The sequence below is a fragment of the Salvelinus namaycush genome, chromosome 38 (assembly GCF_016432855.1).
Source record: "Salvelinus namaycush isolate Seneca chromosome 38, SaNama_1.0, whole genome shotgun sequence".
In the NCBI taxonomy this organism is placed as follows: Eukaryota; Metazoa; Chordata; class Actinopteri; order Salmoniformes; family Salmonidae; genus Salvelinus; species Salvelinus namaycush.
This window is the reverse complement of record NC_052344.1, coordinates 19625515-19697015: the sequence shown is the minus strand read 5'-3', so window position 1 is coordinate 19697015 and position 71501 is coordinate 19625515. Positions and strand designations below refer to the sequence as shown.

General features: G+C 42.9%; 4 protein-coding genes and 1 long non-coding RNA gene across 6 annotated transcripts; 4 read left to right on the top strand and 1 right to left on the bottom strand.

The window, feature by feature from the left end:
* The first annotated feature begins 24949 nt into the window (after nt 1-24949).
* Nucleotides 24950-35957, top strand: LOC120031746 (mitogen-activated protein kinase 11-like). The gene is made up of 12 exons (XM_038977537.1): nt 24950-25186; nt 31237-31366; nt 31476-31534; nt 31738-31849; nt 32374-32403; nt 32861-32908; nt 33025-33139; nt 33361-33432; nt 33898-33977; nt 34226-34304; nt 34503-34676; nt 34876-35957. Exons 1-12 carry the CDS (start codon nt 25074-25076, stop codon nt 34947-34949), a joined length of 1086 nt encoding a protein of 361 aa, XP_038833465.1. The 5' UTR covers nt 24950-25073; the 3' UTR covers nt 34950-35957.
* Nucleotides 26453-38498, bottom strand: LOC120031748. The gene is made up of 3 exons (XR_005473761.1): nt 38159-38498; nt 36323-36410; nt 26453-26608 (listed from the first exon to the last, which is right to left on the bottom strand). It is a non-coding gene; the product is annotated as an uncharacterized LOC120031748 (long non-coding RNA).
* On the top strand, nt 38231-45658 carry LOC120031745 (mitogen-activated protein kinase 12-like). Of its 2 annotated transcripts, XM_038977535.1 has the most exons (12): nt 38235-38548; nt 39256-39385; nt 40792-40850; nt 40949-41060; nt 41301-41330; nt 41503-41550; nt 43456-43570; nt 43849-43920; nt 44139-44218; nt 44344-44422; nt 44597-44770; nt 45430-45658. In XM_038977535.1, exons 1-12 carry the CDS (start codon nt 38430-38432, stop codon nt 45504-45506), a joined length of 1095 nt encoding a protein of 364 aa, XP_038833463.1. In that variant the 5' UTR covers nt 38235-38429; the 3' UTR covers nt 45507-45658. The 2 variants fall into 2 exon arrangements, with proteins under 2 accessions (XP_038833464.1, XP_038833463.1); XM_038977536.1 differs by lacking the exon at nt 45430-45658 and having other exon boundaries at nt 38231-38548; nt 44540-44657.
* A 729-nt stretch (nt 45659-46387) lies between these two features.
* Nucleotides 46388-48136, top strand: LOC120032266 (hemagglutinin/amebocyte aggregation factor-like). The gene is made up of 5 exons (XM_038978277.1): nt 46388-46540; nt 46736-46814; nt 47189-47377; nt 47641-47793; nt 47994-48136. Exons 1-5 carry the CDS (start codon nt 46483-46485, stop codon nt 48037-48039), a joined length of 525 nt encoding a protein of 174 aa, XP_038834205.1. The 5' UTR covers nt 46388-46482; the 3' UTR covers nt 48040-48136.
* A 10113-nt stretch (nt 48137-58249) lies between these two features.
* Nucleotides 58250-59920, top strand: LOC120031734. Its single transcript, XM_038977520.1, has 4 exons — nt 58250-58492; nt 58713-58967; nt 59193-59441; nt 59570-59920. The coding sequence occupies exons 1-4, from the start codon at nt 58348-58350 to the stop codon at nt 59719-59721; spliced, it is 801 nt and encodes a 266-aa protein (XP_038833448.1). The 5' UTR covers nt 58250-58347; the 3' UTR covers nt 59722-59920.
* Nucleotides 59921-71501: the final 11581 nt, after the last annotated feature.

Below are 71501 nucleotides of genomic sequence, written 5' to 3'. Positions count from 1 at the left end.
CTGAGCGCTCTGGAACAGGTTTTCATCAGGGATCTCACTGTACTTTGCTCCGTTCATCTTTGCCTCAATCCTGACTAGTCTCCCAGTCCCTGCCGCTGAAAAACATCCCCACTACCAATTACTTTCAGTTAGTGTTCAGTGTGTCAAATCGGAGGGCCTTTTGTCCGGACCTCTGGCAGTCTTTATGGGGGTGCCACAGGGTTCAATTCTCGGGCCGACTCTTTTCTCTGTATATATCAATGATGTCGCTCTTGCTGCTGGTGATTCTCTGATCCACCTCTACGCAGACGACACCATTCTGTATACATCTGGCTCTTCTTTGGAAACTGTGCCAACAAACCTCCAAACGAGCTTCAACGCCATACAACACTCCTTCAATGGCCTCCAACTGCTTTTAAATGATAGTAAAACTAAGTGCATGCTCTTTAACCGATTGCTGCCCGCACCCTCCCGCCCGACTAGCATCACTTCTCTGGACGGTTTTGACCTAGAATATGTGGACAACTACAAATACCTAGGTGTCTGGTTAGACTGTAACCTCTCCTTCCAGACTCACATTAAGCATCTCCAATCCAAAATTAAATATAGAATTGGCTTCCTATTTCGCAACATAGCCTCCTTCAACTCATGCCGCCAACCATACCCTCGTAAAACTGACCATCCTACCGATCCTTGACTTCAGCGATATCATTTACAAAATAGCCCCCAACACTCTACTCAGCAAACTGGATGTAGTCTATCACAGTGCCAACTGTTTTATCACCAAAGCCCCATATACTACCCACCACTGCGACCTGTATGCTCTCGTTGGCTGGCCCTCACTACATATCCATCGCCAAACCCACTGGCTCCAGGTCATCTATAAGTCTTTGCTTGGCAAAGCCCCGCCTTATCTCAGCTCACTGGTCACCATAGCAACACCCACCTGAAGCACACGCTCCAGCAGGTATATTGCACTGGTCATCCCCAAAGCCAACACTTCCTTTGGCTGCCTTTCCTTCCAGTTCTCTGCTGCCAATGATGAATGATTTGCAAAAATCTCTGAAGCTGGAGTTTTATATCTCCCTCTCTAACTTTAAGCATCAGCTGTCAGAGCAGCTTACCGATCACTGTACCTGTACACCGCCAATCTGTAAATAGCACACCCGACTACCTCATCCCCATATTATTACTTACCCTCTTGCTCTTTTGCACATCAGTATTTCTACTTGCACATCATCATCTGCACATCTATCACTCCAGTATTAATGCTAAATTGTAATTATTTTCGCCTCTATGGCCTATTTATTGCCTTACCTCCCTATAAGGCCTATTTATTAGGGCCTCCCTACTCTTCTACATTTGCACACACTGTACATGATTTTTTTCTATATTTCTTTTCTTTTGTGTTATTGACTGTACGTTTGTTTATGTGTAACTCTGTGTTGTTTTTGTCGCACTGCTTTGCTTTATCTTTATCTTATCTTTATCAGATCATGTTTCCATACTGGTAAATAAAGAAAACGGAGGCTTGCTACTACACAGTTCCAAAGAAATGTTGAGCCTTTAAAGTACATTGGAAGAAAGGGGATATATATTTATTGTAAATACGCTGAATATCATTTGAGTGGCTGTCTCATCTTATCATTCCTGTGTCCCTCTAGAAAAGAGAATGAAGCAGACCATTGTAAGGATGTCTCTGAAATCTATCTCAGGAGCTGACCTCAATGACCCAGTGGTAAAGGAACAGATGTTGGAGCAGGTACAGTAGTCCTACATCTCCCACATCAGAAATCAACGTCATGCTCACTCATTTCACTCTTCTCATGATTAGGAATAGGAACTTGACATCACATAGTATTACATTTAGGATGCTCAATTAAAATGGGTGTTGCTGTCTTTATATAGTGTGATCATATCTCATAGATCAGAAATGAGCTGGCCAAGAACGGGAACTTCATCCTAGACCTATGCTGGAGAGAACTGCCTAATGGAGACGTTTTTTGCAAAACAGTTAAACTTGAAAGCCCTGACGAATGTACACACTTTGTGTCACAGTTATGAAAATGACCCTCCTTATGTTTAGTCTGTTTTTCAGAATCCTTTGTATAGTGTGTTAGGTTTTGCATCCCATTGACAGTATGGAAATGAAGTAAGGTGTTCATGAACTAATTCCAGTGAGAGTCTTTGTACTGTTGTGTTTGTTTTCTTTGGTCAGTGTGAGTCTGGATGAAGAGGACCAGCCATGATGATGCAACAGGAGAGGCATGTGTCACGTTCCTGACCTGTTTTCTCTTGTTTTGTATGTCTTTATTGGTCAGGGCGTGAGTGTTGGGTGGGCAGTCTATGTTTTCTATTTCTATGTTGGGTTTTGTGTTCGGCCTGGTATGATTCTCAATTAGAGACAGGTGTGTATCGTTTGTCTCTGATTGAGAGTCATACTAAGGCAGCCAGGGTTTCACTGGTGTTTTGTGGGTGTTTGTTTCCTGTGTCAGCGTTTGGGCCACACAGGACTGTTGCAGGTTAGTCACGCTTGTTGTTTTGTTAAATTTGTAGTGTTTGTTGGTTTGCCATTAAAATCATGAATACCTCCTACTCCGCATCTTGGTCCGATCCATGCTCCTCCTCGTCTGAGGAGGAGAACGACATTGACAGCCGTTACAGAAACACCCACCAAACCAGGACCAAGCGGATTGGAGAAGGACGGCAAGAACAAAAGCAATGGAGAGAAGAGGAATGGACATGGGAGCAAATACTCAACGGAGAAGGACCCTGGGCTAAGCTGGGAGAGAATCGCCGCTCTCGGGAGGAGAAGGAGGCAGCCACAGCCCAGGAGCGCTGGTATGAGGAGGCAGCACGTAAGAGAGGCTGGAAGCCCGAGAGGCTCACCCAAAAATTTCTTGGGGGGGGGCTAAAGGGGAGTGTGGCGAAGCCGGGTTGGTTACCTGAGCCAACTCCCCGGGCTTACCGTGGAGTGAGAGGGCGTCGTACTGGTCAGACACCGTGTTATGCGGTAAAGCGCACGGTGTCCCCAGTACGCGTGCTTAGCCCAGTGCGGGCTATTCCACCTTGCCGCACTGGGAGGGCTAGGTTGGGCATCGAGCCGGATGTCATGAAGCCGGCCCAACGTATCTGGCCTCCAGTACGTCTCCTCGGGCCGGCGTACATGGCACCAGCCTTACAGGTGGTGTCCCCGGTTCGCCTGCATAGCCCAGTGCGGGCTATTCCACCTCGCCGCACTGGCAGGGCTACGGGGACCATTCAACCTGGTAAGGTTGGAGAGGCTCGGTGCTCAAGAGCGCGTGTCCTCCTTCACGGTCCGGCATATCCGGCGCCACCTTCCCGCCCCAGCCCAGTACCACCAGTGCCTACACCACGCACCAGGCTTCCAGTGCATCTCCAGAGCCCTGTTCCTCCTCCCCGCACTCGCCCTGAGGTGCGTGCCCTCAGCCCGGTACCTCCAGTTCCGGCACCACGCATCAGGCCTATTGTGCGTCTCAGCCGGCCAGAGTCTGCCGTCTGCCCAGCGGTGCCTGAACTGCCCGTCTGCCCAGCGGTGCCTGAACTGCCCGTCTGCCCAGCGGTGCCTGAACTGCCCGGCTGCCCAACGCCGTCTGAGCCATCCGTCTGCCCAACGCCGTCTGAGCCATCCGTCTGCCCAACGCCGTCTGAGCCATCCGTCTGCCCAACGCCGTCTGAGCCATCCGTCTGCCCAACGCCGTCTGAGCCATCCGTCTGCCCAACGCCGTCTGAGCCATCCGTCTGCCCAACGCCGTCTGAGCCATCCGTCTGCCCAACGCCGTCTGAGCCATCCGTCTGCCCAACGCCGTCTGAGCCATCCGTCTGCCCAACGCCGTCTGAGCCATCCGTCTGCCCAACGCCGTCTGAGCCATCCGTCTGCCCAACGCCGTCTGAGCCATCCGTCTGCCCAACGCCGTCTGAGCCATCCGTCTGCCCAACGCCGTCTGAGCCATCCGTCTGCCCAGCGCCGTCTGAGCCATCCGTCTGCCCAGCGCCGTCTGAGCCATCCGTCTGCCCAGCGCCGTCAGCGCCAGTCAGGAGCCGCCAGAGACGCCAGCCAGTCAGGAGCCGCCAGAGACGCCAGCCAGTCAGGAGCCGCCAGAGACGCCAGCCAGTCAGGAGCCGCCAGAGACGCCAGCCAGTCAGGAGCCGCCAGAGACGCCAGCCAGTCAGGAGACGCCAGCCAGTCAGGAGCTGCCCTACGGTCATGAGCTGCCCTACAGTCGTGAGCTGCCCTACAGTCGTGAGCTGCCCTACAGTCGTGAGCTGCCCTACAGTCGTGAGCTGCCCTACAGTCGTGAGCTGCCCTACAGTCGTGAGCTGCCACCCAGTCGTGAGCTGCCACCCAGTCGTGAGCTGCCACCCAGTCGTGAGCTGCCCCTTATCCCGGAGCTGCTGCCCCTTATCCCGGAGCTGTTGCCCCTTATCCCGGAGCTGTTGCCCCTTATCCCGGAGCTGCTGCCCCTTATCCCGGAGCTGCTGCCCCTTATCCCGGAGCTGCTGCCCCTTATCCCGGAGCTGCTGCCCCTTATCCCGGTGCTGGCCCTTATCCCGATGCTGCCCCTTCATTTAGGTGGGTTGAGTTGGAGGGTGGTCATTGGGAGGGGGATACGGAAGCGGGGAGTGACTATGGTGGGGTGGGGACCTCGCCCAGAGCCTGAGCCACCACCGTGGTCAGATGCCCACCCAGACCCTCCCCTAGACTTTGTGCTGGTGCGCCCGGAGTTCGCACCTTAAGGGGGGGGTTATGTCACGTTCCTGACCTGTTTTCTCTTGTTTTGTATGTCTTTATTGGTCAGGGCGTGAGTGTTGGGTGGGCAGTCTATGTTTTCTATTTCTATGTTGGGTTTTGTGTTCGGCCTGGTATGATTCTCAATTAGAGACAGGTGTGTATCGTTTGTCTCTGATTGAGAGTCATACTAAGGCAGCCAGGGTTTCACTGGTGTTTTGTGGGTGTTTGTTTCCTGTGTCAGCGTTTGGGCCACACAGGACTGTTGCAGGTTAGTCACGTTTGTTGTTTTGTTAAATTTGTAGTGTTTGTTGGTTTGCCATTAAAATCATGAATACCTCCTACTCCGCATCTTGGTCCGATCCATGCTCCTCCTCGTCTGAGGAGGAGAACGACATTGACAGCCGTTACAGCATGGAACGTCAAAGAAAACTAAAATAGTCCATTATAAATAATATATTAAATAAGATTATTAAATTATTTTTAGTTTACGTTATTCACGTTGTGAAAGTTAGCTTTCTCTTATGAAATACAAAAGAAAAATATAAAGTATATTTATGTTAGGCTAGATTTAGATTTGACTATATTTCACTAATGCAACATACAATTATAATCTAGATGTTTTGTTGGTGTTTGAACGTATTGTGATTAAAAAAAGCTTGTTGGGCAATTTGATTAGTGAAGAGAAGTGGATTTTAAAGTTTGTAGTTAAAACATGTATGGTGACAGTGAGGGATTTTCATAGTGTAACTTTCTTCATAATGATGTTACACTCTCACTCATGGATGTAACTGTTGACATTCTTACATAAAATATGTTTGATTTGTGACATCAGTATTATCATTATTTTCACCCTCCAGCAGGAATGGTGAGATGGGGACACAAATCACAACAATGTAGAATTACGTGCCCACTTCCAGGTGGCATTGTTCAGAGAACTAAAGATGGAGACAGACAAACTCTTGTAGGTGTAACAGAATAACAGAATCCATGTTATCAAGTTAATCAACGTTTGGATATCATTAGAGTTTTCCCTGGTGTCATGGTTTGTTGACTGTGTCAGCTATTACAGTCATAAACACAGACTCATGGATAGCAGGGGAGAGGTGTGGGGTTCTTGCCCTTATTCATGTAGTTGATGGCTGTTATACATTAATCAACTTGATAAACCAAACACCATGAATCAGTTAGTGAAGGTTCAAAATATTTGACATCCTACATTTTTTGAATGATGTAGTCATTTAGCATTTATCCAAATTGACAAAAAGACAGGGAAGTAAAACCACATACTAACTACTTGTAACACTAAACTCCAACTAAATAATCTATCAGGAACTATGCTTTGGTAAATACAGAATTACATTGCACTTTGTTAACACATGGGTATTAGGCTACCATAGCCTTGCAGGTACCACATATAAAACAGGACTTAATATACAATCACTGGAAGGTCTATGATACTCATATATTCAAACAGCAGGTTTCTAGCCAAAGGCATAGACAGGGGTAATTGTAATTATACTGCAGTATGCTCTTATTGTACTATGTACAGGCTACCGCTGTCTAATTTTGATCAACTGACCTCTGATCTTGAACTTCCTCTAGTGGAGATTTAAAATACTGGAAAATAAAACTGATTGATTGGTCTTGCTGGGGCCCCTATGCTTTCCCTCACCTAGATGCTCTGAACACTGAGGTGTGCCTTATTATTGTAATGTGATATGTGTGTCCATGACCTTAAAAGACAAATGGCAATGGCCATGCTTGCTTGATATGTTATTTAAAGTTACCAAAGGAAACCTAACCTAGTCAAGAGGGCCCCAAAAAATAGTATACCTCTTCCAGAAAGACAGATTTAGGGTTAATACCATTACAGGGGAAGAACTGACATGAACATTTTCAACAGAGATTTACCCATCATTTCCCTAAGCGCAAAGTCTTGATTTACCAATCAAATGAAGAGCAGGTCATATCAGGTTCTCTGAACTGAGTGGACAAATTATTAGGAACACCTTCCTAATATTGAGTTGCAGTTCTCAAACAGGTGTGCCTGGCACCTATTACCATACCCCGTTCAAAGGCACTTAAATATTTTGTTTTGCCCATTCACCCTCTAAATGGCACACATAAACAATCCATGTTTCAATTGTCTCAAGGCTTAAACATCCTTTTTTAACTTGTCCCCTCCCCTTCATCTACACTGATTGAAGTGGACTTAACAGGTGATATCAATGAGGGATCATAGCTTCACCTGAATTCACCTGGTCAGTCTATGTCATGGAAAGAGCATGTTTTGTACACTCAGGTTATGTCAACAATCCTTGCAAACGTTCCTTTGCACTGGAAGTAAGAATGCCATCTTTTATTGAACAGATAGAGAGAGAGAAATACAGGCAGAGGTTGAGTCAAAGGGCACTAGACTGAATTCAAAGCTTTTCTGACACCATAGACGTGTTCCAGAGGTTGTGGCATTACCACTAGACCAGACAGGCCACAAGACTGCCATCTTATTGGGGTTATTGTGGGATGTAATACAGGGACAGGGATGGCATTTTAGCCCCGACAGCGTCCCACAGCAGCAAACACTGTCACATGTCAGACACAGAGATGTAGCCTACTCCAGCCACCCTTCTCTCCCCACCTTTCAGATATATACAGTTGAAGTCGGAAATGTACATACACTTAGGTTGGAGTCATTAAAACACGTTTTTCAACCACTCCACAAATTTCTTCTTAAACTATAGTTTTGGCAAGTCGTTTAGGACATCTACTTTGTGCATGACATGTAATTTTCCAACAATTGTTTACAGACAGATTATTTCACTTTATCACAATTCCAGTTGGTCCGATGTTTACTTACACTAAGTTGACTGTGCCTTTCAACAGCTCTGAAAATTCCCGAAAATGATGTCATGGCTTTAGAAGTTTCTGATAGGCTAATTGACATCATTTGAGTCAATTGGAGGTGTACCTGTGGATGTATTTCAAGGCCTACCTTCAAACTCAGTGCCTCTTTGCTTGACATCCTGGGAAAATCAAAAGAAATCAGCCAAGACCTCAGAAAACAATTGTAGACCTCCACAAGTCTGGTTCATCCTTGGGAGCAATTTCCAAACACCTGAAGGTACCACGTTTATCTGTACAAACAATAATACGCAAGTATAAACACCATGGGACCACGCAGCCATCATACCGCTCAGGAAGGAGACGCGTTCTGTCTCCTAGAGATGAACGTAGTTTGGTGCGAAAAGTGCAAATCAATCCCAGAACAACAGCAATGGACCTTGTGAAGACGCTGGAGGAAACAGGTACAAAAGTATCTATATCCACAGTAAAACAACGAGTCCTATATCGACATAACCTGAAAGTCCGCTCAGCAAGGAAGAAGCCACTGCTCCAAAACCTCCTTAAAAAAGCCAGACTACGGTTTGCAATTGCACATGGGGACAAAGATCGCACTTTTTGGAGAAATGTCCTCTGGTCTGATGAAACAAAAATAGAACTGTTTGGTCATAATGACCATCGGTATGTTTGGAGGAAAAAGGGGGAGGCTTGCAAGCCGAAGAACACCATCCCAACCATGAAGCACGGGGGTGGCAGCAAGATGTTGTGGGGGTGCTTTGCTGCAGGAGGGACTGGTGCACTTCACAAAATAGAAGGCATCATGAGGAAGGAAAATGATGTGGATATATTGAAGCAACATCTCAAGACATCAGTCAGGAAGTTAAAGCTTGGTCGCAAATGGGTGTTCCAAATGGGGCTGCAGCGTAGCCAAGTGGTTAGAGCGGTGGACTTGTAACCGAAAGGTTGCAAGTTAAAATCCCTGGGTTAACTGAACAAGGCAGTCTCTCTGACCCACTGGGAATGTGATGAAAGAAATTAAAGCTGAAATAAATAATTCTCTCTTCGATAATTCTGACATTTCAAATTTTTACAATGAAGTGGTGACCTAAGACAAGGATTAAATGTCAGGAATTGTGAAAAACTGAGTTTAAATGTATTTGGCTGAGGTGTATGTAATCCTCCGACTTCAACTGTATGTGCTCATGTAGTTTCCATTATGACATAATAGTTCCACACTGGTTAACATAGAACATAGAGTCTTGCTACTACACAGTTCCAAAGTTATTTACAGCCTTTAAAGTACAGTGGAAGAAAAGTTACTTATTTATTGTAAATAAGTTGAATCTCATTTGAGTGGCTGTCTCATCTTATCATTCCTATGTCCCTCTAGAAAAGAGAATCAAGCAGACCATTGTAAGGATGTCTCTGAAATCTAACTCAGGAGCTGACCTCAATGACCCAGTGGTAAAGGAACAGATGTTGGAGCAGGTACAGTAGTCCTACATCTCCCACATCTGAAATCAACATCATGCTCACTCATTTCACTCTTCTCATATGATCTCAAGTTTATATTCCTATTGATCATATTATTAAACTCTGATGCTTGGTTAAAATAGGAGGGCTGCTGGCTTTATCTGGTTTGATCACATCTCATAGATCAGAAAGGAGTTTACGAAGAATGTTAACTTAATCCAAGCCCTACGCTGGAAAGACCTGCCGAATGGAGACGTTTAATGCAAAACAGTTGAACTTGGAAGCCCTCTAAGCACTTTATTGTGTTAGAGTTATGAAAATGACCCTCCTTATGTTTAGTCTGTTGTTCAGATTCCCTTGTATATTGTGTTTGATATATTATATACCTTATAATACAATATTATTTTAGTTAATGTTATTCAAGTTATGATAGTTTGATGTGTATGAAGTAAATTCTTCATAATGAGAAATATATGTTACACACTTTTCATTAATTCTTTGATGTGAATACAATATCAAATTGCATTTCTTGAACCAAGATGGCCTCTGGTCAGGTGACTGACCCTATAAAGATGGCTGCCGAGCCCACCAAACATTATTTGGTTTGGTAGACATCAGAGGACTCTCATCCAGTATGAGTTCATGACAAAAACATACTTTTGCCTGTTCTCTATGAATGTGTTTTTCTCTCTGCGCTGGGATGGTTTTTGGTGCTACAATAAATTGGATTCTTATGCACCTCACTCTCTAGCCGGAGCCCAATTGGCTGTTAGCATCCAACAACAACTAGTCTTTATTCTTGGTGCACTACAAATCTACTCTAACCTGGTCTTACAAGCCACTTCATCAGTTTATTTCATTCACACTCACTTATGGATGTTACTGTTGACATTCTTAAATAAAATATGGTTGATTAGTGACAACAGTATTACCATTATTTTCACCCTCTTGCATGAATGGTGAGATGGAGGCACTAATTGAAACAATGTAGAACTATGTGCCCACATCATGGTGTTATGGTTCAGAGAACTGTTAAGATGAAGACTGTTGTAACATCATTATAATAATTAGGTGGGTGTGTACATTTGTCCCATTTCATACATGAATTGGAAATGTGTTGTTTTTGCATATCCCACTCCCCTTGAGACACCCTCAGAGAGTGAGGTCACAGCCGGAGATCAGCCATTATTGACAGCGACCCTGGTGTGCAATTAGGGTTAAGTACCTTGCTCAAGGGCACATTGACAGATTTTCACCAAGTTGGATTGGGGTTTCAAACCAGCAACCTTTCCGTTACTGGCCCAACACTCTTAACCACTAGTATACCTGCCGTTATGGGTGTGACCGTATGACAGATATGCATGTCATGAACCTAATCAAGATTTGGATATTATAATTGTCCCTGGTGTCATGGTTTGTTGACTGTGTCAGTTATTACAGTCATAAACACTGGCTCATGGATAGCAGGGGAGAGGTGTGGGGTTCTTGCCCTTATTCATGTAGTTGATGGCTGTTATACATTAATCACCTTGATAAACCAAGTCATCATGTAGGCCTAGTTATTTAGCAAATGCTTTTATCCAAATCGACATAGAGACCAGGAAGTAAAACCACATCCTAACTACTTGTTCTGTAGCACTGAACTCCAACCAAATAAGCTATCAGTATGGACTACAACGTGTCCAATATCAGGAACTATGGCCTCTTGCACATCCAGAATTACATTGCACTTTGTTTACACCATTTGAGATTAGGCTGCTATTGCCCTACAGTTACCACATAGAAAACAAGACTTTATTTAATTTGTGTTGGGTTGTAGGATGGCGACCTGCTTTGCATGAAGCTGCGAGAATGCACTGACACAGGTTACAATTATATTTTTTAAGTTTTGTTTTTTAACCACATATCTTCATATCTCATATATCAGAGGTCAGTGGATATTGTTCTGTACCAGGCTCTTTAGTGAAGCACATGTCCAATGCAAATACAATAAAGTTTGCTGGTTACCAAATGTACTGCAAATTATTGAGACAAATGTGAACTTGATACACTAACCAAAATGTACATTCGATCAAGCAACGTAGATGTACTGTATTTCTAAAAAACAATGTAAACTAATGTAATAACGTAGTAACTGCTGCTCTCTGACCTGTAAGGGCCATGGACAGACTGAACACTCCTCCCTGGACAATATAGACTGCTCTCTGACCCATAAGGGCCATGGACAGACTGAACACTCCTCCCTGGACAAGATAGACTGCTCTCTGAAGAGACCGTTCCTTTGCACTGGAAGTAAGATTGCCATATTTTTTCCTTTTACATTTATATTTTCTATAAACAGATAGAAAGAGAGGATGACAGTAGGGGAAGATAGACAGAGGTTGCATTAAAGGTCACTAGGCCAGATTCAAACCTATTCTGACACTATAGACATGTGTTCCAGAGGCTGTGTTATTACCACTAGACCAGCCAGGCCATAAGACTTTCATCTTATTGGGGTTATTATGGTGTATACCTGTAAGATAGGTGCAGGGATGGCATTTTAGCACCAATAGGGTCCCACTTTAAAAAGCACTGTCAGATGCCGGACAGGAATGCTTCATGTAGCCTAATCCACTGTCAGATGCCACCTCTCTCTCCCCATTCTCACTAGGGGTTAAATAAAAAATATATGTGTGCATGTGGTTTCTATTATGATATAATATTTCCATACTGGTAAACATAGAACACAGCTACACAGTTACACAGTTCAATATGAGGAATATAAGCATGCAACATTTGGATATCATTAGAATTTTCGCTGGTGTCGTGGTTTGCTGACTGTAGCAGCTATTACAGTCATAAACAAAGGCTCGTGGATAGCAGGGACACAAGGGGGAGGTTTTTGCCCTTGTTCATGTAGATGACTGCTGTTATACATGAAACAACTTGATGAATCGACCTTGACACGTTTAGCAAAGGTTCAGTGTATATGACATCATACATTGTATTTACTGTTGTTATCAAAGGAAATGCATGTATCCAAATCAACGTAGGACAGGGAAGTGGGCTACAATCACATCACAACTCCTGGTGTAGTATCATCTAAAATAGGGAGGCTTGACAACAAGTTTCTAGCTTCAGCATGTTTACTAGCCTAGTCTGCGCATGTAATACATAGGTACGGATACCCACAAGGGTCATCCTACTACATCTTCCCCTCCGATGAACAAGAATTCAACATTCAGAACCACTGAAGCATAACTGAAATGCAATTTGGAAACCAGCATTATTCTCTTTAACATCCTACTTCACATCCTGAACCAGTATTGTTCTCTTTAAAATGCTACTTCACATCCTGAACCAGTATCGTTCTCTTTAAAATGCTACTTCACATCCTCAAACCAGTATTATTCTCACAGAGCTTGTGGCTCTGTGAGAATGCTTTTTGGGCAAGCTTGTGGCTCTGTGAGCATTCTTTCTCCTTCTTGCTCTTTTTGTGCGTCGTCTTTGGCCTCCTCAGCCTGTGTGGCTGGTAGATCTGGAAGAGCTCTGGAGGTGTGTTATGTTCCTCCGTGTCTCCTCTGCCTGAGCCCGTTTCCCCCACATAGGAGCGTGGAGCATCCACTTTCCTCAGCACTACTATTGTTGTCGTTGAGTTTGTAATCCACACACATTGACCTTCTGTCAGCTCTGGCCTCTCCGTAGCACGATGTCTCCGATTAAAGTCTTCGGTTTGTGTTTGTCTCAGCCGTTTGTCCCTCTCAGCGAAGGCCTTCCTGTTAGGCCATCGGGGTTTAAGCTGAGCCGGCGAGACAGGCAATGGGGAACGCAGCCTCCTGCCCATCAGGAGCTCGGCAGGCGACGGCCCATGATGAAGTGGTGTGACTCTGTAAGCTAACAGAGACCTGTATGGATCCTTGTTATTTTTCAGCAGTCCCTTGACTGTTTTTACAGCTCTCTCTGCCTCACCGTTGCTCTGTGCAGTGTAGGGGCTTCTGGTCACATGTAAAGTCATATTCTGCGGCAAAAGCAGAAAAACTGATTGCTGAGAACTGGGGAGCAGCTTGCTGAGAATCTGTAACCAGGACCTCAGCGACCCCTTACCTGGAAAAAATGTACTTTAATCCATTGATAACACCAGCTTATGTGATTATGGGTGTCTTTGCTATTTCAATGTATCTTGAATAGTAATCTACCACGAGCAGATAAGTGTAATTTTTCCAATAGAATATATCTGCCCCTACCTTTTGCCATGGCCGTTTTGGCAGCTCCGTTGCCATCATTGTTTCAGGATTGTAATAGTGCCTGTGTGTAGCTGGTGTAGAGGAGTCAGGCGCAGGACAGCAGATATGAGAAATGAACGATATTTACTCAAGTAATCACAAATACAACACAATAATACGAGCCAACAATAACGGACCATATTACAACCAAACAATCACTCACAAACAAATAATTGGGGGACTGAAACCAGGTGTGTAAGACAAAGACAAAACAAATGGAAAATGAAAAGTGTATCGGGGATGGCTAGAAGGCCGGTGACGTCGACCGCCGAACGTCGCCCGAACAAGGAGAGGGACCGACTTCGGCGGAAGTCGTGACAAGGACGACAAGGTTGACATTTTGCACACACCTCACACTGGGCCACCAGCTTGGCAATCTGAGTACTCAGACCAAGACACCACACCGACTGTTGAGCCCTCAGTCTGCATTTGGTTATCCCCATGTGTCCCTCATGCAGTCTGTCTAGCATTTCTGGTTGTAGAGTCTCTGGGATCACTATCTGTTGTCCTTTCATGAGAAGGTCTCCATTACAGTGGAAGTCACTTTGGTGCACCCAATAGGGTTTCAGCAGCTGAGGCAGTTCCTGCCTGGGCCATCCCTTTTTGCACTGCTGTACTATCTGTCGGCAGATGGGGTCGCGCTGTTGCTCCTCTGCAATCTGCTGCAGTTTGGTCTGAGATGCAGGTAGGCTGTCTCTTACTGCATTAATGGACACCTGTACCTCACCCTCTAGACATTGCTCCTCCTCTGTTAATGGACATTTAATTGGAGCCCTGTAGAGTGTGTCTGCTGTGATCAGTGCCTTCCCTGGCACATACACCATCTTGTAGGTGAACTTCAGCAATCTGAGGCGGAAGCGCAGAACTCTGGGAGGCAAGTGATCCTGTGCTTTTGTCCCTGAGCCAACAGTGGTTTGTGGTCAGTCTCTGCTGTAAACTGCTGGCCAATAGGTTATTGGCTGAGCCTTTCACATGCCCATAAGATAGTAAACGACTCCATCTCCACTTGTGCATACCTTTGCTACGTGTCGGATAAGCTTTGTAAGATGTATGCTATTGGACGCCACTCCATGTTGTCCTGCATCTGTGTGAGGACCAAAAGGATGATGCACCTGTTGTTACCTTTGTCTTAGCGTGGGGACGGTACTGGGCCAGCACTCTCTGTGAGGCCAGGTCTCCTTTGATTTTGTCAAACGCCACCTGTTGCATTGTCACGCCCTGACCATAGTTTGCTTTGTATGTTTTATGTTTTGTTTGGTCAGGGTGTGATCTGAGTGGGCATTCTATGTTGTTTGTCTGGTTTGTCTATTTCTATGTGTTTGGCCTGATATGGTTCTCAATCAGAGACAGGTGTTTTGCGTTGTCTCTGATTGGGAACCATATCTAGGTAGCCTGTTTTGTATTGTGGGTTGTGGGTTATTGTCTATGTTATGTTGCATGTTTGCACAGTGTTTATATAGCGGTCACGTTCGTCTTATTCGTTTTGTTGTTTTTGTTTAAGTGTTCTTCATTAAACTTAGAAGAATGTATTCAAACCACGCTGCGCTTTGGTCCGCTTCTTACGACGATCGTGACATGCATGTGACCCCATGACCAGTCATTCTCTTTGGCTAGTAAGTCTCTCAGGGGTTTGGTTGTATCTGAAAACTGTGGGAGGAACTTACCAAAATATGTGGTCATGCCTAAGAAGGTCCTGACTTCAGCCACGTTCTGGGGGATGGGCATATCATGTTCTGCTCTGTCCCATCCGCACACGAGCACGTCGTCTGCATGGACTATGACGCCACCCAGCCTATCCAAAAGTTGGGACATGCGTCTTTGGAAATGCTCAGGACCGGAAGCGATTCCAAATGGCAAAACATTAAAACAGTACTGGCCAAACGGTGTTATAAACGTTGTGAGTGACCTACTCTGGGGACAAGGGCATCTGCCAGAAGACTGAGCGGGCATCCAGATTTGTGAAAACTTTTGAGCCATCCAACTGAGCCAGTGACTGCTCCACTGATGTGTCTCTCTCTGCAGATTGCCTCAAGTTAGTCATGTCCACACTGATCCTTATGTACCCATTAGCTTTTGGGACCACCACCATCCCTGCACACCAGTCAGTGGGACTGTCTATTTTAGACACAGACCCAATTTCTTCCATCCTGCCGAATTCTTCCTTTACTTTGGCCAATAAAGGGATAGGCACACGGCGGGGGGTGGTAAGGGCATAGGGGACCACATCCTCTTTCAGGTGGATTTTCTTGTCACTTTTTAGCCTTCCAAGGCCAGAAAACACTTTTGGGATCTCTTTTTGAAAACCTCCCCTGGGTCCTCCAGTTCGCCCACTCTCTCTAGGAGTTGCAAAGCTTCAATTGCTGGCAGCCCCAGCAACGGTCTGGCTAGAGAGTCAATGACGAAGACAGGCTGGATGGCACTTTTGTCTTTACTCTCCAGTTTACTCACCAACTGCCCTACCACTGGTAATATCTTATTACTGGGCCCGTACAGTTTTTTGTTTGTAGAGAGCAAAGGGTCATCTCTACTATAGCTATACAGCCTAGTTGGGATAGCTGTCACTGCTGCCCCAGTGTCTAGTTTAAATCACACAACCTCCCCATTGAGATTAATGTCTGAGTGCCAGCCAGCATTGTTTTCCCTTACTGCTCCCTGAAAGATGCTGTCCTGCCGTACCTGCTGTTCCTCCTCTGAGACCTCATGCATTTGCTTTGATCAACAGACAGCTGAAAAGTGTCCTCTCCTGTGATATTTCCTGCATTCCGCATCCTTTGCTGGGCAATCTTTCCAGCTGTGGAAAGGAGATTTCCCACATTTGCGACAAACACTTGAACTAGCTACTGGCGCTGTCTGTGATTGTTTTCTCCATGTCGGTCTCTGTTCTGTGTTCCCCTCCGTTTTTTTAGCTCGGTATGAAAACGCATTTGTTTCCTCACTTTTTTCACTCTGCAAGGAGCTGCTGTTGCGCAGCATCGTCTGCTGTCTTCTTACTGACTCACTCTTCCTAACCTGGTTTACAGCTTTGGACAAGGTAGGCTGGGAAACTAACTAACTTTTCAGAAAGTGAGATATTTCTTATTCCCACTTCAATCCGATCTCGGATCAGCATTTCCCTGAGTTCGCCAAACTGACAATGTTCTGCTGGCTTGTGAACAGCTGTGATAAAACTGTTGTTGTTTTCACCCTGCTCCTGTTTGCGCACATTAAACCTAGCTCTCTCAAATATAATGAGGACCCCATTATAAGCCAGATATAATTATCATTTTGTGCAAAAAAAACTAAGTTACACTGGGCTAAAAATGGACCAGCACATCTGGCATTTGCCCAGAATTCCATTGCACCATGTCTGGGGATTAGAATGCCATATAGCCATGCAGGTAACACATAACAGTAGCCCTTCTACATTTTATTTGCATTGGGTTTTCAGAAGGCTACCTGCTTTGCATGAAGCTTGGAGAACGCACAGACACAGGTTACAAAGATATCTTTGGTGGTTTTCTTAGTTTTTTTAATCACATATATTTAATTTCTCATGAATCATACGTCAGTGGGTAATTTACTATAGCAGTCTCTTTAGTGAAGCTCATGTCCAGTGCAAATACAATGAACTGGGTACCAAATAAAATGTACTGCAAATTATTGTTACAAATGTGAACTTAATATGCAAACAGACATGTACATTCAATCAAGCAACTTAGATGTACTGTATTTCTAAACTACACTGTAGTAAGTCCACTGTAAAACATTTGGCCTATTGGTCATTGTTTTTTAATGTAGAGGGAGATGTTGGAACGGAAGTTTTAGCATCACCTGGGTGTGTTCACCTGGTCAGCAGAGAGGGAGAGAAACTCTATAAACTCATCTCTCTTTCCCCTGTCTCCCCATCTCACAACCAAACTCTGGGGAGGGAGGAGGACAGCTAACTGGGTAGGTGTGCCATCATTTCAAGTTGCATTATTAAAAAAAATCCTGATATGTTGAAACACTGTGCTTTTCTTTGAAGAGGTAATAATTCAGATATGTTTAGCACCTTTGTAGGGTCAAGATGTTGTAGGGTCAAGATGTTGTAGGGTCAAGATGTTGTAGGGTCAAGATGTTTTAGGGTCAAGATGTTGTAGGGTCAAGATGTTGTAGGGTCAAGATGTTGTAGGGTCAAGACTGTTCAAGATGGTATTTTGAAAACATGAAATTATTTTGCACTCTTCTTTTCTTTGATGAGGTACTTTTTCACACATTATTAGCAACCCTTTGTAACTTTTTTAAATGATTTGGATGGTGCTGTGTATTTTAATCAAGTTGAGACTTAAGAGGTCAAATCTAATATTAGATGAAAATGTGTGGGTTGTTTATATGATACCTCTTAAGCATATCATAGACAATGTGGAAACCAATAGATTGGGATACTCTGAGACATTTGTGTTGATCTCCATCAGATCATTTACTATAGAATAACTAGGTTGATTTCCTATTTATGTTACATTTTCAAATTGCATGTTTGGTTAATCAAAGTGTATGCCATGTAGCTGTTCCATAGAGTAACTGCAATGCTACTTTGGTAGTCAAAGAATCATAACTTCCTTGTCGTTGTTTTGTTTACCTGAGAAGTTACTCTCGGAAGGAAATTGTGTACATTAGTTCAGACTTGAAATGAACCTCCAAGACACAGACAATACTTTCTTAGTCATTTTCTTCTACATGAAATCTCTGAAATGTGTGAATTGGCAAATTGTTGTGCTTTTAAAAAATATATATGTTTCTTTCTAAATAATGCTATAAAAAAATCTTAACTTGAATGGTTAAGAGCACTGATGGCTTGTGTTTTAAACCATTTAATATGTTGTCCACAGTGGCAATGATACAGGAAATACTTCTACTCCTGCTGCTGGGTAAGAGATCAGATGGGATGAATATTCCTCTCTTGGTGTTATCAAGTAGCCCCTCCATTGTTATGACTTTTGACAAAATAGTCATTTGTCACTACTGTTAACATCCACTTACACACATGAGTCACATGAGTATGGAGTATGTACATACTGACATGGCAATGAAACCTATAAGGCATTTTTTTTTTAATCTTCATGTCACAGTATAATGTCTTGGTCAACACATAAACAAATGCAATAGAATTTCAATCCAAATGCTACAGTATCTTCCAGTGTCTAAAAACAGAATCAGTGACTTTGATCAAACATAGCAGTCTCCTTGTACTGTATGTGGACAACTCTGTGTCAGTGACACAATCTAAATGAAAACAGAGCCTTAATATCCAAGTAACAACATTTTCCTGATGTGACCTTTGACCCCACAGCAGTCAGGGCCTCACCAGTGTTGATGACTGAGGTGTCAGTACTGGAGGGAACCTCTGTGACCCTTCTCTGCGGATACTCTGTGAAGGATCACGGGTATGACACATGTTGGGGCAGAAACTGTTATTACAATTTCTGGAGGGAATGTGGATGTTCTGAACCCATAGGGATCAAGAAAGCTACCATCAACCCTAATGACCCAAGAAAATACAGCCTCAGCAGGGAAAACCTCACCATTTCCAACCTTCAGATGAAGGACTGGGGGAGTTACTGCTGTTGTGTAGATATCACAAGTGTATTTTCCCGAGACTATACAGAATATTACAGTCTAAAGGTAGTAAAAGGCAAGTGTTCATGATTCATTGTCGTTGCTTGGTGCATGTATTCTAATTGTGAGCAAAATTGAGGTTTATTTACATTAAATACTGTAAACTACACTGCAACATGCTGCATTGTTGATTGGACATTGGCATCCATTGTCCAGGTAGAATACCTGAATATACCACTTGATACCTTTCGTCTCTCTAGTCCAGTGTTGTTTATTCTGCATTCTGTCCTTCTAGAGACTACTGTAGTGCTGATCCCATATTTTTGGTTGCCTAGTTGACTTGAGTTGTTTCAACAAAACAAAAAAATCAAGCTGTGTCAAATGTAAAATGTCTCTGTTACACAGGTTGTGAGAGGAACCTAATGAAAGGAGTGGATTTTGGGATAAATAATATGGATACACATCAATTGTCGCCCTTCGTAACTAATGCAAGTCAGTGCAGGCAGAAATGCACCGAACATTACAATTGCCAGTACTTCACATTTGTTGGGAAAAAAGCAGGAATAAAAGACCAAAATAACAGGTAGCCTACATGCTCAAAAAAGCTTCTCTTTTTCTTCAATTTATGCTCGAGGCAGCTATAGAATATTCAGATCAGCACCATTCATGCAGTTCATTTCTGATAACTACTACGAGATTCTGTGTGATATTTATCCCACAGAGACTTATGTTTTCTGATGACCTCAACTGGTGATATGCCTGTCACAATACAATACCTTGAACATGCAACCTCAGGTTACTCCCTGAAAAACTGCAGTGGTATCAGTGAGTACACACGTTTTTCGATTCATATAGTATGTCTAACGAACAGAGGTAGATTTTGTTAATAGGCCCTAATAAACAGGATAGCGTAGACATTGGGACCAAACTCTGCTACACTGTGTTTCTGTTAATTCCATTATCTCTGTTGAAGGTGTAATTTAAGGCATATCGCCAAGCAAGCATCAGAGCTCTCTTTATGAGGGACTGACCCAGGCTACAGACTAACGATGTGTGAATTAGTGCAGTCTATAAAGAATATATAGTTGAGTCTGTAGCCTATGTGTTTATGATTTTACAAAACACATCCACATTCATAAAACATTTTTAGAATGAGTTTGCAAATGTTTTAATTTCTCCATGCCCTTGACACATGCTCTGTTGCTTTCATCAATTACATCTATATCTCCATATTACTCTGCTATCAACCAGTATGTGTTGCCTATATTTTAGAATAGATAGCGGAAGCTAAAGATGGTAATGTTTGCCACTCAACACAACTAACAGTATGAAAATCATTTTCCTCTGTCTTTCAAACAGTCACCTACTCAGCCAAATATTACAGCCTTGTCCTTGAGGAGAAAAACTGGACCGAAGCACAAGAGTACTGCAGACAGCACTACACAAACCTGTCCATCATACACACAGAAGAGGATTGGAAGGCAATTCAGTCCTCTTTGGGTAATTTCAGTGGTGATGTGTGGATTGGGCTCCATAGGTCTGGTTCAACTGAAAAATGGAAGTGGTCTGATGGAGAGGACTTCATGTTTTTTAACTGGGAAAAAGGTTTTGGTGTCCACACTGAGGGTCATGACTGTGTCTTGTCTATTTCATCTCACTGGCAACCAGTGGCTTGTGCAGCTAAAAGACAGTATATGTGTCAACGAGGTAAGGACTGACTCACTCACTCTCTCTTTTTATCAATGGAAAATCCAACTAGTCTTTTAACAAATGGGATTGATTGATTGATTGCACAACACCTACTCAAAACCTGTATTCCTCATCTAATCAGATCTCAAGCACTTTATTAATTAGGTTATCACCTGTAACTTCCAGGTTTGTTTCTTATTGTGCGAAGTCATTAACTGTCTCATGAAATCTGATGTGTCAGTTTTCACCTTCCCTCCTAGAAGTTCATCATGGTAATGGAACAACAGAGAAGGTGTATGAGCTGATTCCTGGGGCAAAGACGCAGCAGGATGCTCTGAAAGACTGCAAGAGCAAAGGCAGAGATCTGGCAAGTATCCTTAACCAGAAAGAACAGGATGCCTTTGATGAGGTGACTACAGCGGCCGCCTGGATTGGACTTGAGCACAACAACACACAATGGGAATGGTCAAACGGAGAACCATTTCAGCAATGGGAAAACACCAGGGTAGATGGAAACTGTGTACAGCTGAACAGAAAATGGACACCAAAAGATTGCTCTCGTCAAAGTGCTTTCCTTTGCTATGGAGGTAAGTTGAACCTTGTGAGATTGTTATCAAACTAAACGGTTTTCAGTCAGTCATCATCTATGAATACGTTGTATGGAATCTACACAAAGAAAATCCTAGTTTTAATGTGATTAAATATTTTATAAAGATTAGGCCTACTTTGTTTTTGTATCAATGATAAAAATGACAGTAAACTTCAAATGTACTTAAATGTATATGTATTCTACTTCATTCTGACAGATGAACGTCCACTTAACACCACTGGGGATTTGACCACTCCTGTTACCCCTGAAACCACCAGCCCTACTTCAACTGGACCTCCCTCTATCAAGACGTCCACCACAACACCTACCACCTCACCAACTACCACTACTAAGGGACAGACCACCACCTCACCACCTACCACTACTAATGGACAGTCCACCACCTCACCAACTACCACTACTAAGGGACAGTCCACCACCTCACCAACTACCACTACTAAGCGACAGTCCACCACCTCACCAACTACCACTACTAATGGACAGTCCACCACCTCACCAACTACCACTACTAAGGGACAGTCCACCACCTCACCAACTACCACTACTAATGGACAGTCCACCACCTCACCAACTACCACTACTAAGGGACAGTCCACCACCTCACCAACTACCACTACTAAGGGACAGTCCACCACCTCACCACCTACCACTTCTAATGGACAGTCCACCACCTCACCAACGACCACCACTAATGGACAGTCCACCACCTCACCAACTACCACTACTAAGGGACAGTCCACCACCTCACCAACTACCACTATTAAGGGACAGTCCACCACCTCACCAACTACCACTACTAATGGACAGTCCACCACCTCACCAACTACCACTTCTAATGGACAGTCCACCACCTCACCAACGACCACCACTAATGGACAGTCCACCACCTCACCAACTACCACTATTAATGGACAGTCCACCACCTCACCAACTACCACTACTAATGGACAGTCCACCACCTCACCAACTACCACCACTAATGGACAGTCCACCACCTCACCAACTACCACTATTAATGGACAGTCCACCACCTCACCAACTACCACTACTAATGGACAGTCCACCACCTCACCACCTACCACCACTAATGGACAGTCCACCACCTCACCAACTACCACTTCTAATGGACAGTCCACCTCCTCACCAACTACCACCACTAATGGACAGTCCACCACCTCACCAACTACCACTATTAATGGACAGTCCACCACCTCACCAACTACCACTACTAATGGACAGTCCACCACCTCACCAACTACCACCACTAATGGACAGTCCACCACCTCACCAACTACCACTATTAATGGACAGTCCACCACCTCACCAACTACCACTACTAATGGACAGTCCCCCACCTCACCACCTACCACCACTAATGGACAGTCCACCACCTCACCAACTACCACTTCTAATGGACAGTCCACCTCCTCACCAACTACCACTACTAATGGACAGTCCACCACCTCACCAACTACCACTACTAATGGACAGTCCACCACCTCACCAACTACCACCACTAATGGACAGTCCACCACCTCACCAACTATCACTACTAATGGACAGTCCACCTCCTCACCAACTACCACTACTAATGGACAGTCCACCACCTCACCAACTACCACTACTAATGGACAGTCCACCACCTCACCAACTACCACTATTAATGGACAGTCCACCACCTCACCAACTACCACTACTAATGGACAGTCCACCACCTCACCACCTACCACCACTAATGGACAGTCCACCACCTCACCAACTACCACCACTAATGGACAGTCCACCACCTCACCAACTACCACTACTAATGGACAGTCCACCACCTCACCAACTACCACTACTAATGGACAGTCCACCACACCACCAACCTCAACTTCCAGTGGACAACTGACCTCATCAGGTTCCACCTCCCCAAACAGTCAGCCAACTTCCTCCCCCAGTAGTACAACTTCTCCACTCCATCCTAGTGAGTGTCAGACATGGAGCTACATTCTGTACCAATCTGTACAAAGGTGCACAAGTGACAATTGTGAGGGTTTTAATAGCAGATAAGACCGTAAGTGTATGTGTATTTGTGGTTTTGTGTTTATTAACTTACATTAACGTGTGCAGTTTCATGTGTGTTTGTGTCTTGTACATGCAGATTACCTGCACTACTTCAACGAGTCCAAGAGCTGGATCAATGCCATGGAGTTCTGCAGAAGTCGTGGCTCCAAGTCCAACCTGGTGCACATCACCAACCAGACCGTGCATGCTGACGTGACCCAGCTCCTGGCCAACGTGGAGCTGCAATGTGGGGAAATGTGGATTGGTCTGGAGAGGTCCATCTTTGAGTGGAGCGCTCCCTGGCTGTGGACCAGTAGTGATGTTGATAAGGTGGTGAAGTACAGCGAGTGGCATAGCTGCTTCCCCCTCAACCCCATCAATTACCACTGTGGTAAGATGGTCTGGGTTGGTAATGGAGAACTGAAGTGGCTGGATGCCTCCTGTCATCAGGAATTACCCTTCATATGTCAAGGTACATTGCTCAACGTTTAAGCTCCTGTTTTGGGCTTGTTCAGAGAGGTGGAACATTCAGAATGTTGCAGATAGACAAATATTACATACAACTGTCATGGTTTACTGCAGAATAGAGATGTACTGTCTTGACTGTCATGTAATCTCTATGCAATGTATTACTTTATGCAATGCTTTGATTATACCTCCCTATTGAATAAGGCTCAACCTACATCCCAGAAACCCCCTCTCTACAATTGGCTACTATCTGCATTGCTCTTTTCTGCCTTTTACTGTAGCCAATAGTATACTGTAGTTTAATAGTCTTGAATAATCAAAAAACAAAATAGCAAGGTCTAGTCATTAAAGATACATAGATGTCATCTCATCCATGTCCTCTCATCCTGTATATGATGTTTTAACAGATCTCCACTAGAGGGCTCTCCATGGCAGCCTGGACAGTCCGCAGACAGACACCACACTCAGGGTCTGGAAAGGGCCTGCATTTCAATTCATTATATTATTAAACCACTATTATTATAATTATTATTACTACTTTTACTTATCATTTTTACTATCACATTCTATTACTTAATGATACTGTATGTTTACTCATAACCATGGCTGTGACTGTTATTAACTGTACTAATTTGTTTGTTTAAAAATAGAGTAGATAAAAGTAAAGAAAATATTATTGAAATGAAAATGTAGTATTTCACTTTTGTGTGATCACTGTAGCCTATTGTAGGAGAGACAGCTACATAGTTATAATGACAATATTGGTATTTTGTTATGATGTATGCATTTCATGCGATAACTGTGACTTCTGTGAAATTGACACGTCTGCACTGATGGGCCATATTGATGCAACAAGGTGCCATAAACTCAAATCAATTGAACCATTGAGCTTGGCAAAAACATGCATTTTGGAGACATAATCCCATTTATTTAAAAAAATATATATATACATATACATAGACTATGGGTAACAATATTATTTGCAGTAGCCTATCCTAATAGATTAATGATATGAATCACTCCCCTATCTCATCCGCCCTTCCACTTAGCACCCCCCATGTCTGAGACATCGTGCTCAGAATCTATTACCAGCTCGATCTCTCTACTTACAATACCCCCTTCTCAGAAATATCGAGAGAGAGAGAAATATAGATACTTTTGTTTATTTTCTACTTCACTTGCTTTGGCAATTTTTAAATATGTTTCCCATGCCAATAAAGCCCTTGAATTGAGAGAGAGAGAGAGAGAGAGAGAGAGAAAGAGGGAGAGAGAGCCAGCAGCTCCCCTCTGTGCACGCAGTCGGAGACAGTTACCACGGATTGTGCAGACAGAGCAATCAGTCCAGTACTGAGAGCTCGTTTTATTTACGGTAAAAATGTCGGCCAGACCAGGCTACTATCGGCAGGAGCTGAACAAGACTGTATGGGAGGTTCCCGAGCGGTACCAGAACCTGACTCCCGTGGGCTCGGGGGCCTACGGTTCGGTATGGTGAGTAGGCTATATGAAAGAGGGAGGGGCGAGGCTGCAAAGAGGTCCAGAAACACAATACAATGCAGAGGAAAACATAATTTAGTCTTATGATTTGTATTATGAATATGCATTATTGGATCATATTGGAATTACCAGTCTTGTTATTATTGAGGTTATTGAGTTATTAGGCTGATTTAATATAATTAATGTTAATGTAGGCCAGTTAGTTGTTATGCACGAGAAAGTCATCAATGTTATTTTCATGTTTGTTCAATGTGGATTCACTAGACTACTCTATTTGTATCAATATGATGCTGTCATAAAGGCTTCGTTTTCCATTTGATTGATTTATCTGTCGTTGACACCATTCCCAAATACTGGGCGTCATCACTCCAACCGCAGACTGTCTGCAGTTGTTGCCTCTCGGTGCGGAGGCTTTAAACACCTGAAGCTTCGCATGTACAGTAGCTGATTCAGTCTGCCCCATACGATTCCCATACCGAAAGAGGAAACAATTAGGAGTTATCGGCGCATCGCACCTGCAACCACGCGCTACGGGAGATCCTCTGAATCGTGACAGTTCCCAATAGGATACATTAGTTCCATAAGGCTTTTGTGGCTACTAATAACAGGGACGGCACTTCGGGGGGATCTGCACTGAACAACTGAAGGATGCATGACACATCTGTAAAGCCATGGGCATGTGTAGGGGCCACCTCAGTGTTTCTGACTGCAGATATCTTGAATTGTTTCGTTTTTTTCAGACATTTGTGCTGTTATGGACTTTTATCTTTGATATGCGTATGTTCACTTCAGACAGTGAAGAGGGACCTAGGGAATACATCTCAACATTGTATTCATGACTACCAGTCTGTTGACCGAATAACAGACTTCAATTTCACAACGTGATCTCCTCCCCATACAGTAAATACTCTCTCTCTCTCACGCACACAAACACACACCGCTGTCTAGCCCAACGAGGTGGTTCTTATAGTCTACATTTCCACATGAACAAGTTCCTTTTTCTCACACGTGGGTTGGGCAATATTTCCTTGTTTTAATTTTGTATCACTCTTTGTCTGTTGCGGGAGAAGAGACACCGTTGCCATGGCGAGGTGTCATGGTGATGTGTGCACCTCGGCTTGAGTGTCATACACGCAATCCATATTGCATATCCATATTGGGAAGGGAAATTAAGTGGGAAGGGAAATTAAGTGCTTGGCGGTTTCAATGTCTGCTTTTACTATAAAAGCACTGGTAGATAGATTAGATGTACATTGTGGGCACAGCTCTCTTTGTTGTTTATTTGCTGGTAAAACAGCCAACCATGGCGTGTCAATCCAATGGGTTTGCAGCTCCTAGAACAGAGGGAAGTGAGGATGTGATCTTCTGAGGATCAGCCCAGGAGGACAGACAACAGACATCTGTGATGCAGCAGACCTGGAAGAGAAGGGAGGCACAGAAACTACATGTTAGCTCAAGCAATATCTAAGCCTTTATTGGTCAATTCGATTTAATGGAAGTTTAGCGTAGCTGATTGATGGGAAGAACTGCAGTGATTTACTACTCCGCTGTGTAATCATGGTGAAGTCGGCACAGTTATGTCTGTTTGATTTGATGAAGACCTTGGAAGCTGAGTAGGTAGACATGATAGCATAGCAACAATTCAAACAAAGACCATCCCTGTGTCTGCTTCTTTTGACTAATACAATTCTCTACAGTTAAAAACAAAACTCTTTATTTATGTGGATTCACAAACCCATCTAATACACCTTCAACCAAGATGCAGAGCAATGCAGTCATGTGATCTGCTACACCTACAAAATGGCACCACTGCTCATAGTACCAGTCTAGCCAGCAAGGACACTCACATTCTTGCACACAATCTCCCTCTCTCTTTCTCTCTCTCTCTGAGCCCTGCATTGTTCAGGCTGTGCTCCAGTCATTGTCACCGTCTTCTCCATGGCAGAGCTGATTGATTAGCAGAGGGGTGGGGGTTTGGGAGTCGGGAAGGTATTTTATAGGGGGTTGGGACGGGGAGAGCCTTGGGGGTCCAGGGACATTACTTCGGAGGATACAGAGGAAAATTGGAGTCATTATATTAATCGTTGGTGCTCCTCAATCTCCCTGCAAAGCTTCCTGAGATTGTTTGCCTGTCAAGGATCTGATCAGAAAGGCCCATACAAAATGAAATATTTGTCACATGTGCCTAATACAACAGATGTAGACTTTACCGTGAAATGCTTACTTACGAGCCCTTTCCCAACAATGCAGAGTTAAAAAGTAAGAAAAATATATACAAGGAGCACCGGTATGGAGTCAATGTGCAGGGGTACGAGGTAGTTGAGGTAATACAGTATGTACATGTAGGTAGGGGTAAAGGTGACTAGGCAATCAGGATAGGTGATAAACAAAGTAGCAGCAGTGTATGTGATGAGTGTGAAAGTATGTCTATCTGTGAGTGTATGTGTTTGTTTTGTGTGTGTGAGCTTACGCAGTGTGTATGTGTGTAGGAGTGTCAGTGTAGTATGTGTGAGTGTGTGGGTAGAGTCCAGTGAGTGTGCATAAAGCCAGTGCAACAGAGTCAGTGCAAATAAAAAAGGGGTCAATTGAAATAGCAGTGGTGGAAAAAAAGTACCCAATTGTCATACTTTGATTAAAAGTAAAGTAAAAGTGAAAGTCATCCCTTAAAATACTACTTGAGTAAAAGTCTAAATGTATTTGGTTTTAAATATACTTAAGTATCAAAAGTAAAATTCATTATATTAAGCAAACCAGACGACACAAAATTAAAAATTTACGGCTAGCCAGAGTCACACTCCAACAGACATAATTTACAAACAAAGCATTTGTGTTTAGTAGGAATGACCTACTATGAGAGGTTCTCTTGATACGTGTGTGAATTGGACCATTTTCTGTCCTGCTTAGCATTCAAAATGTAATGAGTACTTTCGGGTGTCAGGGAAAATGTATGTAGTAAAGTAAAAGTTGTCAAATATAAACAGTAAATTAAATGCTGAAAGATCCAGCCACGTTTCATCTTCAATGCCCTTGCTGATGGTAGGCTTTGTTACTTTGGTCCCAGCTCTCTGCAGGTCATTCACTAGGTCCCCCCGTGTGGTTCTGGGATTTTTGCTCACCGTTCTTGTGATCATTTTGACCCCACGGGGTGAGATCTTGCGTGGAGCCCCAGATCGAGGGAGATTATCAGTGGTCTTGTATGTCTTCCATTTCCTAATAATTGTTCCCACAGTTGATTTCTTCAAACCAAGCTGCTTACCTATTGCAGATTCAGTCTTCCCAGCCTGGTGCAGGTCTACAATTTTGTTTCTGGTGTCCTTTGACAGCTCTTTGGTCTTGGCCATAGTGGAGTTTGGAGTGTGACTGTTTGAGGTTGTGGACAGGTGTCTTTTATACTGATAACAAGTTCAAACAGGTGCCATTAATACAGGTAACGAGTGGAGGGCAGAGGAGCCTCTTAAAGAAGAAGTTACAGGTCTGTGAGAGCCAGAAATCTTGCTTGTTTGTAGGTGACCAAATACTTATTTTCCACCATAATTTGCAAATACATTCATTAAAAATCCTACAATATGATTTTCTGGATTTTTTTTTCTCATTTTGTCTGTCATAGTTGAAGTGTACCTATGATGAAAATTACAGGCCTCTCTCATCTTTTTAAGTGGGAGAACTTGCACAATTGGTGGCTGACTAAATACTTTTTTGCCCCACTGTAAGTAGTACTTCAAAGTATTTTACACCCCTGGCAAATAGTCAGTGTAGCCATTTGATTAACTGTTCAGCAATCTTATGGCTTGGGGGTAGAAGCTGTTCAGGAGCTTTTTGGTCTTAGAATTTGGTGCTCCGGTACCGCTTGCCCTGTGGTAGCAGAGAGAACAGTCTATAACTTGGGTGGCAGGAGTCTTTGACAATTTTTAGGGCCTTCCTCCTACACCGCCTGGTATAGAAGTTCTGGATGGCAGGGAGCTTGGCCCCAGTGATGTACTGGGCCATACGCACTACTCTCTGTAGCGCCTTACGGTCGGATGCCAAGCAGCTGCCATACCAAGCGGTGATGCAGCCAGCCAAGCTGCTCTCAATGGTGTCGCCACCAGACAGAGGTATTATCGTACATGCACTAAAGCAGACTCATATCACACATTCACTGTATACCATGCAGAACATCACATAGACACATGTATTAGTTTTCCATCATTACACCAGCAGACATCAAAACTCATATCTGAATGAAAATGCACATTTAAAATACATTGGAATGTCTGAGATTTTCACAAACGTGGTTGCTACTTCAAATAGAATTTATTCCAATAACTGGAAAGCTTTTCATAGACTGCAAAACACCAGTCACACATAATGACAATAGTTGTCATTCTTGAGACATCGTACTGGCACTTCCCTTCGCTTTCCCAAGTCGTATCATTTCTCATTTCCCACTCAGCATGCAGACTGTAAACCCCTAATTCAATTTCAATGGTTACTTTTCCTTCCATCGGTCTCCTGAAAGGAAGTTGGAACGTCTTGGCCAGTAATATAACTCTAATTCGTTCTGACTGATGGGTTTAGAACTTGTCCATGATACTGAACATATTCTTCACAATGGAACTGGGAAACTCTTTGTTGGTGTAACGTTATGTAACAGTAATATAGCGTTGTGCAAATGTTTGCGCATGCATCATGAATGCTTCATGTAGTCAAAAGAACTCAATTCCATGTGCCCATTTCAACTGTTGCAGCAACACTATGCAAATCATGGCTACTGTGAGTGTGTGGTATTTGTAGGGGCTTGGCTGCTTAAAGAGCTATTATCATGTCGCTTCGGTGCCATTTAGCCGACGCTGTTGTGCAGAGTTTGTTTACAACGTGAGAGGACAAGCTCTAGGATGAAAGCACACATGAAATAGAATCTCAAGTACATGGAACTGTCTATCAGTGTTAACATGCAAGCCGCTGTGGGGAGCAAGATGCTGGAGAATAAAAGCAAGCATCCTTCATTTTTAATTCTAGGTGCAAACAAGATGCTCTGGCAGATGCTTTAATGTATGCCCCACTATTTCCTTTGAATGATTGCATATGCTTAAGTCTAAAGTCAATATAGATAGCTAGATGAAGAGAGAGAGAGTGAGATAGAGAGAAAGCCAAATTACTTTGCATCAGATATTGCGCTGCATTACTGTAACGGCTGATAAAACGTTCTGAGATGGAAGACAGTCAGTTGCAGAAATCGATGCATAGCCTGCCTGTGGAGTTGTGGGCAGTGAGGTGGACAGCCATGTATGGAAGATGAGATGGCAGAGGACTTGTGTGTGTGTGTGTGTGTGTGTGTGTGTGTGTGTGTGTGTGTGTGTGTGTGTGTGTGTGTGTGTGTGTGTGTGTGTGTGTGTGCACTTGGCCTTGTCTGAAGGCGATGCCTTCAGATATGTGCATGGCCTTGTGTTGTACACATGGCAGGCCGCAGGTAACATCGTAGTAATGGTGTAGTGCTCCTCGCAGGCTGGTTAAAGGGGTTAAAGGTCAGGTTGATAATGACAGTGATTTACATGGTTGTTTTAACTTCTCGTGCCGTTGTGGCTCTGTGCTGCCTCTCCTTCCTCTTTTCTTCACACTTCCTCTTATCTCCTTTACTGCTTCTTCTTTCCTTCTGTCCAGTTTCTTTCGATTTCTCAAACACTTTTATTTCCTGTCTGGTACTTCCTGTCCCCTCCCTCATCTCTTGCTCTCCCTCAATCTCTCTCTGACCTTCTCTACTCCTTCTACAGTACACTCCTTTGTCTCTTCATTCCTCTATAATGTTATTGCCTAGTCTCTTTTTCATTTCCCATAACACTCCTTCTCTCTGTGCAACATCAGAATTGAGTAAGATGTTGCACCAAATACTGCCTAAGTATAAATAACACTGTCAACAACGGAGACGGCAGCGCAGCACCAGTACACTACTCAGACATACATTTGCACTTAAAAGGAAACAATAATGAATCTAATAATGTAATGATCAACATGTTTAAAAGCAATGCATTTCATTGTGTAATCTGCTGTCGCTCACCCCCCCACAGCTCAGCATATGACGTGCGGCTACGACAGAAGGTGGCGGTGAAGAAGCTGTCTCGGCCTTTCCAGTCCCTTATCCACAGTAGGCGCTCGTACCGCGAGCTCCGGCTACTCAAGCACATGAAACATGAGAACGTGAGTAAGGAGTGGTTGAAGACCTCCGGTGTTGACTAGTTGACCTAAATTGCCTTGATAATGCACAATAGAGTTGTAACTCTTTGGCATCAACCTTCTCCCTGAACAGGTGATAGGACTACTGGATGTATTCTCCCCTGCTGCATCGCTAGAGGACTTCCATGAAGTGTGAGTGGCTACTGAACGAGCACTAGGATGTCCAACATACCCCATACAGTGATTATACTGTCATGATTATTCTGATGATGACATATTGCATTTAAATAGAGCTTTTAACCAGGATTCAAGGCATGTACTCTCTAACTGAATTGGAACATCACCACGCACTGTTCAAAAAGTCCCCTCCTGCTCCCTCCTCCTCCTCTTTCCAGCTACCTGGTAACCAACTTGATGGGGGCAGACCTGAACAACATAGTCAAATTCCAGCGTCTCTCTGATGAGCATGTGCAGTTTCTTATTTACCAGCTGCTCAGAGGCCTCAAGGTAGTTAACCCCCCAATGTATCATGTTTAGACATGTTTTTTTTTACATACTATCCCATACACTGACAGTACAAAGCAACCTTCCCTGATAATAATTGTTTTAACTCAAAGGCAACTGTTAAGTATTTCAATGTGCCACAATTGAACCTCAAACACCATGATGATCCTTTTTATACTATAAAACAACTGGCTATAATTTACTAGAATATCCCTTAACATCCTCTGAAATGGTATATATACTGTACCTTCACATTTGATTATAAACTCGGATATACTGCTAAGTTTGAAAGCTACATTATGCCTGGCTCACTAGGCAACACAGTTAACAGGGGACTGACCAGCCAGCCAAGTAACTAGCAAACCTAGTTACCAAGGAATTAACAAAAAATGTAGACCCTTTTAGACAGGGGACAATGTTAGAATACACTGTTGACCTCTCTCTCTCTCTCTCCTTTCTTTCCTCTCTCCCCCCACTCCTCCCCCCCACCCCGCTGCCATGTCCCTTTTCCGTCTCTCCCTGAACAGTACATCCATTCAGCAGGACTGATCCACAGAGTGAGTGGTGGCTTTCCTCTTCTCTACTTGCCCACTCTTTTCATTTTTCCTGATCCCCTCTTTTCATAAAGGCAGTCTCCTGGATAGCAATTGCCTCTCCTGAGTGCTTTGTTGGCTTTAAAAGGCAATTCTGTATTTAGAATGTACCGGTATGTGTGTAAGTAGATCATATCATATTGTGTGAGTGTGTTAGAGAGAGATTGTGTGTTGAGAGCTTCTTGTTGCATGTGCTTGTAGGCCTTACACCCAGCTTGTAAAACCCAGTATACGTTTCAACCTGTCTGTCTATCTGTCTGCCCTATCCATACATCACTTTGTCTGTCTGTCTGTCTGGCTGGCTGCCTGCCTGCCTGCTTTTCGGTCTGTCTGTGTACATGGCTTTCTCCCTTTCTTTCCCCCTGTCCTTCAGACAGTCTTTGTGTTGACCGGTCTGTCTTTTCATGTGTCTGTCTCACAGGACCTGAAACCAAGTAACGTGGCAGTGAACGAGGACTGCGAGCTGAGGGTAAGACCAGTGACCCAGCCACCCAACTCCTCAACACCTCAGACAATCACAACATAACCTCTCCCCCACTCGGTAATGGCTATCACCATGACAACCTGTGTCTCTCTCTCCCCCAGATCCTTGACTTTGGATTGGCCAGACAGACGGATGATGAGATGACTGGGTACGTGGCGACTCGCTGGTATCGAGCGCCAGAGATCATGCTTAACTGGATGCACTACAATCAGACAGGTACAGATCCACACTCACACAACCCAAAAATGATCATAAAACCAAGATTCTCATTTCACACCACATATTACCAGACACCTTCTAATATAACAACCAAACACATACTCTATCATCATGCAGTTCTATCCAGAAAGAAAAATTTGCTAGCAATATCTGTGCCGTTATGGCTAATCGTAAAATCCTGTTGTTATGACGACTGAATGTTAATGCCTCTGTTACAGTGGATATCTGGTCAGTGGGATGCATCATGGGAGAGCTGCTGAAGGGGAAGGTCCTGTTTCCAGGCAACGACTGTATCCTTCACTAACACGGACATGGCTTGAGACTGAGTGCACTACACTCCACAACCACTCTCCAGCGCTGTTACCACCAATACTGCTCTATGGACACACATCAGCTCCTCCCAGATTTGCATCACAATCCCATCTAGAGATATAGCCTTTCTGTCTGAAGGGGAGGTGTATTGAGAGTGACTGAAAGGAAAGGAAGTTCACAATGGACTGAATTGTATTGGCTGTCACTGTACAGAGTCTAAAGACTGAAACAAATAGGAATGTGATTTACTGCTTTGTATGTCTGTATTGGGTCCTCAAATGTTGGAGTATGCTGTCCTGGATAAAACTAACACTAGAACACTGTTCTAGCAAAGTCAAGTATGCCTAACTTCAGTCAGTTGTTCTACCTAAAGAGTTGGTCCTGCCAACCAAATTACTTTTTCACCATCATGATGGCCCTTAATTAACCCCTCCTAATCTAAGATATCGACCAGCTGAAGAGGATTATGGAGGTGGTGGGCACCCCGACCCCTGACCTTCTACAGAAGATCTCCTCTGAACATGTGAGAAGATGGAGAAATAGAGGGAGAGATGGGAAAGTTGAATGGATCATTAGCTATAGCAATGCTTTAATGATACTGATGATCCCCTGACATCCATTGATCGGTGTAATTGATTGACTAATTTGATGATCGATTATTCAATATTTTGCTTGTAGCATGATTGATTTCTCAATTGATGGATCAATTGGCCCTGCAATGTACTGTACACATTGTCACGTGTGTCGTTGTACATTGCTTCCCATTCACAGGCTCAGAAATATATCCAGTCTCTACCCTTCATGCCCCAGCAGGACTTAGAGAAGATATTCAGAGGAGCCAACCCAATTGGTGAGACTGAGTCATACCCGATAACTGAATTTTCTGGAGGCAAATTTTAACCCAAGGCTATAGTCACCCAAGGCTATGGATTACATAAGGCAGCTTTGTTAGTATTTTTCCCTTTGTGCCTGCATCTTAATCTCGGTCTCCATCTTTCTCTCTGCATTTCCATTCTTCTCTCTCCCTCCCTCTCCCTCTCTCCCTCAGCTGTGGATCTACTGAAGCGCATGCTGGTTCTGGACTGTGATGGGCGTATCTCTGCCAGTGAGGCTCTCTCCCACCCTTATTTCTCCCAGTACCACGACCCGGATGACGAACCAGAGGCCCTGCCCTACGACCAGACGCTGGAGAGCAAGGACCGCACGCTAGAGGAGTGGAAAGGTGAGAGAGCTAGAGAGAGAGAGATGGAGGGTGGCTGGAGTGGAGAAGGTTAAGAGGGATTCTCTTTTTTAAAGATTCAACAGTTATTTTCTGCTATGTTCTTGACCAGAACTAAACGTTCTCTCTTCCTCCTCACCTTTTGTTCATCCCTCTTTCTTCACCTCATCTTCTTTCTCTCTCTCTCCATCCCCCTATACAGAGCTGGTGTTCGAGGAGATGAATGGAATCAAAGCGCCTGTCAGCGAGACGAGTAGTCTACAGGTGGAACAGTGAAAGACAAACCCTGCCTCCTTCTGCTCGGTCTGTCCCGTCAGCTGAGGAAGGACCGCCGTCTTGTCTCCGTCTGTCTGCCGGCGTTGGGGAGGCGGGAGGATCCGAGAGAAAGAGAGACCGCGGGCCAAGCAGAAACAATGCTGTGTCCCCTAGAGGCATGACACCCCTCCCCTTGCTCACTGTGACTGGCTATTTGACTGCCTGTCAGGAGTTTTGTAAAAGGGGAGCAGGGAGAGGGGAGGTCTGGTTGAACTGAAAGTGATAAGAATACGCACATTATGATGATTACAGGGAGCATGTTTTGATAGGTATATGTTTACAGTCTGTTGAAGAGAGGTAGGAGAGAGAGACAGAGACAGAGAGAGAAAGTAGCACTAGGGTTTTCAAACCTACCTAAGGGTCCAACTGGTAAATGGTCATTGGCTATGGGCTACTGTAAATCTTTCGTCATGAAGACATTTTATAAGCAGTCATAACGGATGTCAGTTTAAGTCTGCTTATAACACCTGTTATGTCATGGTAATGACAGTTTTATGACAGAGGGTTCTAGTGAATTGTTGTGAAGAATTTTCCACACATTTTATCATATTTCTATTTTAGTTGTAGCAAATATCTGTTATTTCACAGAAACTTACATAAGATGGTTCCTCCCTTGAAATAGACCAATGAATGCCCTTTGTGCTGTTACTGCACAACATCCCCCAACACCCACCAATATGCCACTGAATGACCAATGACAGAGATATACTGTACATGGACAGGATTAGTGGCTGTACACCGGTGGTAGTGTTTTGTTTACGGAGACATAACTGCATTGCTGCAAATGCTATGTAGATATGTCCCAATGTACAGGTAACTGCCAACATAAAGAATACATCAACATAAAGTGTTTTAATAGGGCATTGGGCCAACACAAGCCAGAGCAGATTCAATGCACCTTGGCAAAGTTTCTGGAACTCTATTAGACGGATGCGACACCATTCTTCCATGGGAAATTCCATAATTTGGTGTTTTGTTGAAGGTGGTGGAAAACACTATCTCAGGTGCCGCTCCAGAATCTCCCATAAGTGTTCAATTGGGTTGAGATCTGGTGACTGAGACGGCCATGGCATATGGTTTACATCGTTTTCATGCACATCGAACCATTCAGTAACCATTCGTCCCCTGTCGATGGGGGCATTGTCATCCTATGGGGGCATAGCCATGGTGGCCAAAATAATGGCCTGCCCAGAATTGTTATACATGACCCTAAACATGATGGGATGTTAATTGATTAATTAACTCAGAAACCACACCTATGTGGAAGCACCTGCTTTCAATGTGCTCTTTGTATCTCTTATTAACTCAAGTGTTTCCATTATTTTGGCAGTTACCTGTATGTAGGCTATGCATTTGTTGCTGGTATCACCCATTTCAGATTCCACTTGGCTCCAGTCCAACAGGTTTTACTAGTCCCTGGCTCTGTTGAGAAACCAAAACTTATAGCTGAAGTTTACATCTGAACAGTCAGCAGATACTATTACCCACAGTGACTCCCACAGATACCATTACCCACAGTGACTCCCACAGATACCATTACCCACAGTGAATCCCACAGATACCATTACCCACAGTGACTCCCACAGATACCATTACCCACAGTGAATCCCAGATGCATTATGCAGATTCAATTGGATTTACAATAGGTCTGAATGTTGTAGTTTCAGAGGTCTAATATTCAGCAGGTTTTAAAGGGGCGTACTGAGGTGAACGAATTACAGGGGAGTAAAATAATTCAATTTTCAGTAAAAAACATGTTCTGGAACTGCAACATATACTACCCCAAGAACTACAACAACAATCATATACACAATGCCTCAATTACAGTAGAGATAATCCAAAATACTCTCTCGGTTGATGTTTGACTATTTACGGTCCTGTATGTGTCATGTACAAATGTTGGTGGATTTAAATAGAACTGCAAAAAAGATGAATGTATACAAAACTGTATGTTTAAAAAAACAAGTGTCTTTTCATTCTATGGTGGCATGAAGTTTAACTGTAAAATTTCTGCCGTATGCATTTTCAATCAATAACCGAATGTCAACTCTGTGTCATAATGCCATGACAATTGATGTCAACCAACTCAACTCTATTACAACAGTTATAACACCACTATGCAGCATGAACAAGTAAACATTTGGTTACACATATTCAGAATAAATCAAATCGATCTATTCCCTGTCTTGTTAACGTCATGAATGTGTGCATCAATCCAGTCTTGTTTTCTCCCAAAAATGATTAAGTCTGTTGTTGTATGGACAAATTCCTTTACGTTTTCAAGTATCACGCAGCAGCCTATCAGCACTATGTCAGTGGTGAGAATCTGTCATGTGCATAGCATGTTGTGGCATTATGAAAGACCACTTTACTCTAGAGTTACGGCCTACTCATTCCTCCTCCACATGGCCAAAGTTCCATCAATACTCCCAGCCCACACACAGTAGCTTTCCAGTGCTTTATGGGTTCCAAGTCTGAGTATACATGGCCTTTTCTGTGTGTGTTTGTGTGTGTGTGTCAATTTGCCTTCAAGGTCCATTCTTGTATGTTTCCAGCAAACATGCCTGCAGGCATCGAACTATGTCGTAATCTCTCAGCCACAGAACAGAGGCAGTATTATGAGAGACCATCCTTCTGATCATCATGACGACACATGTATCCTCTTCTTCCTCGTCATCAATAAAAGCTAAATTCATCACCAGTTATCTTACTGTGTGTGTGTGTGTGTGTGTGTGTGTGTGTGTGTGTGTGGCCTACATGTACATTTTTACTTCTGAGCCTGTATATAAACAGCAACAACACTATCAGCAAAGCAGAAAGGAAGGCTGACCAAGGGAGGCCAGGGAAATACTAAAATAACTTTCATCCCTATCTTCAGGCTAGGCTAGCTCTCTTCGCTATCTCATTGCAACAGACAGCATTTTGGCAACATTCCTTATAACTTGATTGTAAGACAATAAGGAGCCAGGGCGGCAGGTAGCCTAGCTGTTAAGAGTGTTGCTGGTTCGAATCCCTGAGTCGACTAGGTGAAAAATATGCCCATGTGCCCTTGAGCAAGGCTCATAACCTTAATCTGGATAAAGAGCATCTGATAAATTACTAAAATGTTAAAATTAGTCTGGACACAGACACACCCATCAATAGCACAGGGAGTGTGTTCTATTGTTTACCTTTTTCTGACAAAATCCAGAGAGGTCATGCCACCAGGCGATGGTTTGTTCACCAGTGATACCGTTGACGTTTTAGAAACGAGTGAGACCAGTCACTGATTACGGTTCTTTAGTCGTGTCACTGGAGACCACTGTCGGTCAACGGATTGCATTGCGCATTTGCCGAGTGCTAGAGAGTGTGTAGGTGGTGGTGTCTCATGCACAACAACGGCTCATTATCCCTGAATTAAGAGTTAGCTGGGGATACATTGACCCCCAAATCGATTTGGATATGTCAGTCCGCACGCGGACAGGATTTTACCGACAGGAGGTAAACAAAACGGCATGGGAGGTTCCAGAACGATACCGCGAGCTAAAGCAGGTGGGGACTGGCGCGTATGGGACAGTATGGTGAGTTTTATACGAGTTTAATCATCAAACATGGGTAGGCTACTCTTCGTAAATGTCGAATTTGGAGTTAACAATAGCCTCTGTGAAGGCAACACAAACCAAGCCACAACTAGACGTGACTTGTTCCTAAAATAAGCATCGTGTTTTTTTTGTTGTTGAACTGTTCATCTCATGCATTCTTCATGTGGTTATGTCAAAAGGAAGTTTTTGTGCAGTGGAGCGCTGGATTGTGTCCGAATTAAATCATCAACAAACATCGGTGCTATTTGATGAATAATGAAGACACAACCTTTACATTATGCGGTTTCTGTTTCATTCCTAAGCATAGCTTACACGGCAGGGACCTTTTTGGCTTTGTGAAGTCGGGAAAAGCATAACAAAGAACCCCCATTGGCCTCATTGTTTGTTGGATTTTAGTGAGCAGAAGATTTAGATTTAAGTGCATCGGCCTACATCTGTTCTGGGTCTTTGCGCAATGTTTCTTGGGATATGCCGACCAAATGTTTCTACTTGAATTCCAGAAATACCCAAGAATGTCTTTGTGAACATTTGATTATAAAACCTGATCTTTGGATGTAAATTATTTTAAAGAAATAATTAATCAAGCATTCAATAAAAAAATAAGAGTTGGGTCCTTCAGTAGGCTACCACCAATGGCCAACATTGCTAAAATGTTTTCTTCCCTGTACCTACATTTCTTGCTGCAGTTCCGCCCAGGACCACAGGACTGGGGTGAGGGTGGCCATCAAGAAGCTCCACAGACCCTTCCAGTCAAAGCTCTTCGCCAAGAGGGCCTACAGAGAGCTCCGGCTCCTCAAGCACATGAAGCACGAAAATGTGAGGGCCTTTCCTGAAATACGCACCTCATCATTTTTTCTCATAAATAGAAAAGGTGTCTGTTTCACACCACTAATTAGGCCTTGTCTAAAAATGAAATGGCGCAACTCTACAGTACTGCATTTAAAACTCACTTTTATCCATAGCTACCTGTCCCAGACCTGCTGTTTTCAACTCTCTAGAGACAGCAGGAGCGGTAGAGATACTCTTAATGATCGGCTATGAAAAGCCAACTGACATTTACTCCTGAGGTGCTGACTTGCTGCACCCTCGACAACTACTGTGATTATTATTATTTGACCATGCTGGTCATTTATGAACATTTGAACATCTTGGCCATGTTCTGTTATAATCTCCACCCGGCACAGCCAGAAGAGGACTGGCCACCCCTCATAGTCTGGTTCCTCTCTAGGTTTCTTCCTAGGTTTTGGCCTTTCTAGGGAGTTTTTCCTAGCCACCGTGCTTCTACACCTGCATTGCTTGCTGTTTGGGGTTTTAGGCTGGGTTTCTGTACAGCACTTTGAGATATCAGCTGATGTAAGAAGGGCTATATAAATACATTTGATTTGATTTGATTTGATTTATGGCCTAGGCTGCGTGCAGAGAGCAGTGATGGTTTCATTTTTGCACAGAGTGAGACAAACACAGCTGTTCCTTATGATTGGCAATTAGTCAGTAGCAGAGTAGTCAGAAAGATCACATTGGTAATATTCACATCACAACCCATAATACTAAACAGAAACACATCATATCAAGATTATAGAGCTGTTCATTTGAGGCAGGCACAGGTTCTGAGTCTTGATTTGAGAAGTTGAATCAGGCATTCAACTTGGGGCGGCAGGTAGCCTCGTGGTTAGAGCGTTGGGCCAGTAACCAAAAGGTTGCTGGATTGAATCCCCGAGCTGACAAGGTAAAAATCAGTCATTCTGCCCCTGAACAAGACAGTTAACCCACTGTTCCCCCGTAGGCTGTCATTGTAAATAAGCATTTGTTCTTAACTGACTTGCCTAGTTAAATAAAGGTTAAATTACATGTTGTAGCTCTCCTGGACCAGGGTTGGACTTGGTGACCACTGATTTCAGAGGTCTACTGGGTATACAGTGAGTAGGTAGAGTTTAATAATGGTACACAAGGAAAGGCTGAGAAGGAAGCCAATACATGTTGTGGAAAAAATGCCTCATAGCAACATCTACTTTAGTCAGTGGCTCACTCTAGAACGACAGAGACACACCCCATATCACTAGAACGACAGAGACACACCCCATATCACACATGTGTAACTTCAAGTGGGAATCATTTCCTGATGCTGTAATTGAGATACATGATGCACAAAAAAAATTCTCCAGTTAATCTATAATTGAGCTATTCTATTTATTTTCTGGTATTCTTTGATTGGTTTGGATTAGGTGATTGGACTGCTGGATGTGTTCACTTCTGAGATCTCATTGGACAGGTTTCATGACTTGTAAGTACCTCTTTGTCCAATACCCTTCCTGTTCATATATTGAATGTTTTTATTCACAATAAAGTATATATTTTTTCCTTTTCTCCTGTCATTCGCAGTTACCTGGTAATGCCATTTATGGGTACTGATCTGGGGAAACTGATGAAGATGGAGAGATTGTCACAGGAGAGGGTGCAATTCCTGGTCTATCAAATGCTGAAAGGACTCAAGGTTAGAGTTGCATACATACACATGCACTCAAAAGAACAATATATATATATATATACAATTCTAAGCAGTTTAAAATATATACCTACAAATGCTCATTTTATCCCCAACATTCAAATATGATACAAAATAAAGGCAGTTTATACAGAAGGTTTAAATGTTTCCCAGAATATACTTGAATACCACCTTCTTTTTCTAATTTTAAGGCTTTCTCTTTTCCTGGTCTTTTGTGTCTCCCCACAGTATATCCACTCTGCAGGGATCATCCACAGGGTGCGTAACCTCTGACCTTTCAACTATGTGCATTGGGGTTGGGGCCCTTGCTCTTTTTCACGCCCACTGCTATTCATGCCGTTTTCCACATCATAAGCTCTTTGTGTGTGTGCTTGCGTGTGTTTGCGTCAATCTGGCAGCATGATAATGTCATTTTTCTAAATATCAACAGGATCTCAAACCTGGAAATTTGTCTGTCAACGAAGACTGTGAGCTGAAGGTACTACATATATATATATACACTGCTCAAAAAAATAAAGGGAACACTTAAACAACACAATGTAACTCCAAGTCAATCACACTTCTGTGAAATCAAACTGTCCACTTAGGAAGCAACACTGATTGACAATAAATTTCACATGCTGTTGTGAAAATGGAATAGACAAAAGGTGGAAATTATAGGCAATTAGCAAGACACCCCCAATAAAGGAATGGTTCTGCAGGTGGTGACCACAGACCGCTTCTCAGTTCCTATGCTTCCTGGCTGATGTTTTGGTCACTTTTGAATGCTGGGGGTGCTTTCACTCTAGTGGTAGCATGAGACGGAGTCTACAACCCACACAAGTGGCTCAGGTAGTGCAGTTCATCCAGGATGGCACATCAATGCGAGCTGTGGCAAAAAGGTTTGCTGTGTCTGTCAGCGTAGTGTCCAGAGCATGGAGGCGCTACCAGGAGACAGGCCAGTACATCAGGAGACGTGGAGGAGGCCGTAGGAGGGCAACAACCCAGCAGCAGGACCGCTACCTCCGCCTTTGTGCAAGGAGGAGCACTACCAGAGCCCTGCAAAATGACCTCCAGCAGGCCACAAATGTGCATGTGTCAGCATATGGTTTCACAAGGGGTCTGAGGATCTCATCTCGGTACCTAATGGCAGTCAGGCTACCTCTGGCGAGCACATGGAGGGCTGTGCAGCCCCACAAAGAAATGCCACCCCACACCATGACTGACCCACCGCCAAACCGGTCATGCTGGAGGATGTTGCAGGCAGCAGAACGTTCTCCACGGCGTCTCCAGACTCTGTCACGTCTGTCACATGTGCTCATGTGCTCAGTGTGAACCTGCTTTCATCTGTGAAGAGCACAGGGCGCCAGTGGCGAATTTGCCAAACTTGGTGTTCTCTGGCAAATGCCAAACGTCCTGCACGGTGTTGGGCTGTAAGCACAACCCCCACCTGTGGACGTCGGGCCCTCATACCACCCTCATGGAGTCTGTTTCTGACCGTTTGAGCAGACACATGCACATTTGTGGCCTGCTGGAGGTCATTTTGCAGGGCTCTGGTAGTGCTCCTCCTTGCACAAAGGCGGAGGTAGCGGTCCTGCTGCTGGGTTGTTGCCCTCCTACGGCCTCCTCCACGTCTCCTGATGTACTGGCCTGTCTCCTGGTAGCGCCTCCATGCTCTGGACACTACGCTGACAGACACAGCAAACCTTTTTGCCACAGCTCGCATTGATGTGCCATCCTGGATGAACTGCACTACCTGAGCCACTTGTGTGGGTTGTAGACTCCGTCTCATGCTACCACTAGAGTGAAAGCACCGCCAGCATTCAAAAGTGACCAAAACATCAGCCAGGAAGCATAGGAACTGAGAAGTGGTCTGTGGTCACCACCTGTAGAACCATTCATTTATTGGGGTGTCTTGCTAATTGCCTATAATTTCCACCTTTTGTCTATTCCATTTGCACAACAGCATGTGAAATTTATTGTCAATCAGTGTTGCTTCCTAAGTGGACAGTTTGATTTCACAGAAGTGTGATTGACTTGGAGTTACATTGTGTTGTTTAAGTGTTCCCTTTATTTTTTTGAGCAGTGTATATTGCTACCAGACCTGTGATAAGCACTGTGCTCTCCCTGTTCAGTCTCGCTCTCTTTCGATTGAACTGAAATACACTTTATTGAAGTGGAGGCTGCTGAGGGGAGGACAGATCATACTAATGGCTGGAATGGAGCAAATGGAATGGCATCAAACACCTGGAAACCATGTATTTGATACCGTTGTACTATTCCACTCATGCCATTACCACGAGCCCGTCCTCCCCAATTAAGGTGCCACCAACCTCCTGTGCTTTATTGTCAATAAAGGGACAATCCAATGTAGCCAAAGCAATTCTCTCTCTGTCTGTCTCAGATTCTTGACTTCGGGCTGGCTCGGCAGACGGACACAGAGATGACGGGGTACGTCGTCACTCGCTGGTACAGAGCCCCTGAGGTAATCCTCAATTGGATGCACTATACCCAGACTGGTGAGTCTCTCTCATACACTCATTCAAGGCTGCCTTCTTTGTCCACAAGATGGCAGTACTTTCTAATGTCAAAAACTGTGTTATCACCATGATTAATCATGCTATTGTAACCAGAAAAATATCCTACAGTATGAGGTCCTATGGAGATCTATCTCTTTGTACAATTTGTGTACAATATCTCTGTAATTGAACTCACTGGTATGGTAGCAGTTTGGTAGCAATGTGCTACTGAAAGACCATTCAGTCCTATGTATGTCTTTGACCTCTTCTATCGTCAGTGGATATCTGGTCGGTGGGCTGCATCATGGCGGAGATGCTGCTGGGGAAGCCGCTGTTCAAAGGAAATGACCGTATCCTTTTTCAGTGTTTACTACTCTCTGTCTTCACCCCACACAACTATTGCAGAATAATGATCCTGCCAGGCAAATTAGCATAATTATATGTTATCAACCTGTCAAAGACTAGTTCTGTAAGCTTATTATGGCTAAGCATATATAGTATGAGCAGCATGTGAATGTGACTTCCTGTACCACATGAGCTATGACCCTTGACCCCTGGGTGAGCACAGACCTGGACCAACTGAAAGAGATCATGAAGATCACTGGTACACCCACTGCAGACTTTGTTACAAAGCTACAAAGCCAAGATGTAAGTCATGTGGGCGCTCAAAATACATTCAGATAGTACACATTCAAAGCAAACACAGCCTACTAGAGTACATAGGAATAGAATACCACATACACTCCCAGGTAAATCTGCTCCTCTTCCAACAGGCCAAAAACTACATACGGAGCCTTCCCAAAGTACCAAAGAAAGATTTGCACTTTCTTTTTTCCAAAGCTAGCTCAGATGGTGAGCAGACGTTCAATACTATGATGTGAACATGCAGTTAGTTGAATTTGACAGTCTATTACTAAAGGATCAAAAACGGTGGTTTACAAAACAGCAACTGTTTCTAACTATTGTCAGGAGTGTCCTTCTGACCATAACACAGCTAGAGACACTGTATACCTCTCTGTGTGGCAGCGGTGTGTGTGCTGGAGCGCATGCTGTTGCTGGACCCTGAGAGGCGGGTGAGTGCGTCGGAGGCGCTGGCCATGCCCTTTTTCAGCGAGTTCAGAGAACCAGAGGAGGAGACTGAGGCCCAGCCCTACGATCACTCCATGGACAACACAGACCTGCTCCTGGAGCAGTGGAAACGTGAGAGAAGGATGGAGGGAAGCTGAAGAAAGAGATGGAGAGCAGGGAGAGGGGGAGGAAGATATGGGAGAGAGAGAGAGATGCTGGGGAGGAGGGAGGGAGGGAGGGAGGGAGGGAGGGAGGGAGGGAGGGAGGGAGGGAGGGAGGGAGGGAGGGAGGGAGAGAGAGAAGGAGATACAGGCAGAGGAAAAAAGGGGGAGCGATGGAGGATGAGGTGGCTGGTAGCCTAGAGGTTAAGACCGTTGGGCAGGTAACTGAAAGGTCATTGGTTCGAATCCCCAAGCTGGCAAGGTAGAAAATTATGCAATTCTGCCCATGTGCAAGGCAACAACTGCTCCCTGGGTGCTGATGACGTGGATGTTAATTAAGGCAGCCCCCTGCCCTGCTCTGATTAAGAGGGGTTGGGTTAAATACAGAAGACGCTTTTCGGTTGAACGCATTCAGCAACTGATTAGGTATCTCTTTCCCTAGGAAAAGGGCTTAAGGAAAAACATTCCTTTGGTCATTCCACATGATAGAAGGAGAGAAAGATGACAAGGAAGAGATGAGGGAGATGGATGTGTGATAACACGTTCAGCTTGAGAGAAAGAAAGAGGAAGAAAAATCTATAGTCTACAGAGTAACTAATTAGTAATTTCTTGTGATAATATCTCCTACAGGTCACACATTCACAGAGATTCTGTCCTTCAGGCCTGCAGCAACAGAGACCAAGGACCCCAAAGAGACATCACTCTGAGAGTACACACATACCTCTCAATACCTGTCAATTATTATTATAAGGCGTTGTTGTATTGTTGTACAGATGTAATGTGAATCCAATGTACAAAATGTAGTTTATTGATTATAAATAGATTTTCTGACAAATAAACATTTTCGAAGATATTGTCAGTCTTGTGTAATTGTGGAACTACTGTAACAGCCAACCAATGAACCCCTGGGAAAGAAATTATTACTTGCTTCCCCGTAAACCATGAGAATGACTATAAACTGAGACTTTAGAGGGATTGTTCATCAATAAAAGGCCACTCTAAAATGAGCAGTTTTGTCACTTAACAATGCCACAGATGTCTCAAGCTTTGAGGGAGAGTGCAATTGGCATGCTGACTGCAGGAATGTCCACCAGAGCTGTTGCCAGAGAATTTAATGTTAATTTCTCTACCATAAGCTGCCTCCAATGTCGTTTTAGGGAATTTAGCAGTATGTCCAACCGCAGACCACATGTAAGCACGCCAGCACAGGACCTCCACATCCGGATCCTTCACCTGCCAGATAGTCTGACACCAGCCACCCGAACAGCTGATGAAACTGAGTATTTCTGTCTGTAATAAAGCCCTTTTGTTGGGAAAAACAAATTCTGCTTGGCCTGGCTCCCAAGTGGATGGGCCTACGCCCTCCCAAGCCCACCCATGGCTGAGCCCCCCGCCCAATCATGTGAAATCCATAGATTAGGGCCTAATGGATTTCAATTGACTGATTTCCTTATATGAACTGTAACTCAGTAAAATCTTTGAAATTGTTGCATGTTGCATGTTTGTTCAGTATAACATGAATTGACTGCAATATTTTTTAGACTGCAATACACCTGCTCAAACACTGAGATTACCCACGTACGTGGCCTAAGGTCCAGCAAGGACACATATCGCATCTGTCTATAAATGGAGCACCAAACTTGCTGATTTTAGTTTGGGCCCCTCAAAAGCCTCTGAAAAGCCATGAAGAGAGCCGACGTCTTTATTCTGCTTCTTACTGGTGTGTTGGTCAACGGAAAAGGTATGCTTTATGTTACATGTGAGGTTGTGGATTAAAGCCTGAGCATATGTGTAGCAGAGTAACTCAAAATGTGGACTTAATATTTCAATCAAAAAGCAATGTGTGTGGTCAGAAATCTTTAAAAAAGGAGAAGGAGGTGCCGATTACTACGGTAATCAATTACGTTTTTATTGTGCCCTTGTTTGTGTGTTGCAGACCTCCGCTGGCAGAACAGCTATGACCAGCCGTTAGATTTTAATTGCCCCTCAGGACAATCCATCTCTCGCATAGTGAGGTGATTCCTTATATTCCATACAACCAATCTTCTCCAAAACCTGAATTCTCCACTGACTCACAAGCACAGGTTTCCAAATCAGAGCGTGCTTTTTACTGCTGCAGTGCTGAGTTAACCCTCACCCTGTCAAGCTGTTGAATATCAACAGTGTTGCTGTTGATTCAGATTTGCAATTGTAAATGTAAAATCTTTCTGTTGCAATTTTCCATTTTGAGAAATTAAACTGGTTTAACTCTGTATTTTGGATTTAGGTTATTGCAATTGCATTCCGGCCAAAATATGTTGGGCAACAATAAAACCTTCAACCTGCATAAATGTTTTCGTATAAATTCAACTATTAATTTGTGCATTGTAATGTATTTATCCAATTTTAGTGAGCATCACAACAAACATGAAGACCGTCTGTGGGACTTTGGGTGCAAAGCCACGTTGGACTCAGCAACTAACTGCTTCACATCTTCCTACGTAAATGACTTCGACAAACCTTTCAGCTACCAATGCCCAAGCCACCAGGTCATCACAGGGATGAACAGCTATCATGAGAACAAGCATGAGGACAGAAGGTGAGATGTAAATGAATCACTATTCACATGAAATAAATACAAATCTTCAAGAAATGACTTCGTCAAATCAAACAAAAATAACTAAGGCTTTACAATGATGGTGAAAATTAGAGACCTTTGGGGATTAAATGGTGTAAAATCCTAGAAGTGACACAGGGTTGACGGAGGCACTGTTTTTGTTGAACAACCCTACTATAATGTGAATTACAAGGTCAATACAAAAAATATATCATAATTCAAACCTCATTTCCACCATTGTACAGATGGAAGTTCACCTGCTGTGGAGCCAGCAACTTCTGTACTGATACCTGCCAGTGGACTAACTACGTAAACTGGTTTGATGAGGCCTTCACTTTTAATGTCCCACCAAATTCCTACCTGATTGCAGCTGAAAGCTACCATGAAAACAAGCATGAGTGAGTATGATTATTCATTGGTACTGTATGCTAATGTAATGGATTCCAAGTATTTTCTCTCTCTCTCTCTCTGTGTGTGTGTGTATCTACAGTATCTGTGTGTCATATTCTTGCTGTTGGATTAAACAAGCTTCAGGAAATGATGAATTGACTACAAAACTAACAGGAACAAAATGTCTGTTTGTCTTGTGTACTTTCAGAGATCGTCGCTGGAAATACCAATACTGTACCAGAAGGTCATGCTGAATCTATAACTGATTCTTCCTACAATCAGATTATTTTATCCATTGTTGTCTCTTGATAATCTTGAAAGAAATTCATGATTAAAGATACATGCATCAAATTATTGTGTTTCATTTCACGGCACTAACGTTTAAATGATTGATTATGCTTTGTTTCTGGTCAAGATATAAACTCTATACAGTACTGTAATGGACGGAAATGGTTATCTCAGACAATAATTACAAAAACATTGGGTCACACTTTATTTGGATAATCCCCTATAGATGATCTACAGCGGCTCAAACCATCAACAGACTATCAACTACAACTCTGTTGATATGCAACAGCTTGCTATGGTTAGGTTTAGGGTTAGAGTTAGTCAAATCAGATTTGATTTGTCACATGCGCTGAATACAACAGGTGTACCTTACAGTGAAATGCTTACTTACAAACCCTTAACCAACAATGTAGTTTTAAGAAAATACACCAAAAAAAGGGTTGGGGTTAAAGGGAAAGTTCAGTATTTTACAACTTAATTTTAGATGGTTCCTGCCCCTGAAAGTAATCTATGGATCAGGAAAAACTGTAATACATGGTTTGGTTTTTCTTCTAATAGCCACTACAAACTTCAGCTAACTTCAGCCTCTGCTGGTTTAAAATCAATGGGAGTGATGTGGGCATGCAGTGACCGTTAAAAAAACCATAGACAAATTAACTGAATTATTTGGTTTGACGTAACTTTAAATGATTAGGCTTCTTCAATTCTTAAACATCTTAACCATGGATTACAGTTTCTCCTGGCCCATAGACAAACTTCAGGGGGAGGATCCATCTAACATGAAGGTGTAAAATACTGAAATTCCCCTTTAAGGCATTTACTGAGATACTGCTGTCGGGCTTCTACCCATTGAGAAAAGTGTATGCTGTTCTAGTCTGCCTAGTGGCCGTGTCCTCTCGAGCCTGCCTAACAGTCCTAAATTGACCTGGTAACGTGATTTCCACCCAGTTTGGTAAGGTAAAAATGTATAATATAAAATGTATATCTGAACCCTTTCAGGTTGTTAGGAAAACATCTAATTCTGTTGATTATTTTCACACAATCATATTTGGACAGATCTTGTGGGACTCTACTCCACATCAGTGGAGAGAATGTGATGTACATAATGTCATTTATTGGTTTATTCATTATGAAGTTAACCTATTTAAACCTTTTCATTTTCAAAGATCTTCCCAATGGTGTCTGTTTCTTTTCAAACTAGCAGCCAAGTAACCCCTGACCCATTTACACTTGACCCATGGTTCTCACTGTAACACAGAGGTCAATAAAAAATAGTTTGGACACATTTCTAGCACACAAAAACCATCCTGTTATGCAATTCTTGACAGGTTATACTGATATTTAGTGTATTTATGTTAAACTTTTCCCTTTCAGCACACCTGTTCAAACACTGAGATTACCCATGTACGTGGCTGAAAAACCAACAAGGTCTTTAGCTCAGTCATCCTATCGGTTTCTATAAATATATATTTAGCCCTGCTTGTTGTGCTTTGGTCAGATCCCACACCTCTGTGAAGCTACAGCGCCCTCAGAAAATAATTCACCCCCCTTTACTTTTTCCAAAATGTGTTGTGTTTCAGCCTGAATTTAAAATTTATTAAATTGTGATTTGTGTCACGGGCCTGCACACAATACCCCATAATGTCAAACTGGAATTATGTTTTTAGACATTTTTGCAAATTCATAAAAAATGAAAAGCTAAAATGTCTTGAGTCAATAAGTATTCAACCCCTTTGTTATGGCAAGCCTAAATAAGTTCAGGAGTAAAAATGTGCTTAGCAAGTCACATAATAAATTGCATGTACACACTATGTGTGCAATAATAATGTTTAACATTGAATGACTTCCTAATCTCTGTACCCCACACATACAATTATCTGTAAGGTCCCTCAGTCGAACAGTGAATTTCAAACACAGATTCAACCACAAAGACCAGGGAGGGTTTCCAATGCCTCGCAAAGAAGGGCACCTATTGGTAGATAGGTAAAAATTATGTAAAGCAGACATTGAATGTCCCTTTGAGCATGGTGAAGTTATTAATTACACTTTGGATGGTGTATCAATACACCCAGTCACTACAAAAATACAAGTGTCCTTCCTAACTCAGTTGCCAGAGAGGAAGGAAACCACTCAGGGATTTCACCATGAGGCCAATAGTGACTTTAAACATTTAATGGCTGTGATAGGAGAAAACTGAGGATGGTTCAACAACATTGTAGTTACTCCACAATACTAACCTAATTGAGAGAAAAGAAGGAAGCTTCCAAAAACATGCATCTTGTTTGCAACAAGGCACTAAAGTATACAGTGTTACTGTATAGTGGTACGCTTGTAATCATTAAGGACTGGGGAATTTTTCAGGATAAAAAATACATGTAATAGAGCTTAAGCACAGACAAAACCTGGTTCGGTCTGCTTTCCAACAGACACTGGGAGTCAAATTTACCTTTCAGCAGGACAATAACCTAAAACACAAGGCCAAATATACAAATATCTTGCTTACCAAGATGACATTAAATGTTCCTGAGTGGCCTAGTTACAGTTTGAACTTTTATCGACTTGAAAATCTATGGCAAGACTTGAAAATGGCTTGATTAATATTAAAAAGAATGATGTGCAAATATTGTACAATCCAGGTGTGCAAAGCTCCCAGAAAGGCTCACAGCTGTAATCTCTGCCAAAGGTGATTCTAACATGTATTGACTTAGGGGGTTGAATATTTATGTAATCAAGATATATTAGTGTTTTATATTTCATTAATAATTTACAAATGTTAGAAGAAAAAAAATTGCTTTGACAATACAGAGTATTTTGTGTGGTTCGTTGACAAAAAATGACATTTAAATCCATTTTAATCCCACACAACAAAATGTGGAAAAAGTCAAGGGGTGTGGATACTTTCTGAAGGCACTGTAGCTATTTGTCAGTCTTATGGCTTGGGGATAGAAGCTGTTCATGAACCTGTTGGTGTCAGACTTGATGCACCAGTACCACTTGCTGTGTGGAAGCAGAGAGAACAGTCTATGGCTTGGGTGGCTAGAGTCTAATGATTTTCAGGGCCTTCCTTTCACACTGCCTGATATAGAGGTCCTGGATGGCTGGGAGCTCAGCCCCAGTGATGTATTGGGCCGTCCGCACCACACTCTGTAGCGCCATGCGATCGAGGGCAGTGCTGTTGCCATACCAAGCAGTGATGCAGCCAGTCAGGATGCTCTCAATGGTGCAGCTGTAGAACTTTTGGAGGATTTTAGGGCCCTTTCCAAACCTGTTCAACTACCTTAGGGGGAAGAGGTGCTGTTGCACCTTCTTCACGACTGTGCGCATGTGAGTGGACCATTTTAAATCCTTAGTGATTTGGACACCGAGGAACTTGAAGCTCTTGTTAATGTGGATGTGGGCATGCTCGGACCCCCCCGTTTCCTGTAGTCCACGATCAGCTCCTTGGTCTTACTGACGTTGAGGGAGGGGTTATTGTCTCGGCACCACACCACACAGGTCTCTGACCTTCTTCCTGTAGTTTGTCTCATTGTTGCCGGTGATCAGGCCTACCACCGTTGTGTCGTCAGCAAACTTAATGATGGTGTTGGAGTCGTACGTGGCAACGTAGTCGTGGGTGAACAGGGAGCACAGGAGGGGACTAAGCAAAAAATTACCGTGAATATGCCTGCCAGCTGATCTGCTCATGTTCTGAGAACGCACCCTGGAATATCGCTCAAGGGCACAGGCTAGCAGCTTCTCTTTGAGCGATTCTCCGCATGATCCTAAAGCCAGCCGATCAATACGCCTAACAGCCGTTGCATTTTAATCCGGACTGGAATGATTGGTTTGTTAATAAGACACCAAACAATATAGCTTTGTGACATTTAACAAGTAATGTTTATCTCAAGGAATGTAATTAATTGACCACTAGATATATTATCTTACATTAAGTGCTATTTGTATATGCAGATCATATAGAATGCATCCTGAAATACTGTTCTATTGTTTTTGAGCTGACAAAAAACATTCTATTTCATAGTTCATATTTTCAATGGACAATCAAGCTACTGTATGTGCACTGGGAAGATTATTTTCTCATTGTACATTTAATGTTTATTACAGTCATGTAGACTGGCTTAAACTTCAGAAAGACCTTTGTATAGACGGAATCAACAACAAAAAAGTGTGTCGCTTTGTGTGGTAAATTACTGGCTTGATAAGATGGCTCATGCAATGTTTATTATGCAACAAATCCTACTTCACATTCTTCAAAATGTTGTCACAGCTATGTAGCTATGCCTTCTTGCCTTTTACCAGAGATATCTGATCTGTCAGATGATTGGGTAAGTAGATTTAATCACATGTGATTATTACCTAATGTACAGTAAGGGTATAAAATAGCATCACTTGTCTAAGGAGACAATATTTCCTGCAGAGAGCCAAACATAGAGAATCCCTTCGTCAGGCTTCATCCTTATGACAGGTGTAACGGTTTTCTTCCAGGGGTGAAGGAGAGGACCAAAGTGCAGCGCGGCTAGTGTTAAACATGTTTAATAAAGAACAAGTGAAACACTACAAACAATACAAAATAACAAATGTGCAAAAACCGACACAGACCTATCTGGTGCAGACAATCACAGAGACAGGAAACAAACACCCACAAAATCCCAACACAAAACAAGCCTCCTATATATGATTCTCAATCAGGGACAACGATTACCATCTGCCTCTGATTGAGAACCATATTAGGCTGGACATAGAAACAGACAAACTAGACACACAACATAGAATTCCCACCCAGCTCACGTCCTGACCAACTAAACACATACAAAACAACAGAAAACAGGTCAGGAACGTGACAGAACCCCCCCCTCAAGGTGCGAACTCCGGGCGCACCCCTAAAACTCAAGGGGAGGGTCTGGGTGGGCATCTGTCCGCGGTGGCGGCTCCGGCGCAGGACGAGGACACCACTCCACCACTGTCTTTGTCCCCCTCCTTAGCGTCCTTTGAGTGGCGACCCTCGCCCACGACCTTGGCCTAAGAATCCTCCCCAAGGCCCCCACATGATTTAGGAGGTAGCTCAGGACAGAGAGGTAGCTCAGGACAGAGAGGTAGCTCAGGACAGAGAGGTAGCTCAGGACAGAGGGGCAACTCCGGACTGAGTGGCAGCTCCGGACTGAGTGGCAGCTCATGACTGGAGGGCAGCTCATGACTGGAGGGCAGCTCATGACTGGAGGGCAGCTCATGACTGGAGGGCAGCTCATGACTGGAGGGCAGCTCATGACTGGAGGGCAGCTCATGACTGGAGGGCAGCTCATGACTGTAGGGCAGCTCATGACTGTAGGGCAGCTCATGACTGTAGGGCAGCTCTGGCAGCTCCTGACTGGCTGGCGTCTCTGGCAGCTCCTGACTGGCTGGCGTCTCTGGCAGCTCCTGACTGGCTGGCGTCTCTGGCAGCTCCTGACTGGCTGGCGTCTCTGGCAGCTCCTGACTGGCTGGCGTCTCTGGCAGCTCCTGACTGGCTGGCGTCTCTGGCAGCTCCTGACTGGCTGGCGTCTCTGGCAGCTCCTGACTGGCTGGCGTCTCTGGCAGCTCCTGACTGGCTGGCGTCTCTGGCAGCTCCTGACTGACGGACGGCTCTAGCGGCTCCTGACTGACGGACGGCTCTAATGGCTCGGGACAGACGGGCGGCTCTAATGGCTCGTGGCAGACGGATGACTCAGATGGCGCTGGGCAGACAGATGGCTCAGATGGCGCTAAGCAGACAGATGGCTCAGACGGCGCTGGGCAGACGGATGGCTCAGATGGCGCTGGGCAGACGGATGGCTCAGACGGCGCTGGGCAGACGGATGACTCTGGCCGGCTGAGACGCACAATAGGCCTGATGCGTGGTGCCGGAACTGGAGGTACCGGGCTGAGGGCACGCACCTCAGGGCGAGTGCGGGGAGGAGGAACAGGGCTCTGGAGATGCACTGGAAGCCTGGTGCGTGGTGTAGGCACTGGTGGTACTGGGCTGGGGCGGGAAGGTGGCGCCGGATATACCGGACCGTGAAGGAGGACACGCGCTCTTGAGCACCGAGCCTCTCCAACCTTACCAGGTTGAATGGTCCCCGTAGCCCTGCCAGTGCGGCGAGGTGGAATAACCCGCACTGGGCTATGCAGGCGAACCGGGGACACCACCTGTAAGGCTGGTGCCATGTACGCCGGCCCGAGGAGACGTACTGGAGGCCAGATACGTTGGGCCGGCTTCATGACATCCGGCTCGATGCCCAACCTAGCCCTCCCAGTGCGGCAAGGTGGAATAGCCCGCACTGGGCTAAGCACGCGTACTGGGGACACCGTGCGCTTTACCGCATAACACGGTGTCTGACCAGTACGACGCCCTCTCACTCCACGGTAAGCCCGGGGAGTTGGCTCAGGTATCCAACCCGGCTTCGCCACACTCCCCTTTATCCCCCCCCCCAATAAATCTTTGGGTGAGCCTCTCGGGTTTCCAGCCACTCTGCCTTGCAAGCGCCTCATAATGCCGCCTCTCCGCTTTTGATGCCTCCAGCTCCGCTTTGGGACGGCGACACTCCTCTGGCTCTGCCCAGGGTCCTTCTCCGTCCAGAATCTCCTCCCATGTCCATTCCTCCTTGTACTGCTGCTGCTGTTGCTGCTGCCCGTTGCCACGCTGCTTGGTCCGGGTTTGGTGGGTGTTTCTGTAACGGTTTTCTTCCAGGGGTGAAGGAGAGGACCAAAGTGCAGCGCGGCTAGTGTTAAACATGTTTAATAAAGAACAAGTGAAACACTACAAACAACAATACAAAATAACAAATGTGCAAAAACCGACACAGACCTATCTGGTGCAGACAATCACAGAGGCAGGAAACAAACACCCACAAAATCCCAACACAAAACAAGCCTCCTATATATGATTCTCAATCAGGGACAACGATTACCATCTGCCTCTGATTGAGAACCATATTAGGCTGGACATAGAAACAGACAAACTAGACACACAACATAGAATTCCCACCCAGCTCACGTCCTGACCAACTAAACCAGGGGTGTCAAACTCATTCCACGGAGGGCCTAGTGTCTGCAGGTTTTTGGTTTTTCCTTTCAATAAAGCCCTAGACAACCAGGTGTGGGGAGTTCCTAACTAATTAGTGATGTTAATTCATCAATCAAGTACAAGGGAGGAGCGAAAACCCGCAGACACTCGGCCCCCCGTGGAATGAGTTTGACACCTGTGAACTAAACACATACAAAACAACAGAAAACAGGTCAGGAACGTGACAACAGGTAAGAGCAGTCATCTCGATCCATTTACTGTGGATAGCATTGCCAATGGTTACGTTCCAATGTCCATATTATCATACCACTTAGAATGAACAAATTCATTTAGCATGCATTCTAAGTGGTATGATGGCGTGGATATTGGAACAGAACTCTGGTGCCAACGATTTGGTCTCTCTCAGCAGGATATAGAGTTGCAGGGTGGGATAATGGCTTTGATGCACCGTTTATGTCCTTCCCAATCTATGTAGTTACTAGGGTAAAAGGGGTGACTGGTAGGAAATATTTGTGTTTCATGTGTTATGGAAAACATATTATTTTGCCCTAATTGTAACTGTTATGCTGAAGAGATGCTTAGTCAGTATCGGCCATACCTTTTGTTTTATAGTGATGTATGCTGACTTATACCATCTGATATTGTTTTGTTTCAGATACCACAGTAACCACCACGAGGACAGGTTATGCTAATAACTACGACAACTTTATGGACTTTACATGCTGAACCAACCATGCAATTGCTGGGGTGTACAGCTATCACAGTAACCACCACGAGGACAGGAGGTGGGTCTCTTCATTTCAGTATATAGAATAATCACATTCAGATTTTCAGGCATTTTGTGAATTTCTTAGGAACACAAATTTGTCTTAGTCATTTTGAGCAAGGCCGAGGAACAATTTACATTGTAATAAGTCAGATGAGGCCTAAGAAACATTACAGTACCTTCTTTACTCAGTTTCTCTAGTATCCTCGGTTACAAATGTCTGAGAATCCTGATCAACTACCAACAAGATCAGTGCCCTCATGTTACTCCACTCTCCAGTACTTAACTGCCAAAATAAATGTTTAATGAAGGGAGAAAGTATTGTCAATTAACCCATTTTAATATGAATTTATTGTCTGTCCCTTTTCAGTTGGAGGTTTTACTGCTGTTCTGTCCTTAAGATTTGTACCTTTGACTGCCAGGTTACACCCTGGGTCAACTACAGTACTGGGATGAGGCATTCACCTACAAAGCCACCAGTACCAACGATCTCATTATTCCACATTTTGTTGTGTTACAGCCTGAATTCAACATTGATTAAATTGATTGTTTTTCTCACCAATCTACACACAATATCCCATAATGACAAAGTGGAATTATGTTTAAAAAATAATAATAATTTAATAAAAAATGAAAAACAGAAATATCTCATTTACATAAGTATTCACATCCCTGAGTCAATACGTTGTATGTTTGAATATACCATTGAGCATGGTGAAGTTATTAATTACATTTTGGATGGTGTATCCATACACCCAGTCACTACAAAGATACAGGCATCCTTCCTAACTCAGTTGCCGGAGAGGAAGGAAACCGCTCAGGGATTTCACTATGAGGCCAATGGTGACTTTAAAACAGTTACAGAGTTTAGTGGCTGTGATAGGAGAAAACTAAGGATGGATCAACAACATTATAGTTACTCCACAAAACTAACCTAATGAAAAGAAGGAAGCCTGTACAGAATACAAATATTCCAAAACATACATCCTGTTTGCAACAAGGCATTAATTAAAGTACAATTGCAATAAATGTGGCAAAGCAATTAACTTTTTGTCCTGAATACAAAGTGTTATGGTTGGGACAAATCCAATATAATCTACAGAGTACCACTGGTGGCTGCATCATGTTAAAGTTATGCTTGTAAACGTTAACAACTGGGGAGTTTTTCAGGATAAAAAGGAAATGGAATTGACCTAAACACAGGCAAAATCATAGAGGAAAATCCTAGTGGTTCAGTCTGCTTTCCTAAAGCTAAAGTAAAAGTTTGTATTATACACAACCTTTTGAGGTCAAATGTAATTACATTAAAAGAACCAAAGGTATGACATCATTGCACTGTATTTGACTTTTGATAAGAGATTCTGGTACAAGCCATGCACTGAAACCACGTTCTCGACACTCCTAAATTCATCATACACTCATGTATTGCACATATAGTCTCCAATCTTTCCCTCCAATTGGTTCTGTCTATTAAAAATAGTAAATTAATTGACTTCAGCTCCCAGGACCAGGGATGGAGAGTTGGAGACCACGTATTTTATTCCTCAGTACATTGCCCTCTACATGTTAGTTCATAGTAAAAGCTGCCAGTTCTGTTTCGCCCTATTTAATGGTCACTACAGAAAGAATGTATTTTTAATGGGCAGGTTTGAATGGGCAGGGCAGATTTGCTCTCAGTCTGTTCTCTCTGATAAGGTGTGTTTGTTTACCTTCTCACTATAATACTTGACTCTGTAACAGTCCCACATTTCCTGGTGTCCATTCACCTCACTCCATCGCTGCAAGACAATGAAGGATACACACACCCTGCTTAATCTACTTCTGCTGCTAGTGTACCTAGCAGGTAATATGATTAAAAAATATATAACAACATTGTTTTATGATAACATTTATTTTTGAGGATGCCAAAGTCAGTTTAACATCAGTCAGAAGGTCTGGACACTTCCTGTTAAGCTCTATAACTACATTTACTTTCAATGTCTACGGAGGTCCAGCTTTTGTTTGGGTGAAAATAGAGTTACATTATAATGTGTTGATTATAGACTGTTTTGATGAACTTCCAGGATCAGCTTTGACCACTGATGGAGGGAGTGGCAGTACCAGTAAGTGAACCACATCACATAATAGCCAAGCCAAATTATTACAGGATGGAACACATTGCTGCATTGATGGGAATGTTGGGTACTTTGAATAATGACCGTGATAGTAGGGTAGTGCTATCAGCTAACTACAGAAGTGAAAGCCTTTTATTGGATTATCGTTGTAGTTATTTACTGTTACAAGAATACATTTACACCCTGTTTCCAAGAAATCTTTCATTCTAAAACCGGTAGGCCTACATTGCCTGATTGTGCACTGTAATTTTCAGATGGTCCCTTGGAACTAACCATTGTGGGACCTGACTTTGTTAAAGTGGGCGTGCCACGCAGCTTTGACTGTACTGCCCAGTGCTCTCCCTCCTGCAGCTACAGAATGAGTATCGACGGGCAGATTTGGCATGGCAACGAGCTGTTGTTCACAGCTCACCAGTGGGAGGAGTCCCTAAACCTCACATGCACTGCAAGGAATGATGACTCTGGAAGGTCCTCTACAGTAACAAAGATACTGCAGGTTTTAGGTGCGTGGGTGGTTTGTTGTTTTTATAACACTTCACTTGAAATTAAAGGTGATGGTCTTTATGATATTAGGAATGGAGGGATAATTCAATGTGTTGTAATTTATTAACACAATGTCTGGATTACTGGATTAGTGCTAGATAAAATTATTTTGCTCATGTTTTTCACATTGGTCGTAGGACCTAGACTATTATCTAAATGTCTATGTGTTCCTCCTTTTAGCTGGACCTACCAACGTATCGATCACAGGCCCTGCCCTGATGACCCCAGGGGCCCCTCAAAGCTTCAAGTGTAACGCAGACTGCCGTCCCTCCTGCAACTACACCTGGAAGATAAAGGGCCGATGGCTCAGGGGGCAGGGGAACAAGATTACCGTAACTCCCGAAGAGTTGGCCACCTCTGCTACCCTGAACTGCAAGGCCATCAACAGTGTGTCTGGGTTCTATGCCATGGCAACCAGGACAATACCTGTGACATGTAGGTTATTGGGAGATTTAGAGCTTCCTCTAACAATTGTAGATTCCCTCTTGTTGTTAGTGTAATGCAATTGTCCATATCCACACCAATAGCTTCATCTATCAATATACATACATTCCCTTATATAGTATGTAGTCTATATTTGATGATTCAAGAGTGATGTTGGGGTTTTGGTTGAAGTGATACTTGAACCAGTTTCTTCCTCTAATTTTTGTCTCCTATCAGCTGGTCCATCAGAGGTCCACGTCATAGGCCCAGACTCTGTTGCAGTCGGCTTCAAGTCCATGTTTCAGTGCACTGCCAAATGCACTCCCGCTTGTGACTACCGCTGGACCATTGATGGTCACACTGTCCACGGCAGTGAGATGGAGATGACGGTCGAGCGAAATGTGAAGTCAGAGAAGATTATGTGCCACGCTCAGAATACGGTCTCAACTCATTTTGAGGTGGTCACCAAGTCCATACGGGTGGAAGGTACAGCAGACATCCCATGATTGTACATTTTAGCAACTACCTTAACTTTTATGCTGTCATAAACATTATCTGACCTAATATCATGTTTTTGGTGTGTTCCTTTTGGAATGTTTTTGTGTGTGTTGCAGACAATGACAAAAAAAAGATCCTCTCCAAAAAATATGGTTGTCAAGCTGAGTCCAGTTTGTGTTTGTACAAGCAGACCATCTCTGGGAGGAAGCATCAGCATTGTACAGCAGCTGAAACCTGGTTCCGATTGAGTCCGAACACTCCTTGCTGACAACAACACCAGGTTCCAGAGCATTAAAGCTGTAAAACAGGAATATAGACCGATAATAGACAAGACATTAAAACCTTGAATACTAGCTACAGTGACTTCAGAAAGTATTCACACCCCCTGACTTCCACATTTTGTTGTGTTGGAGTCTGTATTTAAAATAGAATACATTTAGATTTTTTTGTCACTGGCCTACACACAATACCACATAATGTCAAAGTGGAATTATGTTTTTGATATATATACACTACCGTTCAAAAGTTTGGGGTCACTTAGGAATGTCCTTGTTTTTGAAAGAAAATCAAATTTTTTGTTCAATACAATAACATCAAATGGATCAGAAATACAGTGTAGACATTATTAATGTTGTAAATGACTATTGTAGCTGGAAACGACAGATTTTTTGTGGAATATTTACATAGACATACAGAGGCCCATTATCAGCAACCATCACTCCTGTGTTCCAATGGCACGTTGTGTTAGCTAATCCAATAGTACCCGTAAAACACCAGTCTCAACATCAACAGTGAAGAAGCGACTCCGGGGTGTTCCTCTGTCCAGTGTCTGTGTTCTTTTGCCCATCTTAATCTTTTATTTTCATTGGCCAGTCTGAGATATGGCTCTTTTCTTTTCAACTCTGCCTAGATGGCCAGCATCCCGGAGTCGCCTCTTCACTGTTGACGTTGAGACTGGTGTTTTGCGGGTACTATTTAATGAAGCTGCCAGTTGAGGACTTGTGAGGCGTCTGTTTCTCAAACTAGACACTCTAATGTACTTGTCCTCTTGCTCAGTTGTGCACCGGGGCCTCCCACTCCTCTTTCTATTATGGTTAGTGCCGGTTTGTGCTGTTTTGTGAAGGGAGTAGTACACAGCGTTGTACGAGATCTTCAGTTTCTTGGCAATTTCTCGCATGGAATAGCCTTTATTTCTCAGAGCAAGAATAGACTGATGAGTTTCAGAAGAAATTGAGCCTGTAATCGAACCCACAAATGCTGATGCTCCAGATACTCAACTAGTCTGAAGAAGGCCAGTTGTATTGCGTCTTTAATCAGTACAATAGTTTTCAGCTGTGCTAACATAATTGCAAAAGGGTTTTCTAATGATCAATTAGCCTTTTAAATTGATAAACTTGGATTAGCTAACACAACGTGCCATTGGAACAGGAGTGATGGCTGCTGATAATGGGCCTCTGTATGCCTATGTAGATATTCCACAAAAAATCTGCCATTTCAAGCTACTTTTTTTTTTTTTTTTTCCCATCTTTATTTAACCAGGTAGGCAAGTGCGACCTTTACAACTGCGACCTGGCCAAGCTAAAGCAAAGCAGTTCGACACATACAACAACACAGAGTTACACATGGAGTAAACAAACCTACAGTCAATAATACAGTAGAAAAACAAGTCTACATACAATGTGAGCAAATGAGGTGAGATAAGGGAGGTAGGGCAATAAATAGGCCATGGTGGCGAAGTAAATACAATATAGCAATTAAAACACTGGAATTTGCAGTAGATGAATGTGCAGTAGATTTGCAGTAGATGAATATGCAGTAGATGAATGTGCAAAGCAGAAAAACTGGGGTGCAAAGGAGCAAGATAAATAAATAAAATAAATACAGTAGGAGATGAGGTAGTTGTTTGGGCTATTTATAGATGAGCTATGTACAGGTGCAGTGATCGGTGAGCTGCTCTGACAGCTGGTGCTTAAAGCTAGTGAGGGAGATAAGTGTCTCCAGTTTCAGAGATTTTTGTAGTTCGTTCCAGTCATTGGCAGCAGAGAACTGGAAGGAGAGGCAATACAAAAGTCATTTGCAACATTAACAATGCCTGCACTGTATTTATGATCAATTTGATGTTATTTTAATGGACAAAAAATCTTTAAAAAACAAGGACATTTTTAAGTGACCCCAAACTTTTAAACGGTAGTGTATATTTTTTTACTAATTAATAAAAAATGATAAGATGAAATGTCTTGAGTCAATACGTATTCAAACCCTTTGTTATGGCAAGCCTAATAAGTTCAGGAGTAAAAATGTGTTTAACAAGTCACATACTGTAAGTTGCATTGACTCCCTCTGTGTGCAATAGTCATTCAAAAATTATGGTAAACACTACTATCTCATCTTTGTACCCCACAAATACAGATAATTGTATGGTCCCTCAGTTGAGCAGTGAATTTCAAACACAGATTCAACCACAAAGACTAGGGTGGTTTTTTAATGCCATGCAAAGAAGGGCACCTATTGGTAGATGGGTATAAATAAAATTAAAATTAAAATTGAATATCCCTTTGAGCATGGTGAAGTTATTAATTACACTTTGGATGGTGTATCAATACACCCAGTTCCTACAAAGATACAGGCGTCCTTCCTAACTCAGTTGCTGGAGAGGAGTCAAACCGCTCAGGGATTTCACCTCGAGGTCAATGGTGAATTTAAAACAGTTACAGAGTTGAATGGCTGTGATAGGAGAAAACTGAGGATGGATCAACAACATTGTAATTAACAATACTAACCTAATTGACAGAGTGAAAAGAAGGAAGCCTTTACAAAATAAAAATATTCAAAAACATGCATCCTGTTTGCAACAAAGGCACTAACGTAATTGTCACGTCCTGACCATAGTTCCTTTTTTATGTCTCTATTTTGGTTTGGTCAGGGCGTGAGTTGGGGTGGGCATTCTATGTTTTGTTCTATGTTTTGCATTTCTATGTGTTTGGCCTGGTATGGTTCCCAATCAGAGGCAAGCTGTCAATCGTTGTCTCTGATTGAGAACCATACTTAGGTAGCCTGTTCCCACCTGTGTTTGTGGGTAGTTGTTTTCTGTTTAGTGTTTTTCACCTTTCAGGACTGTTTCGGTTATTCCCTTTTGTTATTTTTGTATTTAGTGTTCAGTGTCAATAAACTAACATGAACACGTACCACGCTGCGCTTTGGTCCTCACCTTCTTCCACCAACAGCCGTTACAGTAATACTGCAAAAGAAATTGGCAAAGCAATTAACTTTTTTGTCCTGAATAGAAAGTCTTATGCTTGGGGCAAATCCAATACAACAGATTACTGAGTAGCACTCTCCACATTTTCAAACGTAGTGGTGGCTGTGTCATGTTATGGGTATGCATGTAATTGTTAATGCATGTAATTGTTAAGGACTGGGGAGTTTTTCAAGATAAAAAAATTAATGGAATGGAGCTAAGAACAGGCAAAATCTTAGAGGAAAACCTGGTTCAGTCTGCTTTCCATCAGACACCGGGAGATGAATTCACCTTTCAGCAAGACAATAACCTAAAACACAAAGCCAAATCTAAACAGGAGTTGCTTACCAAGAAGACATTGAATGTTCCTAAGTGGCTTAGTTACAGTTATAACTTAAATCTGCTTGAAAATCAATGGCAAAACCTAAAAGTTGTTGTTTAGCAATGATCAACAACAAATTTGACAGAGCTTGAAGAATTGTGAAAAGAATAATGGGCAAATGTTGCACAATCCAGGTGAAAGCTCTTAGAGATTTACACAGAAAGACACGCAGCTGTAATCGCTGACTCAGGAGGTTGAATGCTTATCTAAATCAAGATATATTAGTGTTTTATTTGTCTTTTTTTTTTAAACAAATTATAGATAATTTTTTCCGCTTTGACATTATAGTATTTTGTGTAGATCATTGACAGAAAATGACAATTAAATCCATTTCAATCCCACTTTGTAACACAACAAAATGTGGAAAAAGTCAAGGGATGTGACTACTTTCTGAAGACAGTGTATAACATAAATTGACCTCTATTTTCATCTGATACGAATAAGCTCATACAATGTAATGACAAGGATAATTACTGGTCCAGCTTGATCTGTGGCAGAGGCCTGAAGTACGGAGTCAGTTGATGTTGCTAGTCCTAACCTTCCACCAGTACTGTACTGCACTGTACCGTCCTCCAGTCCAACCAGCTGTGGGATGTTGACCCCAATGTTGTATATAAACCCTGGATTGCTGATGCTATGTATTGACCATTGAGAGGCTATGAAGCCACTGGTTGGACATATTGCCACTCCCAAGTAGGAGCAGTCCTCCATTTCAATTAAATATTTCAAGGACAAAATTACATTTATTTAAGTTTAATTTTTGTAGTAGTGTGGACAGTAACATTAGTCATTTCTAAAAAATTATACTTTAAGGATTATACTTTTTTTTACCGTTATTTAACTAGGCAAGTCAGTTAAGAACAAATTCTTATTTACAATGACAGCCTTCCCCGGCCATACCCGGACGACGACGCTGGGCCAATTGTGCGCCACTTATGGGACTCCCAATCACGTCCGGATATGATTCGAAGCAGGGACTGCAGTGACGTCTCTTGCGCTGTGCCACTCAAGAGCTCAATGTTTAGCTGTGTAATAGAACAATTTAGCAAAAACGAACGTACACATTAATAAATACATTTCTATAGCTTCCAAAAATATTTTTTTACAATCATGACGGAGTGCCAAGATGGAGGCACAGTGGCTTCAACACATCACCCCCTATTAGTCATCTAGTGTATATATAAATCATTGGTTGACCCCTGTCACAGTGCTGTCCTTCACCACAGCAGCAATCTCTCACAAAGTGTTCACTCTGGTCTTTCTGCTGAAAGACAAATTCCAGACCAGAAATGTGCTTAGTAAAGTATGAGACTTACACAGACACACATGGCTAAGTTGATGGGTCATGTAAATGAGTTCAATAGAATGTTATATATATATGGGGGGATACAACCATCCCAGCTCTGCAGATTTTTCTGTGAAGAGACAGAATCATTAGATCCTTTGTTTTTGTACTGTCCATCTGTACTGTAGCTTGTTTTGGTCGCAGGTTCAGGAATGGCGGAAGAATTGCAATATTTACCTGGAGTTAACTCTGCAAATAGCACTGCTGGGTGATTTAAAAAGTCATAGTCAATCGATCAACAATATAATAATGCTCTTAGCAAAAATGTTTATCTTTAATTTACAATCTGTAGAAACTGAGAATAGGAAGGTTCAGAACTTTTGTGAAACATCACAGCACAGTTGAAAAATATATGGCAAACAGAAATCAAAGCTAACAATGAAAGAAAGTTGAGTAAGTGAGTAAGTCTTTATAAAAATAATTGCCTCCACGTTTCTATGGTGGAATGTTGACTATAGGCTACTTTGAACCAAGCAAGGTAAGACATAATATGAAGTAAAACGTCCAGGTTTCAAAGAATTAAGGAACAAGAAAAATTTAGCGATGGTAATGATAGGCCTAACAGTCTTTAGGTAGATGGAAAGGCTTTCCCAAAAACCTTCTCAATATAATGTTAACTCGCTACAATTCCTACTATTATCCAGTGGTGTAAAGTACTTAAGTAAAAATACTTTAAATACTACTTAAGTAGTTTTTTGGGGTATCTGTACTTTAAATTACTATTTATATTTTTGGCAACTTTTACTTTTACTTCACTACATTCCGAAATAAAATAATGTACTTTTTACTCCATACATTTTCCGTGACACCCAAAAGTACTGGTTACATTTTGACAGGAAAATGGTCCAATTCACACACTTATCAAGAGAACATCCCTGGTCATCCCTACTGCATCTGATTTGGTGGACTCACTAAACACAAATGCTTCGTATATCAATTATGTCTGAGTGTTGGAGTGTTCCCCTGGAAATTTGTCAATAAAAAATAAGAAATGGTGCCACCTGGTTTGTTTAATATAAGGATACTTAAGTACATTTTACCAATTCCATTTACTTTTGATACTTTTATATTTTAAAAGTATTTTTAAAACCAAACTTTTAGACTTTTACTCAAGTAGTATTTTACTGGGTGACTTTCACTTGAGTCATTTTCTATTAAGAAATCTTTACTTTTTCTCAAGTATGACAATTTAGTACTTTTTTCACCACTGCATTTGCATAAGTATTCAGACCCTTTACTCAGTACTTTGTTGAAACACCTTTGGCAGTGATTATAGCCTTGAGCCTTCCTGGGTGTGACACCACAAGCTTGGCACACCTGTATTTGGGGAGTTTCTCCCATTCTTCTCTGCAGATCCTCTCAAGCTCTGTCAGGTTGGATGGGGAGCATCGCTGAACAGCTATGTTCGATCAGGTTCAAGTCCGGGCTCTGGCTGGGTCACTCAAGGACGTTCAGAGACTTGTCCCGAAGCCACTCCTTTGTTGTCTTGGCTGTGTGCTTAGGGGCGTTGTCCTGTTGGAAGGTGAACCTTCACCCCAGTCTGAGGTCCTGAGCGCTCTGGAGCAGGTTTTCATCAGAGATCTCTCTGTACTATGCTCCATTCATCTTTCCCTCAATCCTGACTCATCTCCCAGTCCCTTCCGCTGAAAAACATCCCCACAGCATGACGCTGCCACCACCATGCTTCACCGTAGAGATGGAGCCAGGTTTCCTCCAGATGTGACGCTTGGCATTCAGGCCAATGAGTTCAATCTTGGTTTCACCAGACCAGAGAATCTTGTTTTTCATGGTCCACGTCTTTTAGGTGCCTTTTGGCAAACTCCAAGTGGGCTGTCATGTGCCTTTTACTGAGGAGTGGCTCTCATCTGGCCACTCTACCATAAAGGCCTGATTGGTGGAGGGCCGCAGATATGGTTGTCCTTCTGGAAGGTTCTTCCATCTCCACAGAGGAACTCTGAAGCTCTGTCAGAGTGACCATTGGGTTCTTGGTCACTTCCCTGACCAAGGCCCTTCTCCCCCGATTGCTCAGTTTGGCCAGGCGGCCAGCTCTAGGAAGAGTCTTGGTGGTTCCAAACTACTTCCATTTAAGAATGATGGAGGCCACTGTGTTCTCAGGGAACTTCAATGCTGCAGACATTTTTTGGTACTCTTCCCCAGATCTCTGCCTCGAAACAATCCTTTCTCAGAGCTCTACGGAAAATTCATTTCGACCTCATGGCTTGGTTTTTGCTCTGACATGCACTGTCAACTGTGGGATCTTATATAGATAGTTGTGTGCCTTTCCAAATCATGTCCAATCAATAGAATTTAGCACAGGTAAAAACATTTCAAGCATGATCAATGAAAACAGGATGCACCTGAGCTCAATTTTGGGTCTCATAGCAAAGGGTCTGAATACTTATGTGAATAAGGTATTCCTGTTTTTTATTTGGAATAAATTTGCTAAACATTCTAAAAACCTGTTTTCACTTTGTTATTATGGGGTATTGTGTGTAGATTGATGAGGATTTGTATTTATTTAATCAATTTTAGAATAAGGCTGTAGCGTAACAAAATGTGGAAAAAGTCAATAGGTCTGAATACTTTCCGAAGGCACTGTATATTTTTGTTCAGTATAGTTAGACCCCAGACCCCCATTAGACCACTGACAACATGACGTCACTCCGACCCCTACCAAAACACAAATAATGACGGACAGTTTCTCTCACCTCAGATTTTAACCACTAGTAACCACCAACTTCAATGACAGTCAATTTAAAATTAAAAGACAAATCTAGCATTCCAGTGCCCAAATTACATTACCTCAGAGGAAGGCTTGCTAGCTAGCTACAGTGTTTGACTCATGTCAGTCATTTTCTTGTAAAACAGCCCAGCTAGCTATTGAAATGCTAATTTGCAATGCTAGCTAGCTAACGTGTTAGCTAGACTGCTTATAGACTTGGGAGCTCATGGGGGCTTCAAGAGCCAGCGGGTTAGATGATTTCACCATCGGCAACAACAGCTAGCTACTAGTTTATATTCAGCTAAATATAGCACCAGGGCTATAAGAACTGAACCAATGGACATGGGTCATGACATTGGGTATGTAAACCTTATGTATATGTCCTTAGAAGCTGTGTGAATATAAATTCACTGCAACCTTAGATGGCTGCACCAGACCAGTTGGTGGCACTATATATATGTCATTGGCACCATATACAGTGGGGAGAACAAGTATTTGATACACTGCCGATTTTGCAGGTTTTCCTACTTACAAAGCATGTAGAGGTCTGTAAATTTTATCATAGGTACACTTCAACTGTGAGAGACGTAATCTAAAACAAAAATCCAGAAAATCACATTGTATGATTTTTAAGTAATTCATTTGCATTTTATTGCATGACATAAGCATTTGATCACTTACCAACCAGTAAGAATTCCGGCTCTCACAGACCTGTTCGTTTTTCTTTAAGAAGCCCTCCTGTTCTCCACTCATTACCTGTATTAACTGCACCTGTTTGAACTCGTTACCTGTATAAAAGACACCTGTCCACACACTCAATCAAACAGACTCCAACCTCTCCACAATGGCCAAGACCAGAGAGCTGTGTAAGGACATCAAGGATAAAATTGTAGACCTGCACAAGGCTGGGATGGGCTACAGGACAATAGGCAAGCAGCTTGGTGAGAAGGCAACAACTGTTGGCGCAATTATTAGAAAATGGAAGAAGTTCAAGATGATGGTCAATCACCCTCGGTCTGGGGCTCTATGCAAGATCTCACCTCGTGGGGCATCAATGATCATGAGGAAGGTGAGGGATCAGCCCAGAACTACACGGCAGGACCTGGTCAATGACCCGAAGAGAGCTGGGACCACAGTCTCAAAGAAAACCATTAGTAACACACTACGCCGTCATGGATTAAAATCCTGCAGCGCATGCAAGGTCCCCCTGCTCAAGCCAGCGCATGTCCAGGCCCATCTGAAGTTTTCCAATGACCATCTGGATGATCCAGAGGAGGAATGGGAGAAGGTCATGTGGTCTGATGAGACAAAAATAGAGCTTTTTGGTCTAAATTCTACTCGCAGTGTTTGGAGGAAGAAGAAGGATGAGTACAACCCCAAGAACACCATCCCAACCGTGAAGCATTGAGGTGGAAACATAATTCTTTGGGGATGCTTTTCTGCAAAGGGGACAGGACGACTGTACCGTATTGAGGGGAGGATGGATGGGGCCATGTATCGCAAGATCTTGGCCAACAGCCTCCTTCCCTCAGTAAGAGCATTGAAGATGGGTCGTGGCTGGGTTTTCCAGCATGACAACGACCCAAACCACACAGCCAGGGCAACTAAGGAGTGGCTCCGTAAGAAGCATCTCAAGGTCCTGGAGTGGCCTAGCCAGTCTCCAGACCTGAACCCAATAGAAAATCTTTGGAGGGAGCTGAAAGTCCGTATTGCCCAGCGACAGCCCCGAAACCTGAAGGATCTGGAGAAGGTCTGTATGGAGGAGTGGGCCAAAATCCCTGCTGCAGTGTGTGCAAACCTGGTCAAGAACTACAGGAAACGTATGATCTCTGTAATTGCAAACAAAGGTTTCTGTACCAAATATTAAGTTCTGCTTTTCTGATGTATCAAATACTTATGTCATGCAATAAAATGCAAATTAATTACTTAAAAATCATACAATGTGATTTTCTGGATTTTTGTTTTAGATTCCGTCTCTCACAGTTGAAGTGTACCTATGATACAAATTACAGACCTCTACATGCTTTGTAAGTAGGACAACCTGCAAAATCGGCAGTGTATCAAATACTTGTCATTGGCACCAGTGGCACCATAGGATACTAGAGCAATAACTTTTGATCAAGGGAACTTTGTCTCATGCAAATTAATGTTAGATTTAAATTATACAGACAATGTGAAATATTGTAATTAGTATATATTTTTAATCACATATTGTTGCCCTATTATGTGGTCTGAACGTAGTGAAAAGTAAATATTTTATTCAGGAAAATTGGAAACTGGAAGTCCTGCTGCTTGCGCAGTCAACGTATTACAGCTTTGAGAGTTTATTGAAGTATTTTGGAACACTAATGTAGAGTATATCAACTATGATTCAAATCATGTAGACATTTTTTGTCATTTAGCAGACACTGTTATCCAGAGTGACTTATAGGAGAAATTGGGCTTAATAAGTGCCTTGCTAAATGGCACATTGACATATTTTTCACCTAGTCGGCTCACAGATTCAAACCAGCAATCTTTTGGTTACTGGCCCAACACTCTTAACCACTAGGCTACACCTAGGGATTGCTTATACAACTGATATTGTGACCTTTCTGTCATCCTGTAAACCCTGTTCATTGCTGCTCGTAGCTGTATATTTTTTAAATATCAATGCCAAATGCAGTGGTAGTGTCACGCCCTGACCGTAGAGATCCTTTTTATGTCTCTATTTTGGTTGGTCAGGGCGTGAGTTTGGGTGGGCATTCTATGTCTGGTGTTCTATGTTGTCTATTTCTTTGTGTTTGGCTGTGTGTGGTTCTCAATTAGAGGCAGCCTATCGTTGTCTATCGTTGTCTCTGATTGAGAACCATACTTAGGTAGCCTGTTCCCACCTGTGTTTGTGGGTAGTTGTTTTCTGTTTTGTGTGTATACCTTACAGAACTGTTTTGTTTCGTTCTCTCTCTTTGTTGTTTTTGTCATTTCAGTGTTCAGTTTATTTTAGATCATTAAAATGAACACTTACCACGCTGCACCTTGGTCCTCTTCTCCTTCTCCCGACGAAAATCGTTACAGGTAGAAAAAGTACCCAAATGTCATACTTGAGTAAAATTAACATACATTAATAGAAAATAAAAGTGAAAGTCACCCAGTAAAATACTACTTGAGTAAGTCTAAAAGTATTTGGTTTTTGTATCAAAAGTAAATGTAATTGCAAAATATACTTAAATATCAAAAGTAAAAATATAAACCATTTCAAATTGCTTATATTAAGCAAACCAGACAGCACAATTGTCTAGTTTTTATTTTATTTACAGATAGCCAGAGGCACACTACAACACGCAGACATCATTTACAAATGAAGCATCAGAGGCAATATGGATGCCCAGGGATGTTCTCTTGATAAGTGTGTGAATTGGGCCATTTCCCTGTCCTGCTGAGCATTCAAAATGTAACAAGTACTTTTGGGTTTCAGGGAAAATGTAAAAAGTACATTATGTTCTGTGGGAATGTAGTGAAGTAAAAGTAAAAGCTGTCAAATAAAGCACAGATACCCCAGAAAAATACTTAAGTAGTACTTTAAAGTATTTTTACTAAAGTACTTTTAACCACTGGCCAAATGTAACAGGTAATGTCTTTGACACTAAAAAGTTGATAGGCCATTGTGGAGTGGATTTACAAAGGATTTAAACATGTAAAATCTGATTTCCTGATTTATCAAGAACTCAGCAATCTCTTAACCAATACGTTAGCTTTTCTCAAACTAAGTTAAGCGATGTACCATGGGCATACATACTGAATTTTGTTTTATTCTGACTTTTTCAAAGGTTTTCAAAAATGTTCAAGGAAAATCTCTCTTGATGGACCTTATGGTTCCACATTTGTTCAGCATGAGGCAAGACAAAGTTTCAAGTCTAGGACAAATGGAGCAGTGGATATGAGGGTTTAACCCCTCGATCACACCTACAGCATCATTCCATTTTGGTACCCCAGAAGTACCTTCATTTCCGATGGAATGCTGCGTTTGCTTTGCAGCATTGCATTGCTGCAAAGTAAAAAAGTAAAAGTATAAATAATTTCAAATTCCTTATATTACGCAAACCAGACGGCAAAATGTTCTCCTTTTTTTAAAATTGATGGATAACCAGGGGCACACTCCAACACTCACACATACAGTAATTTACAAACAAAGAATTTGTGTTTAGTGAGTCGGCCAGATCAGAAGCAGTAGCGATGACCGGGGATTTTCACTTGATAAGTGTGTGAATTGTACCATTTTCCTGTCAAAATGTAAGAGTACTTTTGGGTGTCAGGGAAAATGTGTGGAGAAAAAAGTACATTATTTTCTTTAGGAATGTAGTGAAGTAAAAGTAAAAGTTGCC

Bases quoted from the DNA above. Each gene is read 5' to 3' on its own strand.
- LOC120031746 (XM_038977537.1), top strand. From the start codon at position 25,074: ATGTCGGCCAGACCAGGCTACTATCGGCAGGAGCTGAACAAGACTGTA. The intron at 31,367-31,475 runs GTGAGTAAGGAG...CTCCCTGAACAG, and splicing joins AGCACATGAAACATGAGAAC to GTGATAGGACTACTGGATGT. The intron at 31,535-31,737 runs GTGAGTGGCTAC...TCCTCTTTCCAG, and splicing joins CTAGAGGACTTCCATGAAGT to CTACCTGGTAACCAACTTGA.
- LOC120031745 (XM_038977535.1), top strand. From the start codon at position 38,430: ATGTCAGTCCGCACGCGGACAGGATTTTACCGACAGGAGGTAAACAAA. The intron at 41,551-43,455 runs GTACTACATATA...TGTCTGTCTCAG, and splicing joins ACGAAGACTGTGAGCTGAAG to ATTCTTGACTTCGGGCTGGC. The intron at 44,219-44,343 runs GTAAGTCATGTG...CTCTTCCAACAG, and splicing joins CAAAGCTACAAAGCCAAGAT to GCCAAAAACTACATACGGAG.
- LOC120032266 (XM_038978277.1), top strand. From the start codon at position 46,483: ATGAAGAGAGCCGACGTCTTTATTCTGCTTCTTACTGGTGTGTTGGTC. The intron at 46,541-46,735 runs GTATGCTTTATG...TGTGTGTTGCAG, and splicing joins TGTGTTGGTCAACGGAAAAG to ACCTCCGCTGGCAGAACAGC. The intron at 47,378-47,640 runs GTGAGATGTAAA...ACCATTGTACAG, and splicing joins AACAAGCATGAGGACAGAAG to ATGGAAGTTCACCTGCTGTG.
- LOC120031734 (XM_038977520.1), top strand. From the start codon at position 58,348: ATGAGTATCGACGGGCAGATTTGGCATGGCAACGAGCTGTTGTTCACA. The intron at 58,493-58,712 runs GTGCGTGGGTGG...TCCTCCTTTTAG, and splicing joins AAAGATACTGCAGGTTTTAG to CTGGACCTACCAACGTATCG. The intron at 59,442-59,569 runs GTACAGCAGACA...TGTGTGTTGCAG, and splicing joins CAAGTCCATACGGGTGGAAG to ACAATGACAAAAAAAAGATC.